The sequence below is a fragment of the Globicephala melas genome, chromosome 3 (genome assembly GCF_963455315.2).
Source record: "Globicephala melas chromosome 3, mGloMel1.2, whole genome shotgun sequence".
In the NCBI taxonomy this organism is placed as follows: Eukaryota; Metazoa; Chordata; class Mammalia; order Artiodactyla; family Delphinidae; genus Globicephala; species Globicephala melas.
Window position 1 is genome coordinate 21,622,881 of NC_083316.1, and position 72,089 is coordinate 21,694,969.

A 72,089-nucleotide genomic window follows, 5' to 3' on the forward strand; every position below is an offset into this window, starting at 1 on the left:
AATGTACATAGCTCTAATTGTTTTAAGTCATTAGAACAAATACAACCAGTGGGCCATTTTTCACATTGATCAAAATCAATAGGTATATTATGATAAATTAATTACGTCTCCATGAATAATAGGCATCCACCTTTGTTTATCTTCACTTTTACCAGCAAGAACTTACGTTCCAATATTAATTGAGTGACATTAGACCTGTCTTTTTGCAGTCCTCTGTCTGTAAATGCCAGATTTTGTCTATTAATTAAAAGCTTTCCTTTTCTACATCTTTCACTCTTTTCTGGGGTAGCCTCATAGTCTCAGTACCCAGCTGTTCCCTTCTGTATGCTTTACGAGAAGTACAGGAAGAAAAGTAATATTGCAAGTTAAATTTTGTCAATTTGATCCTTCAAGTCGTTGAAATAATGAATATGACATTAAGATAAAATATAAGAATAGTATAGTAAGGTAAAATATTAGAATAGTAAGTTCTCTAGAACACCTCCTTTCAACGGAATTTAGTACCAGTATCAGTTACTCTGGAAAGCTTAGATTTCAGGTATTTATTTTACGGAAGCCACAATTCAGTACTTCTGAGGTGCTGCTTCACATGGGAATCATGAATCCCACTGGGTATTCATTTCACCGTAATAGTTTTCTGAATGATCAGCAATCCTTGAAAGGATCCCTTTCAGCATGGGACAGCCCATCTTTCCTCTGGAACACTTATGTAGATGAAACCTCCCAATGGAAAGGACAGACTTCTCTGTGTTGGTCCTCCTAGGTCCTTAGGACTTTGGTTTCCAGGGAAGGGAGAATCCCTTTTTTTTTGTTTTTCTTTGGGTTTTTTTTTTTTTTTTGCATATAGACATTTTTATTTGCTTAGCAGAAAATTAAATCCAATATGCACAAATTGACTGTACCCTACTTGCAATAAGCAGACTTTTTAAACAGAGGTAGTAATAGGCAATATGGAAATAAAAAGTCCCAAAGTATCCCTTTATGAATACTTATCAGTAATTATTAAAAGCCAGAATCAAAACAAAACTTGAAATATTCACAGTGAAACTATGTTTTAAATGAAGAGAGTCACTATTTTCACATCAGAATTAAAGTAATTGATTATTTGCTGCCAAAGTCTATGCCCTGTTGTCTTTGAAGGTTTAAGCTCAAGTTAACGGAAGGCTAGAGATTTAGTGGAAGCCTTCAAGTCACCTTGTTTCCAAGACATGACCTTTTGTTATTGATCTTGGACATAGGTTGGATAAAGGACAAATTTTCATGATTTAGTAACAACTGTTTAATTCAAAATGATAGATGGTTTTCACATCACTGTTTCCTCTCTGGGTTAGCCTGGGCTTGAGCAAGTTGATAGATAAATGAATCAAACTCTCTGAGTTTCCAGTCATTTGTTGTAATAGATGAGTTAAGCGAAAACCACAGTCAAAGGTAAGATGACTTCTCTCACACCAGGATGCTATAAACTACTAAGTACTTGGATCTAAAGTTCTCATCCCAGTTGACACTTCGCTTTTCATATTTAGCCTTCCTGGACCCCCGCCTTTCCTCCCTCCCCACTTTAAGAATACAATACTTTCTTGCTTATACCATAACAACAGCGACAGTGACAGAATACAGGCTTCATTACATTTTTTTCTTTCCACAGACCCTTTCAAAATGATCCAGTTTCATTTGCTAAACTGTTTTTAACACAACTGTCCTGCCCAGAGGAGGAAAAGAGAAATATACTTCAAAACTTCTTTATGATCCTCCTTTTTCATCTCAGCAATTTATTTATTTTATAAATCAAATAGAAAGGATTTTTTTTGTTTCTGCTTTATAACAAAGTGAATCAGCTATACATATACATATATCCCCATATCTCCTCCTTCTTGCATCTCCCTCCCACCCTCCCTACCCACCCCCTAGGTGGTCACAAAGCACCGAGCTGATCTCCCTGTGCTATGCGGCTGCTTCCCACTAGCTATTTTACATTTGGTAGTGTATATATGTCCATGCCATGCTATCACTTCGTCCCAACTTACCCTTCCTCCTCCCTGTGTCCTCAAGTCCATTCTCTACAACAGCGTCTTTATTCCTGCCCTGCCCCTAGGTTCTTCAGAACCATTTTTTTTTTTTTTTTTTAGATTCCATATATATGTGTTAGCATATGGTATTTGTTTTTCTTTCTGATTTACTCTGTATGACAGACTCTGGGTCCATCCACCTCACTACAAATAACTCAATTTCATTTCTTTTTGTGGCTGAGTAATATTTCATTGTATATATGTGCCACATCTTCTTTATCCATTGATCTGTTGTTGGACACTTAGGTTGCCTCCATGTCTTGACTATTGTAAATAGAGCTGCAATGAACATTGTGGTACATGACTCTTTTTTTTTTTTTTGTGGTACGCGGGCCTCTCACTGTGGTGGCCCCTCCTGCTGAGAAGCACAGGCTCCGGACACACAGGCTCAGCGGCCATGGCTCACGGGCCCAGCGGCTCCACGGCATGTGGGATCTTCCCAGACCGGGGCATGAACCCTTGTCCCCTGCATCGGCAGGCGGACTCTCAACCACTGCGCCACCAGGGAAGCCACATGACTCTTTTTGAACTATGGTTTTCTCCGGGTGTATGTCCAGTAGTGGGATTGCTGGGTCATACGGTAGTTCTGTTTGTAGTTTTTTAAGAAACCTCCATACCGTTCTCCATAGTGGCTGAACCAATTCACATTCCTACCAGCAGTGCAAGAGTGTTCCCTTTTCTCCACACCCTCTCCAGCATTTATTGTTTGTAGATTTTTTGATGATGGCCATTCTGACTGGTGTGAGGTGATACCTCATTGTAGTTTTGATTTGCATTTCTCTAATGATTAGTGATGTTGAGCATTCTTTCATGTGTTTGTTGGCAATCTGTATGTCTTCTTTGGTGAAATGTCTATTTAGGTCTTCTGTCCATTTTTGAATTGGGTTGTTTGTTTTTTTGATATTGAGCTGCATGAGCTGCTTGTAAATTTTGGAGATTAATCCTTTGTCAGTTGCTTCATTTGCAAATATTTTCTCCCATTCTGAGGGTTGTCTTTTCATCTTGTTTATGGTTTCCTTTGCTGTGCAAAAGCTTTTAAGTTTCATTAGGTCCCATTTGTTTAGTTTTTATTTCTGTTTTTCTAGGAGGTGGGTCAAAAAGGATCTTGCTGTGGTTTATGTCCTAGTGTTCTGCCTATGTTTTCCTCTAAGAGTTTTATAGTGCCTGGACTTACACTTAGGTCTTTAATCCATTTAGAGTTTATTTTTGTGTATGGTGTTAGGGAGTTTTCTAATTTCATTCTTTTACGTGTAACTGTCCAGTCTTCCCAGCACCACTTACTGAAGAGGCTGTCTTTTCTCCATTGTATATTCTTGCCTCCTTTATCAAAAATAAGGTGACCATATGTGTGTGGATTTATCTCTGGCCTTTCTATCCTGTTCCATTGATCTATATTTCTGTTTTTGTGCCACTACTATACTGTCTTGATTACTGTAGCTTTGTAGTATAGTCTGAAGTCTGGGAACCTGATGAGAAGCTCTTTTTTAAATGTTGAAAACAATTATGGAGGATTCAGTTAAATCAGGCACAGGACAGGATTGTGGACCCAAGTCTGTAGACCTGTCAAATGTAAGTTCAAAGGGAGAGGTATTTTTTGCTTGCAGGATTACTGTAGTTTTTACCAAGGCTAGTATAATAGTAAAGCTGCAGGCCGTTTTAACCTGGTAGACTGTTGAATCTTAGCCAATGAATTGTTGAATTGTTTTGTTGGATTTTGTTTTCTTTTTAGAGTTCAGTTCAACGATTCTGTTTGTTCAAAGGAGTGAGGGTAAAGAAATGTGATATCTAATAGATATCCACAAACATTTGTGTAACTTCTACATGGCAGTGAAAACAAAATTAATTCCTATATGATTCAATATGTTCTGATACCCCAAAGTAGGAATTTTATGTATTATAAGAGTTATTACTCCTGTCTGATAATCACCTTTTTAGAAGGAAAAGATTTTAGGTGATCCAGGTATCATACATACCATATACAAAATATCTTACATTCCACAGGTGTTGATTTTATGAAACCCAGCTGCCACCAGATTCCTTATAAAGTTGATGGGGAAACTTCTGCATATATCTTGGAAGCGGCCTATAAAGAACTCTGACAAAGAGCTTGTATCTTTAATATGTTTTGAATAATTTCATCTTTTTTGGTGGGTGTACTAAGAGTCTAGTTACTCACATGGCTTTACTGGTGACGCAACAATTTTAACAAAGCAAATAAAGACTGATACAGGAATTATTTCATCAGATAATTCCCATTACTCACTGAGTTTTTATCATTCTAAATACATGTAATTCCTCCATGAAGCCTTTTTTCAATGAATGAAAATTTCTTTTTTGGGGGGCAGGTGTCAGGTACAACTCACATTTTTATTCCTAAGAGAAATTTTGAGCACTTTACAGTGATAATCATGTTGCAAAAATCATGATATATTTGAATGATTTAACTTCAATAAGACTTTCTTTCCTTTGTAATCATGAGTTTAACTTCTGCCTCCAGCATTTATTATTCATAAGACTATGTCATTCAGAATTGTTTCTACATGCACTGAGGGTTTATTGCAGAGAATTATATAAGATATTAGGACTTGTTAGAATAAAAACATCAAAATTGTATTTGAGTATATGGCAACACTGATACTAGCTATCTGCATGTCCAATTCCAGATAGTTAGGATTACTTGATTTTTTAAATTTTTATTTTATGTTGGAGTATAATTGATTAACAATATCGTGTTAGTTTCAGGTATACAGCAAAGTGATTCAGTTACACATATACATGCATCTATTCTTTGAACATCTCTCATTGTATTAAAAGTGGGGCTTCTGAGTTTGGAGTCTGCCATGTTTTAACAATGCTTTTTTTCCAGCTTTGTCAAAAATATCATTGCCTTTAGAAATTTTGTTGTTCTGCCTTGTGTAAGCTCTACAGTGGATTACTGATACCTAAGTAGGCAATTAGTTGTAAAGCTTCTGACAAATTGGCTATGAATTTTCCATGAGACATTTTAGTTCCCATCAAAATCAAGAATTCCCTATTTTTCCAAATGTTCCCTATTGCTTGATAGAGACCAAATACTCACACACATGCACTTATGTGTACCTACTCCCTCTCACACACTAATTACATATAATCATGTGTGTTTGGAACAGGAATATCTGGTATTCCAGTCAGGGACTAATGTCCTCTATTATCACTGTGCAATCATGGTCATCTGTTTCCTCAGGATCTGATTTTATTTTAATCTTTTAGAAAGTAAGGTTTAGGGAACTGCATTTCCTAAGTAATACCATGATTAGAAAATACCACTCATTCATAGCTAGTTTGACAGTGCATTGATGAATGTTTACAGGTCTTATGCACCTGTAAGGCAGTTGTCAGGTAACCCAAGGTAGGTCTTGAGCTTTGTCAAAAGTGTGGCTTCTAGATTCCATGTATAAAATAGATATCTAATGAGAACCTACTGTATAGCTCAGGGAACTGTACTCAATGCTCTGTGGTGACCTAAATGGGAAGAAAATCTAAAAAAGGGGATATATGTATATGTATAGCTGATTCACTTTGCCGTACAGTAGAAACCAACACAACATTGTAAAGCAACTATATTCCAGTAAAAATTAACCCCCCCTCACACAAAAAAAGTGTGGCTTCTGTTTACCTTCTTGGAGGCATCCAGGCATTCCCAGCGCCACTACTTGCAGAAGAATGGAGAAATATGTTATTGCTCTCTAGTCTACTCACAAGTTTTCAGTTAAAATTTCACTATTAGCACATTTATTTTCATAACAAAGCAAGTGGAAAGGCTTCCCAAAGTCTGGAATCCCCAAAGCTGAAAGACAGACTGTAGCCCATTTCAGTTGTTCAAAAACCTGTACAGCTCCTAGGAGCAAACCCAGACGATCTAGAGCAGGGGTCCCCAACCCCCAGGCGGCGGACCAGTAGAGGTCCGCAGCCTGTTAGGAACAGGGCTGCACAGTAGGAGGTGAGTGTCAGGTGAGCATCTGCCGCTCCCCGGAACCATCTCCCGCTCACCCCTGTGGAAAAATTGTCTTCCATGAAACCGGTCCCGGGTGCCGAAAAGGTTGGGGACCGCTGATCTAGAGAATTACCACATAATTGCTCGTTTGGTGGTTTTTGTGGCTTTTGCAAAAGCTGAGACCCACTGTCTGTAATATCCTACTTGTCCCCAAATTGTCAATTTGGGTGTTATTTGCTCCTTTGGTTTTTAGTAGCCCATCTCATGCAGAATTAGCTGACTCCTAGATTGTAACACTTGCTGGCTTCAGCTGACAACAGATGCCCTAGATATTTTACTTCATTTTGGCAGTATTGTAATTTGTCTACTGAGGTCTTCTGCCCCTGTGAAGCAAGGGTACTTAGCCAAATACAAGTATCAGTTTTCCTTTGCTGTCTAGTTTCCAAGAGTACCAGCAAATAATCTACATTGTAAATATTTCATAAATCTCTCTGGTGGGACAAATTTCTTCAAGTTTTCCTGTAAATAACAAGAGAAAATAAGAAGAAACCTGAAATCTTGTGAACTCCTTTGCCATAAATACTGGACTCATTTATAAGCGAGCACCAACAAAACTTCAATACTCATTCACTAGAGGAATAGGGAGAAAAAGGCATCGGTGGAGTGGTGACACCTTGATCAAATTTATCTTCCTCTTTACTGAAAGTATGGGAGTATTGCAGAATGACTTCCCTTTTTACCAATCCCTCATTTTCTAATTCTTGTATGACTGTTTTCCTCCTAATTGGGTGTTTGATAAATGATATTATTTTCTACCTGGTCATGGCTTATTGTTTTATTAGCTATATTTATTAGTTTTACATATCAAATTAAACCAGTATCATTATTTTCCAGGGCCCAAAGTGATACATTTATTTGTTTCCATTGAGGATATTTTTCCAACATACTGTGAGACTGACACTCTGTCATACCCCCTTTTCTTTCTGAAAGGGCAAAATAACCAAATAAAATGCCTTTTATTCCCCCAGGAAGCTCTATAATCATTCCGTCTGGAGTGCAGAATATGGAGGCCTTCAATTTGCATAACCTATGTCTCCACAGTTGGTTTACAGGTGAATTGGGAGGGGAAAAAAGCATGTTCCTCAGTTAGAAGAACATACTTGTATTGAAAAATTCTGAAGAAAAGGAAAAGAGTGAAAGGCTGAGTAAAAATACCAACAGCTGATATTGATTTATCATCAGTTTGAAAGAAAGAAACTTGTATGGAATAAATATCACCAGTATGTACTAGAAAAGGCAAGGAATAAGATAGCATAAAGGAAATGTATTGAAACATATTTCACCAGTTATTACCTCTGAGATTCCCTCAGTCCATCAATTTTAAGCCATTTGCCTATTATTCCCTAGCTGAGGACTTTGTCCTTCTGGGATTTCCTGAATCCCTGTTCCTGCCATTTCTGTGTTTCTCAGAGTCTCTGTGTACAATCCATCTTCTAGTCTCCTGGACTCTTGCAGTAATGATACACAGTGTTTCTTTCTTAGCTCCCTTCAGAGGATGTACAGAGTAAGGGTTATATTGAGTAAATAGTTCTAACTCAGCAGCAGCAGACACTGTATTCTTTAAATTATTTCTTCTTTTCTTTGTCTTTTCTCTATGTTGTCCCTAAACTGAGTAGCTGCTGCTAAGATTTAAGTAATAGTCTATCTTTGCCACCCTACCTCACTTTTCGCTCACGTGAGTTTGAACAGTCGACAAGAGAGCACAGGGGGAAGAAGAAAAAAAAAAACTTTAAATGAGTAATAACAGCAGGTAAGGAAAACAGGTGGATTACATAGGAGGCCTGGGTAGCTTTGCAGTGTCATCAGCTCCATTGGCAGTCTGTATAGGAAGGGCTGATTTTCCTCCTGTTGAGATAAAAATGTAGAATTTATGGCATTTTGATTTTTTCCTTTGGTATTTTTCCACCTAATACTTCTGTTTGCCTTTTTCCAAGTGACTAATGCAATGACTGTACAACTTATTGCCTTCACATAGGGACACAGCCTTTTATCCAAGTTCTCAATTATCCTCTATCATTTCTGCTTCCTAGCTACACGGTATGTGGATGATAAAGGATTCTTGGAGGTTAAATCCAGGCTAATACATGAAGTGATCCCAGCTAGGTCATGAGATTCACAAACTTGTGTCCTCCAACAAAGAAAGTGGTTCATTACCAGCTGAAGATATCGTGCACCTGTCCCTCTTTGCATGGAAATCCACACATGAAGGGGACCATGCATCTAAAAGACCATTCCTTCCCTCTTTCCGGGAGTTGATTTTGAGGAATAGAGAGACTAAGAGATGTAGAAGGATGAAAGAGGAAGGAAACAGTAGGGAAAGCAAGGTTCTGTGAACAAGAAAGTAACTTTAATCATATTTCCTCTTCAATTTTTTTCTCAATATTTTCTTCTGGCTATTTTTAACTTTCCTCTTAGAGTGATATTCACTCCACAAATAGCAACATCCCATTTACTTGTGACAAATTCCTTCTAAGAACCCCTATAAATACCTTATTTATTCATCTAAGACACTATCCTCTGGTTTACTGGAAGACTAGATTCATATATATATACCTGTTCCAAATATAATGGAGAGATATAAGCCATTTATGAGAAAGACCTGAAGGATACATTCCTGGCTTACATATTTTTATATCATCAGAACTGACAGTGATCTTTACAGGATGTAAGAGCCCATTGCCAATGCTTACTCTCCCATAAACTCTTAAATTTGGAGAGAATGTTTTGTCTGGCTCTATACCAAAAAAAAAGTGGAGAACCAGAAGGGAGACTTTTTGTAAGTTGGGGTCTCTTACCTGATATTTGTGTTGCCACTAGACCATCAGCTGTGTCTGCTCAATTCAGGAACTGCCACACTAATCCTGTCCTCATTGTTAAATTGTCAGAGAAATACAATTAAAAATCAAATACCCTGCCAACCAAGTAAACCTATCCACAAAATTTAAAAAAGAATAAAACAGTTTTAGCCCTTAATAAGCATTAAAGTAGATTATGCAGTGCATCACAGGTAATCTGCTGAAGAGATTCCAAAGACCAAAAGAAATCTTACCATGTTTATATAGCCAGATAGATACAATCCATTATATATATTCTCTCTCTTTTTTTTTAGGTTGTCCAATCTTGAATTTATTTTATTTTTAAAAAAAAATTTTAAGATTTTATTTTATATTGGAGTATAGTTGATTAACAATGTTGTGTTTCAAGTGTACAACAAAGTGATTCAGTTATCCTTATACTTGTATCTATTCTTTTTTTCAAATTCTTTTCCCGTTTAGGTTATTACAGAATATTGAGCAGAGTTCCCTGTGTTTTACAGTAGGTCCTTGTTGGTTATCTATTTTAAATATAGCAGTGTGTACATGTCAATCCCAAACTCCCAGTCTATCTCTCTGCCCCACCCATCACCCATGGTAATCATAAATTCATTCTCTAAGTCTGTAAATCTCTCTGTTTTGTAAATAAGTTCATTTGTATCATTTTTTTTTTTAGATTCTGCATATAAGCGATATCATGTGATACTTGTCTTTCTCTGTCTGACTTCATGTAATATGATAATCTCCGGGTCCATCTATGTTGCTGCAAATGGCATTATTTCATTTTTTTAATGGCTGAGTAATATTCCACTGTATATATGTACCACATCTTCTTTATCCATTCATCTGTTGATGGACATTCAGGTTGCTTCCGTGTCTTGGCTACTGTAAACAGTGCTGCAATGAACATTAGGGTGCCTGTATCCTTTCAAACTATGTTTTTCTCCAGATATATGCCCAGGAGTGGGGTTGCTGGATCATGTGTTTAACATTGCAGTATAGGGCTACCCTGGTGGCACAGTGGTTGAGAGTCTGCCTGCCGGTACAGGGGACGTGGGTTCGTGCCCCGGTCCGGGAAGATCCCACGTGCTGCGGAGCGGCTGGGCCCGTGAGCCATGGCCGCTGAGCCTGTGCGTCCGGAGCCTGTGCTCCACAATGGGAGAGGCCACGGCATTGGGAGGCCCGTGTACCGCAAAAACAAACAAAAAACCATTGCAGTATCCATTTTTTAATATGATCACAAGTAATGAAACAATTTTTTGCATAAATACATATAATATATAATTAGCTTAGTGATTTCAGTAATGGAAAAATGATTATTCTGATTTCATGATTATGTCCTTATAATTTGAGTGAAGTAAAATAGTATATATTCATTGTTTATCATTTACATAAAATTAATAATGGTTAATACTTGTCAAATTCTGATGTATATTCAATATTTCATTTAATCTTATCATAAACCTTAATCTTATAATAATAAACCTATTATCTTCTAAATTTTATAGATAAGAAAAGGTTGAATTATTGAAACTAAGAAATACATATTTCACATTAGAATATTCTTTCATGGTAGGTGATTGATATCACAGGTATGCATTCTATTATAATTCTTTAATATCCGATTATATCTTTGACTAACTAGTCTTCACTACTATGTTTTTTGTTTTTTTTTTTTCCACTGAGAGTAGTTGGATTGTCTAGAAAAAGAACTGGGTTACTAACATTTTATGGTTATTTTATGCAGATAGGGAGTATATAATAAATCATGTGAAACAGTTCCAGTTTCTTTTCTGGTTCCCGAATCTTTCACTTTGGGAAATTTACTTAAATTGTCTTAGATTATTTTGGCTACAAATAGGTTAAATGAAACATCTCAGAATGTTTGATATATCACAAAATATATGAATGCTCTTATAACATTTTAGGTGATCAATAAATGCCAGTTTCTTCCCTCTTAATATGTCATCAATACCATCTACTCCCACAAGTAACTAGTTTCATTGTAAGGCAGTCATAAAATTACGCTCTGAAATCAAATAATGTTCTATTTTTAAGATCATCTGTCTCCAGTTTAGGAGCTATCACCTCACACCTGTCAGAATGGCTATTGTCAAAAAGACCACAAATAGCAAACATTGGCGAGGATATGAAGAAAAGGGAACTGTTGGTGGGAGTGTAAATTGGTGTAGCCACTATGGAAGACATTATGGAAGTTCCTCAAACTAAAAATAGAGCTACAATATTATCCAGCAATTCCACTCCTTGGTATATATCGGAAGAAGATGAAAACACTAATTTGAAAAGACACATGCACCCCAGTGTTCATAGCAGCATTATTTACAATAGCCAAGAAATTAAAGCAACTTAAGTGTCCAACAACAGATGAATAAAGATGTGGTGGATATATATATATATATAATAGAATGTTATTCAGCCATAAAAAGACTGCAGTCCTGCCATTTGAAACAAAATGGATGGACCTGGAGGGAGTTGTGCTTAGTGAAATAAGGCAGAGGAAGACAAATACTGTATGTTATCACTTACAAGTGGAATCTAAAAAGTGAAATGAATGAATATAACAAAACAGAAACAGACTCACAGATACAGAGAACAAACTAGTAGTTACAGATGGGGCAATGGATGGGGGGCAGGAGACAAGATAATAGCTTGTACCTCTTAAATCCCTACCCCTATGTATAAAATAAGATACAAGGGTATATTGTGCAGCACAGGGAATATAGCCAATAGTTTATAAATAACTTTAAATGGGCTATGAACCATAAAAATACTGAATCACTATATTGTACAACTGAAACTAATATAATATTGTAAATCAGCTATAATTTAAAAAGGTACAACAGGAATACCACCTATTTTGGGCTACATGGGTTCTTTGTTTTTATATGGAAGGCAGGTTCAATGACACATTGTCTAAGTGATTTATCCAGAGGTACAGTGTCTTTGCTAATTTTGCCAGGTAATAATTTTTTTTAATTTACTCTTTTCAATGCAAAATTATCTAAGTTATTTTCTCTATTATAGTTGAACAGTCCTGTATATAACAATAAACTAGGAATTTGCTGAGAAAAAAGCTGAGAAAACCATGACCCCTTCTCTTTGCCTGCATCACTTCCTTGGTGACCAGCCCATAGCTGACATGATGCCTTGTGTTTCATGAAATTCTTACGGTCCTCATGAGGATGTGATCAACTCCTTCTACTGAATGCTTTACCATGAAGATAAAGAGCCTCGACTTCATGGTACAGCATGGTAGTTAGAGGAGATGGCTGAAATTAAATTCTATCTTTTTGGCAAAAAGATACTGGAAGAGACCAAAGATATGGCAAAGGGCACAAGCTGCTTACTTATAAGGAGGTTTCTTGGCATCAACTACATACCACTTCTGTTTACATATATTTGGCCCAAATTTAGACACATGTGTATGCCTCAGGGAGAAGGAAATGAGGAGATGTGACTCTTACTCAGAGAAGGAATATACCCTGTAAGGGGTTCTCTGCAGAAAGGCAGAGCTGAGATTTGGAGACAACTTGGCATATTGGTCACAGAATGTGGTCTCTATTTCTTCTTCTTGAGATGCCCTCCTCTCTGGTATTTTTATGACCGCTTTTAAAATTTTTATTATTTATATCTTAGCATGTGTGTGATGTTGTCAGAGACCCCTCCCATTGCCAACCAATCTACATTTGTCATTTACCTCTTACCACATTTTACCATATATTATTTGCAGAATATGAATCATACTCATATTTTTCAATTGGGTATTTGATCAGTTATTCATTTTATTTGTCCCTTCTTCTAAGAAGAATGCCAGCATTCTAGGAAGAGAGACCTGTATGTCTTGTTCAGAGATGCATTCCCAGACCTTCAAACTGTGATTGGCATATAATAGAACCAAATAAACAAGAGTAGATTAGATACATGCACAAAAAATCAACTGTTTCTAAATATTTTGAAACAACTGAAGGACTCCATGTAAACTAACAGCTACCTATTTTATCCATCTAACCACTTCAAGTATCTCAGGAATGCATTGCATTAGAAATTATAAATATATGGGGAGAAATTCAATAGTTCTGCACACTCCCACATTTGAAATGAGACTAAGTGGAAATATAGATGAAAGAAACCATGAAAAATTATGTAATTGCTATAAAGGAAAATTGTCAGAATATTCATACACATTAAAAAATGATACTTTGAGGATACTTAGAACAATTTTTCAGCTTGATGGAAAAATGCACTATTTCAGCATAAAGACAACATAGGCTTAGATATAGTTACAGCTAATAGATCATTTTGCACAACATTAAGCCTGCAAATGCTTTCAAGAATTTTTGATGCTGCAGTACTTTTAAACAACTGTGATGCAATTAATTTCTACTGTGCATACAGTCAGCTAATAACTGTAGTGGCAACATTCAGGCAGTTATACAGCAAATATAGAAATGGTGAACAAGTAAATTAGAATTGAAAGAAACTTGGAGTAAAGGAAAATCATTCTGGTTTGCATGTAAATATATGAAGACCGAACTGTGAATCCACAGCACAAATTCCCTTTGTTTCCAAAATAATTAAATTAGAGATAAAAACTTATATAACACATACATACCAGTCTAGGATTCCAGTAGTTATACTAAGCCAGTGTCATATCTGTAGCTGAGCTTGCCTTGAAATTTGGTGATTCCATGACAGTTTGGAGATTATTGTACTATGTTAATTACCACCTTGATGTAAACTGTTTTATTTCCTTAAGGCTGCATTTTTTCATGTTTAGTTGTACCTCATTTTTTATGTTCAGGATGATTGGGACAGTGTTTCTTGCATCTCCTTCAACTTTGATAATTCCTTTATGGCTTATTGCTGTATCACTCACATTCCCATCAGTATAGTACTTGTCTTTTAGGATTATGCTATCCTATGGTCCATATTGTCTACTTTGACTTTTGAATCTTCATCTGAAATAACTCTTGCCAAACTTTTTAATTTTTATTTTCCCTAATTAGGTTTGGATTTCTTTCAATGATCCATATATTTTCAGATATTTTAGAACAAAATGCTACAGGTTTTAAAAAGTTTGGTACTTAAGAAAATGTGAATTTACTATTTCAGTGGTTAGTACCTTTTCCCATTACATAAATTTTTAAATATATATATATAATAATAACTCTGACCAAATTAAGGATTCTTTGTGCGTTTTTAAAGTGGGTGGTTTCTTATGACAAAGCCTAGTGGGAAACATTTCAAATTGTGGAAAGCCGCTTCTCTAGTATGTTTTGTTACAGGGCACATCAGATCATTTGCCAGGCTCTATCTTTTTGGTCACTTCCTCTAAACAAATTGGATTTCCTAGAGGAGTTTGGCCTGTGTGCAGCTGATAAGTAGTGCAGCAGGCTATACTTGCATTTGGTATTCCTCCTACAACTTTGACTTCATTCTTTTCATCCAATTTTCTGGTTATAGTTTGTACTGATGTTTTTCCTCCTCTGCCTCTCCTTTCCCTTTCACTCAAATACAATTTCTTGTCCCTTTCAGTGCTTGAATAATAAGGTGCTCTGTTAAGCAATGCTAATATGTTGTCTCTAGTCATATTCCTTGAAGTGACTCATCCCACAAAAAGGCATTTTGCATTACTTGCCTCTAAAAATACAGATAAATAACTACAAAATCTTTTGCGAACCTGGATTAGAATTTAGCATAACATGCAATGAAAAATAAAAGCCACATTAACTCTAAGATTTTTTAAATCTCTGCCATAGTAACCTAAACTTGTATTTGAGCTTAGAAAAATCATAAGAGACTTATAGATCCATGGACTGTGAGTATTAATTAGGCTGGAAGCGCAGGAACAGCCACTATGTGATTGAAACACACAACGGCAATAACAAACCCTCTGAATAAAAGTGTACAAAAATAAATATGGCAAATCTTATCTATTGCTTGCTATAGACGTAAAGATTTTCTTCATGTTAATGAAGTCACTGGAATGAAGAAGGTAGAATGTTTGGACTGGCAATTCTGGTTATTATCAGACATGTTTATTTGAATTTGGTGAGCACAGAAACAATTTCCATCCAAGAATTTAACATAGTAATTATAAACATTGTATTATTCACCATATTGCTGGGACTGATGAGGTTAAATAAATGTTACATATAAACCCTTTATAATCATTAGAATCAACTCCATAGGTCAAATAAACTTGCATTAAAACATGTTATAAACAATGTAATACTAAAATATAATCAAAACAATAAGGCCAAAGAGAGCTGCTTTTTTGTGTTGTGAATCAATCTACTGCAACAGATAGGAAATGATTAACTTCTATGTAAAATACTCACCTTCAATCCAGAGTAGAATTAGCTTAAAAGCCACAGTAATGTTCATGGTAAACAATAAAAATATACACGGCAATATATCAGGAGATGGAGATATATTCACCTTGAAATGTGAATATTTTATATTTGCTTTATGTATTTTATTTTAGATTATCTAAAGACAGTAGCATATAATAGCAGAGATAGTTTAAATAGCTTAATGAACCATAACCAAAATATCTTACTTTTAAATTAGGCAATTTTCCAGAGGCTGTAATGCCTACGAAATATCACTATGTCAACTGTACTTTTTCCTACAGGGTACCATTTTACTAAACCTGATAAATTGTATCGTTGAAGAAATTGACCTAGAAAATAATGTTCTGGTTCTTTTTAGAGCTACTTTCTCTGCTATGGTATGTAGATGCCAAAATTAAAAACTTACTTTACCTCAGTATTTTAAAAGCAAATACAAATTTAATTCAATCTGTTCATTATGGGGAAAATCTTTAATTGGATTTTAAGCTATTTTCTTTACATGCTCACTGTAATTCTTTTGCACCAATATTGGAGAGAGAAATCTAGAAAAAAATATATTGACCCTTGCCCAAATGCTTTTCAGTCTTTGAGAACTGCATTTTATCATTTTGAGTATTGAAATAGCCACTAGGACATTCAAAAGACAAAAATATAAAGAAAAGGGCTAAACAAACAAAACAATGAAGAAAACCATGATTTTAAAAAATTAAGATATAATTGACATTTAACACTGTAAGTTTAAAGTACACAACATGTCGATTTGATACATTTATACATTGCAATATGATTACCACCATAGGGTTAGCTAACGCCTGTCTTCTCACATAATTATTTCCTTCCTGTGATGAGAACGATAAAGATCTAGTCTCTTAGCAACTTTGAAGTTTATAATACAATCACTGTGCTGTATACTGAATTATTTATCTACTGGTTGCACATTTGTGCTCTTAAAAAACATCTCCCCAGTTTTCCCACCCCCTAGCCCCTGGTAACCACAATTCTACTCTGACATGTAAAGAAAACATTTTTTTTCAAAAAGTAAGTTAAAATTATAATAAGGAAAATAAATCTATAGAAGCATCAAAAAGTAGAACACTAGTCTAATTTGAAATAATAAGTGATGTTGTATCTGATGCCTGCAAGGTGAAGGAAAGGGGGAATAAGTATTCAAAATATAGAGAAAGGATATGCAAAGTCCTTGTAGCAATAAAGACCCATAGAGACAAGAGACCAAGGTAGCTAGAGATTAATGAATGAGGCAGAGAGTGCAATGAAATTAAGTCAAGATGAAACAAGAGGCTATGTCTGCTAGGCATGTTGAAATTCATTCTAAATTTAATAGCAATAGGGTGAGTGATATTAAGCCAGAGAGCAACAAGAATAAATTTGCTTTTTTAAAATATCAGTCTCTCTGTCATTTGGAGAAGAGAGTAGAAGTGACAAGTTTAATGGCAATAAAGGGATCCTTTATGAATTTATTCAGGTGGTCCAGGTAAGATGATGGTGTTGTGTTGGAAAGCAGAAAATGTCTGCCAAAAGGGGCAGATTAGATAAATATCTTTATGTCACATAATTTATATAATTCACATATCACACATCAGTCACATCTTTTTAAAACAATATGTACTATTGCTTTCAATTATATTTAATGCATAAGTGTACTTTGTGCAAAGAGATTGTTATGACCAGCTTTAGCATAAACACACTTTGATAACTGAATTATATTTTATACAGACTTAAAGATCTAATATTTGAAGAAAAAATATTTTTAAAATATTTTGCTTATCAAGTTATTTTCTTGCAGTGTACCCATTTAAGTCATATGTATTATGTATGATATCACATTTTCTCCTAGGTATGATATATATTTTATATAATATAACATAACATATACAGAAAAACAAACCTCAGCATGAGAGTATTCTAATTCCCAAACCCAACAGAGCATCCCACTTGCCACATCTAGAGGAGATTCTTGCCTTCTATAATCAACTATGACCCATTAATCTATTTTTTAAAAATCAAAAACAAAAGCAAAAATACTATGCACTTAAAACATAACTTTCAAAAAGTAATTAATTTTTATTTACTCACCATACTCTGTGGAATAAGAAAAGCATATCTCTTCTGCGTAGTTAAATCACACAGTATTGGTTTTAAATATAAACTCCCCAACAAGTAGTTGATGATTTTAAAAAAGTCAACGTGTGCCTATTAGAGATTTTGGTTGTAGGATAAGATAAACAGTATGCAGTGAAATAGAAATGAGATTGCTTGGGCTGTGTGTCCTTTAAGACATTATCAAACAACTTTGAGTCTTTATCCCTTTTATAAAATGGGGGAAAAAACTTGCTTTGAAAAACAAAGCAAAGGCTTTAAAATATAATATTTATAAAGATATAGTGTGATTATACAAACTTAAACAAATGATAGCTATGATTAATATAGTAAAATCCAGATTTTAATTTCTTATTTTGATTTATCCTTTTCAATACACTGTTGCAGACATGTATAATGTATAAAAAACTTTGAATGTTTTTTTCTGAAACAGCTTTAGTATTTGATTTATTTATTCAATGTTTATAAAACAAATTTGACCATTGGTTTTATTTTGCATCATTATTTTTCTATTCATTATAAAATACTATTTGTTTTCACTCTGGAATTAGAGTGTTTTATTTTGCAATGATATAGCTCAGCTTTTTAAGTTTGAAAATTTTTGTTTTGATCCTTTATTTTCTCCAACTGTTTCTGTGTTCATATGTTTTCATGATAAGAAACATTAAATTCTCCTTTCTTTCACAGAAAGTTTGAATTCTTCATAGATGCATAAGCTTAAAGAAAATTTTATAGTAGGCTAAAATATAAACATAGTTCAGGTTTAAGGATTTCACATAACCTCTCTCTCCTCCAACACTGGCTCAGTGTAACTCTAATCCTGTCATCACAAAGTCTCAGTGAGGGATAAATGTGGTGTTATGGGGTTTTCTTTTTTTCTTCATTAATTTCTCCCAACTGTTACCACCTGGAAGTAAGAGGATCTTTCAGTGTAGTAATACAAAATGTTATGCTAACAGAAGTGGTTAGTAACACCAAGGAAAAGTATTCTATTTTCTAAGTAGTCTACACTCTAAGAATCTACTACTGAGCATCTACTCATCTAGATTCACATCTAGTTAGCAGTAGGAGATTTCAAGAAGCAAACATTCCTTTTTGAGTATGCATATTGGACCATTTTGAGTAATACAAATACACATTTTATAAGACATAACTCTATCTGAAAAAGTGATATTTTAAAATTCCATGTGCCTTCATTGAATTATTGAATGTGACTATTTTTAATCTTTCTTACTAGCCTAAGAAATAGTTTATATTCATTTATATTTAGTATTCATTTGTACTTTAAGCTCATCCATTTTTAAATATGGTATATAAAATGGTCTACAACACTCCACAGTTAGCGTTTGACACAATATAGCATGTCTATTAATACATATCTTCTGGACTCTACAGTCTAACAACTTGTTAATAAGTATATCAATTACATTTAAAAGTTGGCATATCTTCTTGTTTAAATTATAGTTAAATATTAATGTCTTTATCTAACTGATATATATAATCATTTTAAAAATTGGTCTCCAAAACTCATTTCCTCTTCTTTGTCTCTTTCTCCTCTGCATGTGTGTGTCTCTCTGTCTCCATACACAGACAGTCACATACATACATTTTTTATTACAAAAAAGATTGTACTAAAATAATATAACTGAATTACTAAGAACTGACTTGACACATTATCAATAAATATAACAAACATTTCTTGAAAATGAATTTAAATCCTTTTTATTTTAAAAAGTGGTTTAAATTGTACTTCTATTTCTATTTTATACTATTTAAATGACTCCAATATAAGCTTTATGACAATTAAATTCCCACTGGTAAGTGGGGATTTGAGTTGAAGTGTAAAGAATTTGAACATTGTTTTATTAATACTGGAAAAAGTAATAAAATGTTGCCATTTCTGTATTTTCATTAACAGAAAAAATATGTTATTTTATACTAACCACTAAATTGTTACTTTTAAAAAAACTTGAAGTGCCACAACTTCATCTAAAGTCCATTGTTTTCCCCAAGACCATATGGTTAATACAACAAATATTGTGTATAAATTCTGTCATGTTTTTCATCCTTATTCTTTCTTTGGTTTATTCTACTATAGCTTTCTTTCTCAACGTGCCAATGAAAGAGTCCTTACTAAGGACACCAGCACTTTATATCTTACAAAATGTTAATCCTATGTTTTCATCTTAATTTTCCTCTCAGCGGGATTTGATTGAACACGACTTACAACTTCTTGGTGGCAGGGGGTGGGGGAACAACTCCATTCCCAGGCTTCAGTGACAATAGAGTATATCGGTTTTCTTTCCTCCCTAGCCCTACAGCTAAGGCTTTCCTTAAAGGGGCCTCAAAACTATAGAGTGCTTTAGGGCTTCACCTTGGGCTCTTTTCTTCTCATAGTGCATAATGTCATTTAGCCTCAAGGCTTTAAAATAATCTACACGCTGATGATTGCCAGATTTATGGTTATAGACTTGCTATCTCCCTTGAGTTCCAGGCTCATATATCCATTTATCCAACAGGCTACTCAGAATCTTCCTTTGGAAATGTAATAGATATCCATATTTAATCTGTCCAAAAGAAGGTACATGAATTGCTCACTCCCTTGCATCAGTTCACAATTGATCCATTCTCACATTATGGCACCAGCATTCTGCTATGGCATAAATTATCCTGAATTTATCTATTCCCTTAGTGCTCTCAGAAAATTCATTCTCTTGGTTGTAACCTCCAAAATATTTCCCAAACGAGCTTATTTCCCTCCATCTCCACTAATTCCATTTATTGCACACCCATTATCTCCTACTTAGACTAATACCAGAGCCTAACAATTAGTTAGCTTCGGATTGCTGTTTTAAATATATTGAATCATGTCAACCACTTGATTAAATCACCCAGAGGCTTTCTACTGGAATTAGAAAATATCCAACCTTCCTGTCACGATTAGAAATCTGATCCCTGCCTCTTCCTGCAATGAGACCTCTGCAGTCTTCCTCGCTACGTTGTAGCTACTAGCATTCTTCTTACTCATCAGTTAGTTCTGGTTTATTCCCATCTCTTGGTATTTGTGCTTTTGTTTCCTCTGCATGGAAATCTATTTTCCTAGGATGTAGGACTGGTTTCTCTTTATCATGAAGCCTGTAGTTTAGCTGTTGCCTCATTACCCTTTCCATTCTATTTAAAATAAGTTCCCAGTCAGTAGTTTATCACCATATTGATCACTTTCTGAAATATCATATTTATTTATTTTGTGAGTAATTTTTTGTATCCCTACCTCTCAGACACATGCTGATAAGGGAGGCTCCATGTGGCCAAAAACTTGTTTGTCTTGCTCAATTTTGCATCTCCGGTACTTACTACAGTGATTGACACGTTATAGAGAAATATTGGTAAATATTTTCCAAGTAAATATTGATTAAATGTCAACTAGTTAAGCAAAATAACAGGTGAACAATTTAATATCTCAGAAAGAAAATTAAATTTCAACTTTATAAAAAGTCATTTCATTACTTAAGCTTTTAAATTCTGTACTTACTAGTTTAATGACTTCCTTGTGCCAAGCATTAGTGATAAAGTTTAGCTCAGTTGACCCTGGCATTGACTTGTGAGGAAGATAATATCTTTACTTTATACCTCATGGTGTAGTTATAGAGGAGTTAATTCATTTATGGTTACACTACTATTAAGTTATGGATCAGGTAATTTAGTATCTCTAGTGTTCTTTGTCTTTCAATTTAGAATGTTAAATGATTGAAAAACTCATACGTTTACACACATGGTTTTCAAAAATGTGGTTTTATGTTAATGTCATCATTAAATATATCCAGAATTTATTTTCCGGGGAAGACTTATATGGTGGCATGCTTATGGCTTTCTCACATCATAAAAATAATGGCACATCATAAGAAAAACAAAATATATTTTTAAAATGATAAAAATGTGAGTTTTTAGCCCCTCTGTCTTTATTTTTTATAACAGCCACTATTCAAGCAGCTATTATAGATGCCATCAAGCTCATACTTCATTTAGACAGGTTAACATAACTATCAATATAGAAATGAATAGGTCATGAAAATAATAAGCAGCGTTCCAAAGAACTATACATTTATCTTTTTTCCTAAAAACAGAAGAAACCCATAAGTAATAGCCAATTACTATACAGGTCAGGAAAGTATCATACTCCTAAACAAAACTGTATCATTAAAACTTGAAAAAAATAATACCAATGCCCTTGGCTAATGTAAACATTATTAATAATAATATATTATTTAATTCTGTTATTCTAAGTTAATTATTTAACAAGTCTAAGTTAAAACAATTTGAATTAGGAATTAAAATATACATTTGAAAATATTTTTTTCAACGAAGGAATTTAAATACCGTTATAATACAGTAGTTTCCATATGCATGCAAAGGTGCCCCTGGAAACCTCAGTGAATGAACTTACAAGGGTGCCCTAGGGTATTTTAAATTTTCAAAGGAAACATAGAGACATAAGTCAAAATCATATAAAGTAATATATTAAGTGGTTTGGTCTTAACTATTTACTAAATTTAGTAAACCGTATTCTTAAAAGTTCTGTTTTTTATTAAGTATTTTTTCTTACTAGGGGTGGCCTGAAAATCTGACTGATAAACTAAAGTGGCATGAACTTAAAACATTTGGAAAACATATTTCTAGAGATAGTTTTCAAAATCTGTTAATATAGCATAAAATTATGAGTAATATGGTCTCATTTTCAATAATTAAAATAACATAGAAGAAGTAAAGTGTACCACTGTGCTTCCCCCAAATGCGTCCCTTTATGCAAAGGTAAGCACTGTGAACATTCAGTCAGCCCATCACTCAGTAAGTCCGTAACATTTATCAAATGCTTAACCTCAACAAGGCTCTGTTGCTGGAGAGAAAGCTTTATACAAAACAGCTACAGCATCAGCTTTTATAATATTAATAATAGTGTATATTCTGGTGCCACAGGTAGAAGTTTGATGTTTTATCTTACCATTCTTTTTAAAGCATTTGTGTCAGTTTATAATGACAGGATGTTTTTTTTTTTCCTACAAAGAGGATCGTTTATTCTCTCTTTATCTCTCTTTAAGACACACCCACACCAGCACACACATTCACTACTGGGTTTGTGTGTGTGTGCGTACACATACATGTGTGTATGTATACGTATATGCATGTATCTCCCACTAGGAATAACACAGGCTGGGGAACAGGCTGCCTTGGTTTGTTTCCAAGTTTCACCAGGTTCACTAATCCCGCAATCTTGAGCAAGACCCTAAAACCTCTCAGTGACTCCGTTTCCTCATTTGTAAAAAGAGGATTATAATTGTACCTACACCATATAGTTATTGTGAGAGTATAAATGTAACACATTTGAGATGTTTATACCAATATTTGACATGGAGAAAGTACCCAATAACTATTAGCTATAATAGTAATTTTACTTCTTAATTCTACCGCTTAACCTATGCCTTAGAGAGTCTTCCTTACAAGGAATATTTCCACATAAAGTCACTTCATATACAACTTTAACAGCTTCATAGTATTTCATAGAATACATATTCAATAATTTATTTAATTATTCCTTTCAAGGTTGTTTGTGACATTTTGGAATAAAAAGGAATACAATGATGAACATCTTTATACATTTTTTCACAAATATGCAAGAACTATTGGAACTAGTGCAATGCATAGTTTAGGAATTTTGATGGACAATGATGTAACTAGTCCCCCCCCAAAAAACTTTAACAGTTTATCCTAGCAGAAATGACAGCTTGTTTCCCCTGCATCATATTTTTTTCTTTACATTTTATTATTGAAGTTCAGAGGAGGTAGTATTTTTGTAGCTTTGCATTTCTTTTTCACTAAGAAATGATTAACAACTCTTAATTTTAATGTCTGTTTTAGTGACTTTCCATATTGACATATTCCTGCACCCTTTTAAATGTTCTTCATTCCTGCTGCTTATCTTGCCCAATGCCCATAAGGCATAGCTAATTAACACAAACATGCATGTTAAAATTTCAAATTTCAAGAGCTCATATTAGATTCATTTCCTCTCTTTACCAGAGGCAATTATAATTTAATATTGAATAAAATTTGTGAATTTATTTGTAAATTTGTAAAATAAAAAATTTAATTTGTAAACTGTAGAGTAGAAAGTGATTTGTAATCCTATTTGTAAGTACAGAAAGTTTAGTGCTGTGGGAGTTATGGAAGCATTTTGGGGAAAAATGCTTTCAGGAGAGCTTCTTATGTTATTTTTTTTTTCAGTTTAATTTTATTTATTTATTTTTTAATGCAGCAGGTTCTTATTAGTTACCTATTTTATACATATTAATCAATCCCAATCTCCCAATTCATCCCACCACCACCACCACCCCTTCTTAAATCACAGAAAATAGAAAAATTCTTGCTTAATCTTCTGCCCCAGGGGTCTTGAGAAAATCATTTGGAATGATACGTGAAAGGGCTCATATTATGAAGCTCAGTTTAGTTAAGCACTGCTCTTAGCCAGACTGGGATACAGACATGGAAATATAAAGTGTAATTAGGCATATTTGAAGCAATTCATTATATTTCAAATCATTTTGCCTCCTAACATAGAAACATCTATATTACAGTAAATTGTCATTTCTGTTTTAGTTCTCATTTTTCCCCAAATTATTGCAGTGACAACACTTACCAAGTATTCTATTTGCTCACCATATTTTCTTATTCTCCTTGTAGTTAGGCAAAGTCATGTTCCTTATTCTGGCTAATGAGCTCTGAATGATGATGTATGTCACTTGCAGCGGGACACAGTGAAAAGTACACATTTAGTTCTCACTTTGTGACATTTCCCTGTTGCAGCAACTGAGGTAGTCCACATGGTCTTGATGTTGCCATGCATGTTGGTAGAATTGCTGTCAACCTGGATCCCTGGGCATCTTAAAAACAGAGCCCCCTGCTGTAGAGCTCTGTAGATTGCTTGTCACTGAAGGATGGCCTACTTGACCCTGACTAAGGCATAGTTCAACTCTTAAAACCTTAACTTTTTAGAGACAGGCTAAATTGTAAAGATCCTCCATCGTTGGAAAAGAGATCAATTCCATTGTTAATTTACTAAGCACTGATAATAACATTATATTTATTTAATTATATAACAGAGCTCAAAAGTACCAAGTTTGGCTATAATCAGCAAAATTTATGGCTTTGAATTCTAAGTACTAAAGTCTGCTGATTAGTGTATGCAGAACTTTTCACTTGCCAAATCTGTAAATTGCAGTTTTATGCAAATAAGTGCTTGGACAATCTTCAGAGTGTAGAGATTTACTTAAAAGCTGACTATTTATCATCTTAAAGTATAATAAAATCTTAATCAGAATCTCCGGGATAGAGTATCCTAGTTGAATTAAATGTATGTTAGCTACACTCTTTCCTCAGAAAGCATAGTGTATACAATGGCATTTGATCTCTCTTTGAAGTTTTTTAACCATGGGAAAAGAAAAATTAAAGACTGTTCTTTACTTTGCAAGGTCTGTTTTGTTTATTCAAATCAACCACAATTAGTCAGGGGTACAGGGATAGGGTCAAGGAAAGCATGGGTAAAACAATTACAAAAAAACTGAGGTTGTGATCTTTGGGAACATGGTTTGATGGAATTTAGTTGCACACTATACAGGTTTAAGCATAATTATAATCTACGCTACTATAACAAGTTAAGGAATACTAAAGTTGTATGTTGGGCCTCTACAGAGAGATGGTTCTGTGAAATATAATGTCAAAGCTCAGATGGGAGCCTAAGAGACAGAATTTGTAGGAATACAGGTATATTAAAAACTGTCATAGAATGGAAGTTTATTATGAAACTATTTTTATTTTTAATAAATCTTCAAAAACCAGACCTTGTAGTAATGCTCCTTTACATTCAAGAGTCCTGGACTCTGAATAGGATACACTCCTGCCCTGGCAACTAATGTATTTTGACACATATTTTATCACGACTTTTTACCCTGTTATCATATAAATTCATATCCAAAGATATACCACCTACTAGAACAACTCCATGTCTATTATATTTGCTTACTTTATTTTGTGGGCTACCTAGGTGATTTACACTTATACATGATTAATGTTAGTAGTGAGAATTTTAATCTAATTCATTGAAAAGTTTGGTGAATTGAGTAAATATTCACAAGGTTTGTTACAAAATAACCTGTAATATTGACCCTTTTAATTGCTGTTAGGTCTAGATTTGATCATTGTAACCCTGTATAAGAGCATATTCTCTTAAGCTGAAGAACATACACAATTTTTTATATTTATAAAACTGGGAAAGTTTAGTTTTCATTATATATCACATAGGATTTCTAGAACTTTTTTGAATACCTCTAAATTTTATTTTATTGATGGAAAAAGGAGAGAAAGAAAAATACTTGGATTACTTTCTTGAAACAAATTGAATTTTCCTTTTCTTATATTCTAACTTATCAATTTACATACATATATATGAGAAATATTGATTGGGCCTTTGGCAAAATATAGAACAGACATTTTTAAATAGCTGTATTTTCCTTTCTATTTATTTTCTATAGAAATTATTATTATTATTATTATTTTGTGGTATGCGGCCCTCTCACTGTTGTGGCCTCTCCCGTTGCGGAGCACAGGCTCCGGACGCGCAGGCTCAGCGGCCATGGCTCATGGGCCCAGCTGCTCCGCGGCATGTGGGATCTTTCCAGACCGGGGCTCGAACCCGCGTCCCCTGCATCAGCAGGCATACTCTCAACCATTGCGCCACCAGGGAAACCCCAATAGAAATTATTTTTAAAGTATTGTTGTTGACTCACTTTCTGTTAAGATTGTGTTAATCATAATACCAGATCATAAAACATACATAAAACTCACTTTCAATGTGGTTGTTATAGTATTGTTAGAAAAATGGCATTAGATATAGTTGAAGTATGTTTCCTTTATGATAGAGGATATAGAAACACATTTGTAACATTGAGCTACTTAAAAAAGATAGGATAAAGTGCTCCCAGATGGAAATAACAACTTCCTCAGCATCCACATTTCCCCTGAATGCACAGCCATCATCAATACCATGTATGTGGACTGGGGGTTACAGTAGGAATGATTGTAAATTCACATCTTCTCTTTATCAGGTATCTGTATACCCTCCTAACTCCTCCTGACTGATGGCGGAATTCTGGCTTTGGGCTCACCATGCATAAATAACTTGAACAAAACAACCCAGCACTCTTCTCATAAGACTGAGTGACTTACAAGCTAATTTGTCTCTGTATAATTCCCTAAGAAAATAAACTTTAATCCTACTTGAAACAACTTACGAGTTCAAAATAAAATAACCAAAAAAATAGTTTTGCCAAAGTATGCTTGTAATGTGATTCATTTGGCACACTGTTACCTTTCTCTGTGTGCACACACAAAACCATGAATTCTGAGCATACATGCATGTGAATCACACAACATTTGTTTCCTTTGAAACACAGTATTGTCCATACACAAATCATACATTAGGAAGAATCAAAGGATGAAACCACCTCCACAAATTTTAAATTGCTAAATTTTGATTTTAAAATTTTAGAATATCATGTTCATAGTTCAAGTGCTATGCATAATGTAATATTTTACAATTGTAATGTTGAGAAGTGAAAACAACTTGTTCCATTTGAAATTGAAGAATAACCATTTACCTTCCTTTTCTTTATATAGTTTAACAGTATCAAATCCAAAATGACAACAAAGCTCGCAAATCAATAAGAAAATGGCATAAAATTCAAAAGGATTAAGCCCATAAAAATCTAAAACACCCTTCCTACTCTCATAGATATTGCCCATTTTCTTTTATCACATCATATATTGACTGGATTTGTAGTGAGCAATGCTTATATTTTGACATTAAAAATTTAACAACAAAGGTAATATTTTAGTAAATATTTAAAATTACAAATAGAGCACCTGTCCAAAGTAGTTTTTATAAGTCATATTTCATTATACTATCAGTAGATTATCATAAGGAAAATTATTATGTCAAAATGAAGTGTCATGTGCACTTGACCAAAATTAGGTTATTAAAGTTTTGTTTTCTGAAGAATAACTTGGTATTAGATAATCACATAGGACACAGAAAGGCTTTATTTTCTTATTTTAAAGTAGGTGTTATCCTATAGTTTTTTGCTGATAATGAAATATGATAGGTTTTGTATACAGTGCTTGAATACATGTCTAAAGAAATAAGTATACATGTCTAAAGAAATAAGTATAAAAGCATTATTATCATAGTCTTTCAAAAATAACAAAATTCACTGAGCATTATAAAGCTTCCTTAAACAAGACTACAACATAACTGTAACTATCTCTCCATCAGTGGGAACCATGACCTGCTGCCATTTATCCAATCAGATAACTTGCAGAGGTAATGGTATTCTTGAATCATTTTACTAGCTTTCAAGCAGTACTCATAAGAAGAATAATATGGAATCAAGAATTGCTGAAAAATGTCTCTTTTCTTCTCCAACCATTCATCTCTGTAGGCAGGCATCAATATCTATTACATTATCAGTGTGAGTGCTTGGTACAGATACAGTAGGATGCCTGATTTCCATTCTTTCCTCAACTTACCTCAGTTCCAAAGTTCATCAGCTCTGGGGAAGTACAGTTACTTCCCACTGAGTACTCTTTCAGTCCTTCATCTGACTTGAATTTCTGCCATAAAAGCATAGTCATTATTCAGTGAATTAAGGCATGCCTGTGAGCAACCTATTCTCATTACAGCTAGTAGATTTTCATTTTAAGAGGAAGACAAGCAATGCCTTTAGGTTCTCACTCCATGACATTTCTTCTCACCATGGGTGATTATGATTGAGCTGCCATTATACATCTCTGATCACATTTGTATTCATCTTGTGTTATTTTGTCTTTTATAAAGAATAATCTAAATAGAAGACTTTCTTTATAATCCATACTTACAAATCAATTTGCATTATGTTCATTAAAATGCTATAGCATTACTGAAGCAAACCAAATAGATGTATATAGCAATTGACTATGCTGCTTTCAATATACTTAAAACCTCTCAACAGAAAATAATTTTGGAGGTAAAGGTTGTTTTCCTTGATACTGAATTGTAAGTATAGTATATTACAGTTTCTAGTAAAAATAGCACAAATGTACAATTTTCTAATATTTTGCTTCTTTCTCAGTTATTAGTGACAATATATGGTTAAGTAACCTAAAATCATAATTATCCCTTTATAAGTTACAAAAATTAAGAATAAGAATATTAACCTGGATTATTTTTTTTATTTTTGCTTTTCCTTGTTCTGGACAAAATCAAAATGATTATATTTAAAGAATTCTAATCCATCATCTATTCCTCATCTGAAAATTTAAAATCACTCTAAAACTGAACATATCTATTTCATGATTTCTAAGGCATTTACAAAGCAACATGTATTAGATTTATTCTTTTAAAATTTATATTTATTTTATAAATGTTTTATTTATATTTTAAGTAAGCAAAAGGACAAGCTAAACTTAAAACAAGCATAAGTATGGGGCTTCCCTGGTGGCGCAGTGGTTGAGAGTCCACCTGCCGATTCAGGGGACACGGGTTCGTGCCCCGGTCCGGGAGGATCCCACATGCTGCGGAGCAGCTGGGCCCGTGAGCCATGGCCGCTGAGCCTGCGCATTCGGAGCCTGTGCTCCGCAACGGGAGAGGCCACAACAGTGAGGCCCACATACCGCAAAAAAAAAAAAAAAACAAGCATAAGTAAAACTAATTATACTCAATTAATTGGCACTTGATAAATAAAATTCTGTCTATACTGAAAGCAAAGAAGTGGTCCAGGCACATAGTAGGTGCTTACTACATATTTGGTACATTTGTATTATATTAATCACATTATACTTATTTCATACAAATGATAACCATTAGATATATAACAATGTTGTAAAGCCATGGCTGTTGTTTTTTACACAGAAGGAGACACTCCATCTACATTTATACTCAATGAATTTATATATTTCCCACATGGATCCTTTCTTTAGTTAGTCTTTCTATTGAAAGGCTGCCTTTTTTGAGCTCTTTCTCTAAAGCAGCACTGACATTCTGCCAGAGAATAAGATGAAAGAATTTGTTAGAGAATACTGGGTTTAGAGATAAAAAAGTTAAGAGATCAAGGAAAAACAATCTACTTGCTATATATAAGAAACTTTCAGGGGCAGGTGCACATTGCAATATTAGAAACTATAGACAACATTGCATATGTTACAAATGTTACAGGTTTGCAAACATATGTCAAGATGTTGCAGAATTTGAGTGATTACATCTCCTGCTCTGTATATCAGAGGGGCCCTTCTCCTACGTCTTTTCTCCCAATGATTTGACCTCTCTTGTTACCTCTATTCAATTATATTTTCTAGTTTTTCAGTCATAGGTTATTTAAATCTTTTATGTTTGGATGAATCCCTGCTGAATTCCAACTCTATTGCAATGACTTAATCCATAGACCACTCCATACCCTTTACCATCCTACCTCTGAGATCTGCCTACATACACTATTCATTAATCCAGGTGTTCTTGCCTGCAAAACTCAAGTTGAATCTCTCACCAGGAAGCTGGAGTACCTTCTGTTATGTCAGGTAATGTATTCTTCTGAATATAGAATAGTTGCCAGAGTGTAACCTCTAATGACCGAACATCTATTTCTTCAAGATATCAACAAAATTTCTAGTTATTTTAGCTTTTCTTATGGATTTCATGCATCCATCCGCTATTTACTCATTCATTAATCTATTCAAAAAGTTACTAAACTATCCATTATATCATAGAAATAACTTCTATAAACTTATGTGTACATTAATGAATAATATAGTTAGGGTGTCAGTCTTTATGGTTTTTATAATTTAGAGTGGCACACAGATAACTCATACTAAGTAAGAGAACACTGGCTTTAAGAAAATGTATGCTCTCATTTTCAAGTTTCCTTTGCTATTTAGGTCATAAAGAAAATGATTTTAACATTTTCAAGGGAAGTAAACCTAGGTTCACCATTTGGATTTCTGACAATTGTAATCCCTTAACCAATTTAATGAGATTATTTCTCCTCCTGTTTTGGATAACTAAATAAGACAAAATACTAGTATGCACTCTTTATCCGTTAACACACTTATGTATTAACATTAATTCAATAACTATCACATTTCTACTTCAGGCCAGACACTATTTTAAGAGCTGGTGATAAAATGTGAATACAGAATATCCCATAACCCTTGTCTTCATGGAGTTTAAAATTCTTAAAAACCAAATGAAACTGGTGATTTTAAACCACATTGTATTGAGTAGACTATATTAATTAAGTAAATTTCTCTGTAAACCTGAATGAATTAGTGGTAGGACTTCTGACACTCTAAAGTCAGAATGAAATAGAACATTTGTCATCCCAGTGAAACATTTTTCTAGCTACAGATTCTTTATGTAAAATGGTAATTTTCTCAGTAAATAGATTTCTAAAGAGACTTGCTGAATGTTAGATACCTGAGTTGATGGTTTCAAAATATTTATTCATGGGAATCTTCCTGTGAAATCACAACACAAAGGAGACTAACAATTCTGCCTATTTAAGTAGCGGAAACAGTTCTTTGGAGTCATATAACAAGAACGAATCCTTGCTGGAGAGGAAGTCTTGTATTCAAACAGACTTTTGGGATAATGAGTTGGTTGCTAGAATACACTGAGTAGCTTTAAAAGTCATCTGTAGACATTTAACAGACTTTTGTCCTTTTTAGATTTGCCTTAAATTTGTTTTTTTATATTTTAAACTTATTGCTTCAGTTAAAATAACAACAGAACTGTAGTTAACCGGTTATAAAAAAACAAAAAGGCTTTGAGATATTTTTAATTGGCATTTTTGGAATGCCTAAAACACTTCTATATGGTATATTTGAGGCTTAAGAGAAAAGATGAAGCCCATTTCTTTTTTTCCTTTCTGTGACAGAGACTGCTCTTTCTTCCCCAATATTTCTTCTCCCATTATTCTCTATTTAAAGCGTCCTGTCAATACTTACTAGGCACATGACCACCTAAAATAAAAACTAAATTTCCCATCCTCCTTTGCCCCAAAGCTTGTCCTTGTGATAATCTTGATCCAAAGGTGATCTTTTAAATTACTGAAAAGTGTCTTTAAACTGAGGGGAATTCTCTCCCCTTTTTCTTGAATCTTCTGGAAGTTTGTAAAGCAGATTCAGCCATATTTGATTAGAATGCATAAGTTTTCTTATTGAACAAGATAGAAAATACAATGGAAGAGGCATTTGTCCCTGATGGTCAAAGAAGTCTGGGTTAACCCTGAATTGCCCATATGTACGTGAGAAAGAAAAACTTTGATCTTTTTGAATTCAGTTATTTGGGCTTTACTGTTGCCCTCAGCCTGACCTAATTGCCACGAAAACACCTCTCCATACTAGGAATTATGGCACATATTTATCAGTCAATTCATATTGAATTAATTTTCTTGAGCTTTGGGAGAAATAAAGTAAAAGTATAACATCACTGCTGTGAGTTGGGTTCTCCAGAATCAAACCTTAGATGAGGATTCTTTGTGCAAGTGATTTATTAAGAATTTGGTTCCAGGAAAAAAATTGTGAGTGGAAGAAACAGGTCAAGAGAAGAAGAAACCAAGAATGTGTTTGGCTCTAGACAGTTCCAAGCTTCAGTGTGATCATGCAGCAGAGCACTGCAGTATAAACGATGCCTCAGAATTTGGTCCAAATCCAGGCAAAAGAGCTGGGCTTTCCTACTCCACCAGTGCTTAGTCACTGGGGACTGGTTGTGTGGACTAAATTCCCAGGTGTTTCTAAACCTCTGTTCTTGTGGGTAATGACTCCAGTAGTACAAGGGCAGTTGTGGGAAAAAAGTCCAGATGCCAGACTTTAGAAGTGAGTACAACAAAGCTTGATAAATCATTGCTCAGAAGTACTGAGAAGGATCTGTGATACAATTAAATTAGAGAAACATAGTACAGAAATCATTTCACTAAACATAATTGTCATATTTTTTGGTTTGACCTAATTAAGAAAAATTAACAAATTATTCATAGAGAACAATACAAGTATAAAAGCAACATGTACATAAATCTTTAAATTTAAAAATATATTTGAAATCTTCACATTTCAAAAGACTATATTTGGCATTTACCTAGATCAAAGAGGCAACTGCTCTCATGGATTGGTTTCAAGAATGGCAAGATAAATCAAACATCTACAATATAACCCATTATTTACTTTGCCATTTTGACTTAGTTTTGCCAATTGCCATTCAAACATTACCCATTTTTTTCCCAGAAAAGTCAAAAGCAGCTATACAAATGTAAATATTTTTGAAGACTGTAAGCTATTTAATTAATTGAATTTATTAACAAAATTAAATATGCCCCTTTCGCTAATGAATTGTCCAAAGTGTACCAAGAAAATGGACAAACTCATAAAGAACTGTGAATAATCATGAAATTGTATTCAGTGAAATAAGAGTCTTGATACATCTAGGTCTAAACATGGATCACTGAAGAAAGTTACCAAATGAAAAGGTAGTCTATAATAGCAACATGAAAAAAAAGAGAAATATATTCAAATTAAAAATGTTTAATTATGCCTGATCCTTACGTATAAATGTATAAAATATATTTTTGCAGAAAGACATAACAGTCTCATTCTATATTTTTTCCTTTCAAGAAGAAAAAATCATAAAACAAGAATTCTAAGACACGAGAGTACAAAATCATCTTACTAGCACTACAAATTCAATATCTATCTCATTCACATTTTATGTATTCATGTTAAAATTAGCTGCAACTGCAATGATTCATTTGAATTTACTGACATTAAAGTTCTATAAAAATATTAAAATGTCAAGGGATATAACAAAAGTATAACAGAACATAGAATTCAGAATTGTTTTCCACTTTACCTAGAATCACTCTTAAAACAGCAAAAATTTTCTTCTGAGTTTTGTTTCCGTAGGTATTTTGACTCAGAGTCTTTAAAAAAAGTTAACAATTGACAGATCTTCTGGAATGATTTAGATATTTGTCTGCATTTTAAATGACAGATCTTCCTTACATCAGATGGATGTTGTAAGTCAAGCCATATTTCTCCTTGAAAATCATAATTCTGAAATAATGTTCATTATACTTCAGAGGAAAAGCCTCAAGACAGAAGGAAATCACTTAATACTTTAAAACATAAAGAAACAAGATAATTTTAATCTTTATTAATTTAATCTTTCAAGTTATCCTTCACTCAGAAGTACCAAATGAAGTCAATATAAGTTAATGACAAATGGTGGAGATTTGATGTAACAGATTTGAGTCAAAACACAGCACTCTGCACCTGAGGAAAGGGCTTTACTCCTCTGAGCATCAGTTACCATATTTGTTTAAAAGAGAGAGAAAGAGAGAGAGGGAGGGAGAGAGAGAACCTTTAAATCAACTGTTTTTGAAGGTTATATGAGATAATGCATATAATGACCTGTAATAAATGTAGAGTAAGTAGCAGAAGGCTTTAAAAAGTACATAATACATTATAATGTTTGGACATTTGCCTACTCTTGCTATTAATTGCTGGCATAGGATTTAAATGTTTTATTGAAACAAGGCAAAAAGCAAACAGTTCTCAAATGACTTTCTTTTCAGTCTTAGTATTTGGCAATTACCCAAATCTAACACCTTGAAATCCTTACTTCTTGATGATTGAGATTTAAAGTGTTACAGTAAGAATGAATTAGTTGATGGCAAGATTATGTCATCAAGAACACAGAAATATCACAGAAGTATCTTATCTCCCATCTCTTTACTTCATATCCGGATGAGTTTATTTTTTATTTATTTATTTTTTTTGCGGTATGCGGGCCTCCCACCGCCGCGGCCTCTCCCGTCGCGGAGCACAGGCCCCGGACGCGCAGGCCCAGCGGCCACGGCTTACGGGCCCAGCCACTCCGCGGCACGCGGTATCCTCCCGGACCGGGGCACGAACCCGCGCCCCCTGCATCGGCAGGCGGACTCTCAACCACTGCTCCACCAGGGAATCCCTCCGGATGATATTTTAATTCAATTCAAGATTATAATACAAAATACAATATCAAGATAAAATGAACATATCTTTAATTTATATTCTGTTGATTCCTATTTCTTCTTTTATCAACAAAAGTTATATTTGAATTATCAAATGAAAAAATATAAAAACTGGAACAAAATAGCCCAGTTTTTGGAATAATAACTCCAAATTTTTGTTCTGCTTATTTTTTTCTTTCAGTTGAACCATATTCTAGGAGAGAGAAAATTAAGAGGGGAAGAAAAGGAAAATATTGATAAGTAATCCAAAGTGCCTGTACTGTCCTTGAGGTCTTTTTGTTGAAAAGGCCCATTTTAAACACCCATATTACAAGAGGAACCATCTTTATGAAAATGCTTTATAACAAGCATTCTGATTTAGGAATACATTTTTCTGTGTGGCACAAATTCAATTTTCCTTTACAAATTATTTTACTTTTTTTTTCCCTTTAGTGTTATGTCATATGTTATCCTAAGAGCATCATAAAAACTATGCTTTTCATTGAGTTAAGTCTTCCTTGGTGTTACATTTCCTTGAATAAAACTCTGCAGGTATTTACTGTAAGATACAACACATTTGAAGGACTTTTATCATGTCCAGATTAGAGGTTTCTTATCTATGAAGATTAAATATGTATACAACATCCAAATGTTTGTATGATTTATCTGTTCTCCATATGATTATTATTTCAAATGCCTCCAATTCTGCACTCAGTGCAGAGTTTCATATAATGTAATATATGTAATATCATGAGATAGACAATATATATAGAGTAAGTTTTTTAAATCAACATGACTTGTTGCTAATTTTTTTCAAAGCATGTTTTAATTCATCTTACATTTACGTATGCCCAAAGATGAATCATCAAACTACATGCAAATGTTTTCAAATCATCTTATTTAAAAATTTGTTTAATAATTTAAATGTCTAACTGCTGTTTCAAGGTATGTTTTTCAATTCACAATACTTTTTTTGTTGTTGCGGTCATTCCATTATAAAGGAACCTATTTTTTTCTGCTCAAACATCATTCTTCTCCGTATTTTACCTGCCACATCCTCAGGAAATCCTTCCTATTTCAGATATATTCTCTCTACCACATATGTGGTATTTTTCATCTGAATGATGATTTCCTCACTTAGCAGGAGTGACTTGCTGATTGTAACTTTTCTATAATGCTAAATAAATTCCTGATTTTGTTATAACTGGGCATATAGCTTGTGTTGCCCAATGACTTGATGACCATTGTTCCCTTGTGAATATATAGATGATTCTGAATGGGATGTCACAGAAAATGTGGTTTATTACCATTAAAAACAGTGATTTCACTTTGAGGACAATTAATGGCTGGTTTAAGGATATCATAGTCATCACAAACTCACTGATGAGTGTTACATATCACTGATACAATAGCATTAGTTCAGGGACATTGACCTTTAGTTGACTTTTTGATTTTGACAAGTTTTAAATTTTCAAATAAAGCAAAGGGGGGGAAATGTGCCTGTTTCCAGAAGGCTTGAAATTAAACAATGAATAATTTTTCCAGTACTCTGGACTACTTAAACCTGTAATGGATGTTGGGTTTATGCCAGTAGGAGGAATGTAGAGAGATTTGAAAGCAGTCCCTCTCCATTTGGATTTACTAACATCTCCAGTGCTTCAAATTCTACGCCTAGCGCCTCAGCAGATAAAGTGAAGAACCAGACTTTCATCACAGAACTTACAGGGAAATAGACAAAAAAGCAATCACAATATAATGAAAATAAAGGGCTTTGGTTGGAGAAGGGCTGTGTACTAACCCTAGTAAATGTTAGGGTTACTACACCAGATTAGGTTATTAAAATTTTTTAGCCTAATATCTGGCATACATAAGTAGATTATACACATTAATTTCCACTCATTTTATGGGGCTGTTCTAACCACCACCTTTTTATGGGCCATGGGGAAAAGTGAGCTGTCTCACTCTAATTTTTCTTTGATGGAGGAGCAGATTACCTGTCACTCAACTATAAAAATAAATAACTGACTTGAGTATATGTTGATGGTTGCCCTAAAACTGACTTGCCTTGAAAGTGCTGACTAGCCACAGCACTTGAACTTCCTCTCTTACATGTTTCATTGGGTCAAATAACACTTGCGTCAGACAGAGGGTCATCATGGCTAGGATGTGCCATTTGAAATAAAAGCTAGGAATCCTTGTTAGATTCACACATTAACTGGTAGCAGGACTAATTGGCTGTCTATAGCCATTAATACGTGACCGTGAATATGTTTACATATTGATATAATGAATAAACATGCCAGTAAAAGGAAAGTACATACACACTGAATACATTGTCAGAGAACCAAAGCAGCATTTTGTGGAAGAATAATGGAGAAAGGGAAGTGGAGAAAAACAGCTGAAAGATGAGGAAGTGAAACGAGGGCACTGGACCCCTAAAGCAGGAGTGTCAAAAAGGGGGAAATAAAGAATCAGCATTTGGAGGAGCGGGTAACTGCTGAAAACTTTAGTCTGTTTTGAAACTAGCATGTACTTTACTTTAAAGTAAAACGTAGAGGTGAAAAGAAACAGATCAGAAATAATAGTGTTGTATTTACCTAAAATCACACTGATTGTTTGATTTGAGGAATGACGGCTTTAATATATTTTCAGTAAATGAAAAAGAATGTCTCCTACTAGGAATCTTGACATATATTGAGAAATTCCAAAGTAACCCAATTGATAAGATTATTTAAGGTCTCCTGTGAGTCATAAGTTTGAATCATGAATGGCAAAGGCTATCGCCTTACCCTAAAGTAGAAAAGTCACAAAAGAAAATAAATCCTTTTAAATCCAGATACTTTGTCACTGAACCGTTTGTGCTGAGATTTATGGACTGAATTATTCTGCACATATTTCTAGAAATCTTAAATTAATATTAACAAACAACAGATATGTATATTAGACACAGAACGTTTCACCACAGCTTATAAATTTTCTCTAAAAAATGGATCAGAAAGTATCTGTCTATATTTGCACTTAGCACATTTTTATCAATATTGCAATTTTTGCTGTGTTTTTTACAACGAGAGCTAATTGCAATTCATGTCAGATACTCAGTTGAAATATGGATGTTTGGGAAGGATAAGGAACAGTGACCATTCTTTTCTCTGTGCATGAGTCCAGCATCAGGATAGGTCACTTGAATTTTATCAGGTTGGCTAACTTGCTATAAAAGTAGGTCCACAGATACAGTGTGTTTTAGCTGTTGTAGATGATTGATATAATATGGATATTAAACATTCTACATTTAAATGTGTTCTCCCAGTTATATCTGTCACTGTATAACCTTTCAGCTGTTTCACCATGGTTTTGTAGGGATTAAATGAGATATAGCATATAGAGGCCTTAGAAAAAGAAGACTGTTAAGCATTCAAATACTTTAGCCATTTTTAGTATCATTGTGATATATTCCTTCTTGATTATTTTAACATGTTTTTTATAATATATTCCTTATTTGTGTTCAGTGGGTAATATAGATTTTATGTCTTTTAAATTTTACATACTATATATATTTTTAGATTGCTGTATAATCTCTCATAATGGTATGAATTCTCACATTCTTGGGAGTGACTACAATGCTTTTGATGATTTTCAACTTCATCACTTTCTGTGTATGTGTTTCTTTGTTGTGAGTTTATCGTTCCTGGATAACATCTTTCCCAGGAGGTGACTCTGGCACATTCTGTGTATGGGTGTGTGTTTGTGTGTGTGTACGTGCACATGCTGTGTAAATTTGTCCTGATCTTAAAATATTCTACAGCTTTGACTCAATTTTTCAATTGGATCAGCATGGTGAGGAATTGGCAATTTATTTTTTGCTGCAAACATGGCTAAGGTTGAAAAAGTTAGCTTGGTCCGCATTTGTACATAATCCTTTGACTTACAACAGGAAGCCCAGAGTGGGGTCTGAGGAACTATGGGGGAGTAGCTCTAGCTCCTATCTAATAATGGCTTTCAAACCACAACCCCTAACATCTGCCTTTGATATCTGCACAGTACCCATTTTGCAATTTTATTTCTCCTACATTCAGTGTTACAGATTTCCTTTCTATTCTACTTCTGGAGATTTTTCTTTGTTACCTTTGCATCTGGTAATGAATTTTAAAGTATTTTAAAATGTATTCCCACTGTACTAATGTACTTTGAGCAGTAAGATATATCTTAATATGTGCTCAGTCTTCTGCCTTGATCTTGAAGCTGATAAGTGTTTTCATTTTTTAATAATCAGGCATAGCAACAATTTTTTTATCATGCAAATCATGTAACTTTCATGTTTATTAATTCTTTCATGGAGGAATCAACATCCACTCTTTCTTCTTTTTTTTTAACATCTTTATTGGAGTATAATTGCTTTACAGTGGTGTGTTAGTTTCTGCTTTATAACAAAGTGAATCAGCTATACATATACATATATCCCCATATCTCTTCCCTCTTGCATCTCCCTCCCACCCTCCCTATCCCACCCCTCTAGGTGGTCACAAAGCATCGAGCTGATCTCCCTGTGCTATGTGGCTGCTTCCCACTAGCTATCTATTTTACATTTGGTAGTATGTATATAAGTCCATGACACTTTCTCACTTCGTCTCAGCTTACCCTTCCCCCTCCCCGTGACCTCAAGTCCATTCTCTACGTCTGCGTCTTTATTCCTGTCCTGCCCATAGGTTCTTCAGAACCATTTTTTTTTTTTAGATTCCATATATATGTGTTAGCATATGGTATTTGTTTTTCTCTTTCCGACTTACTTCACTCTGTATGACAGACTCTAGGTCCATCCAACTCACTACAAATAACTCAATTTTGTTTCTTTTTATGGGTGAGTAATATTCCATTGTATATATGTGCCACATCTTCTTTATCCATTCATCTGTCGATGAACACTTAGGTTGCTTCCATGTCCTGGCTATTGTAAATAGAGCTGCAGTGAACATTGTGGTACATGACTCTTTTTGAATTATGGTTTTCTCGGGGCATATCAACAATTGACGTGGCCTGTGACTAGCAAATAAGAAGCACAGTTAGGATGGTAATTCAAGGAATTATAAGATCTATCTCAAAATTATTGACTGCTGTGAAGTATTAGTTTAATGTCAAGAAGTGGGCAAAACTGAATTTTAAAGAACCAAGCAATGAAATTGTTTTTTAGTGTTCTGTGGCTAATCAATTTTTAATGTACTACATCTTGAAGAAACAGATGATAACAATAATGTCAGTAATAAAGGCACCTAATGCTTAGTGCTGATGAGGTGCTAAATACCCTACTGATTTCTTCAGATTTATCTCCTTTAATTCTCACAGCCATCATTTCAGGAGTTACTTCTTTTGTCCCCATTCCACAGATGAAGAAACTGAGTGCAGAAAGGTAATTAGTTTGCCTGAGGGCACACAGTCATGTGTTGAGTATCCAGAAATCAAACTTAAGCTGCTTGGTTTGAAAACTTATGATTTTACCATCTATGTGACAACTTATTTTAATATTGAATCATATTGATAATAATGCTGATTTATTACATACATTGATAAAAGTAAACCTGATTCCTGATTCTGAGACTAGAGTGACACAGCCTCGTTTTTCACAGCATCATATGCTCTGTCAAAAGCTGAGGCTGAAATTAGGACTACTTTTAACCTCACATGACTTACAGGCCACATGGATTATTTTCTATATAACAATTACATAAATTATGTTTTAATTTCCTCTAAACATTTCTGAATACAAATAACATGCAAATAGCATTGCTGTCTTAGAAAAAATATTTTTATTAAACAGTAAACTAGGTAATAGAAATATTAGTGGAAAGCGATACTGTTAAGAGATACCCTTGATCAGAGGCTGTTTGGGGCAATTTTTAGCCTTTTCTATAGATGAATGACATTAAACACACCCAGTTGTCAGACTGCCATTCTCTGGTGAATATTCTGACTGTGAGAGTTTTTCAAAGCCTGAGACCAACCATAGTAACATTTAGATGGAGGCATCACTGTCCACCAGAGGAGGTTAGCATCCTTTTTGTTTGCTTGACATAAATCTTTCTGCAACAACAAATGAGCCTCTATTCCTGCTGTTTTTCAAATGCAAGCTTTGTTCCTTTTTGGTATTTCTAAGGCAAATGCATCACATGAGGGGTGGGAAGAGAGGGTGAGAAATCAGAAAACATTTTTGGAGTGAATATTTCTCACCAAAGACAGATACCACAACTATACTGCATCAGTAACTCAAATATTCTTGACTTTCTAATTAGAAAAATAAGTCAAGAAAATGGGTAAATTACCAAAATCTAATGATCCTAATTAAATATCATTTTAATAGTATTCTTTTTGAATATTTTCAGTAGTTTCGATACTTTTCTTTGTAAAATAGTTCATACTTTTTTGTTAAGTACTTTTGCTTTTCTATAGTAAAATGAATCTTATGTATTTTACCTGAGATATATGTATTATATATATATAAACACATTCATATGATTTTAATAAATAAATACATCAAATCTTTTCTGATACACACACACACACAAAGGGAGGAATGTTCTATAGGGTAATTTTATACTTTGCTATTTGACTGTTTTCTCTTGTTGCTTATGAAAATTTTCGCCTGACTCTGAAAATCATTCCATTATACTACCATATCAATGGTGAATAGCAGTAGTTTAACCTGTTCCTGCCCAGTTGTTGCATATCTAAATTCATCCCTCTTTCAATGCAAGCTCATACGTACAAAAGGCTGATAAATAGGCACAATAGCCAGCTCCTATTATTGTTTTGGCCCTGGCTTTAGTGCATGTGTCTCAGGTGTTTCATTGTTTCCCTATTGTGTATGATGATGGCTTTGGGGCTCAGATGTATGTCATCACATTAAGGTGGTTCCTGTTGATTTTTGAATGTCTTTATATAGCACATGTGTTGAATTTTGTCAAATGCCTTTTCATTGTTTGTGAAAAAGATGTTTTCTCATTAGGTTTATTAAAAAGAGGAGTATTTGTTATATGTTTTCCATCATTGAACTCTTTTTGTATTTCTGGGATAAACTACTTTGGTCGTGTTTTAACAGTCTGCTAAATTTTGTTTGCTAATATTTAAAAATTTTTTATTAATATCAATTGTTGAGGTCGATATAGTTATTTTTTAGGGGACAATCTTTGTTAGGTTTTAGTGAAAATGATATACATGATTTAAAAATAATTTTATTTCACTTAGCATAACATGCTCTAGATCCATCCATGTTGTCACAAATGACAAGACTTCGTTTTTTATTTTTAACATCTTTATTGGAGTATAACTGCTTTACAATGGTGTGTTAGTTTCTGCTTTATAACAAAGTGAATCACCTATACATATACATATATACCCATATCTCCTCCCTCTTGCGTCTCCCTCCCACCCTCCCTATCCCACCGCTCTAGGTGGTCAGAAAGCACCGAGCTGATCTCCCTGTGCTATGCAGCTGCTTCCCACTAGCTATCTATTTTATATTTGGAAGTGTATATATGTCCATGCCACTCTCTCACTTCATCCCAGCTTAACCTTCCCCCTCCCCGTGTCCTCAAGTCCATTCTCTACGTCTGCGTCTTTATTCCTGTCCTGCCACAAGGTTCTTCAGAACCATCTTTTTTTTCTTTTTTTTTTTAGATTCCTTATATATGTGTTAGCATACGGTGTTTGTTTCTCTCTTTCTGACTTACTCCATATGACAGACTCTAGGTCCATCCACCTCACTGCAAATAACTCAATTTCATTTCCTTTTATGGCTATTATTCCATTGTATATATGTGCCACGTCTTCTTTATCCATTCATCTGTCGATGGACACTTAGGTTGCCTCTATGTCCTGGCTATTGTAAACAGAGCTGCAATGAACATTGTGGTACATGACTCTTTTTGAATTATGGTTTTCTCAGGGTATATGCCCAGTAGTGGGATTGCTGGGTCAAATGGTAGTTCTATTTGTAGTTTTTTAAGGATCCTCCATACTGTTCTCCATAGTGGCAGTATCAGTCTACATTCCCACCAACAGTGCAAGAGGGTTCCCTTTTCTCCACACCCTCTCCAGCATTTATTGTTTGTAGATTTTTTGGTGATGGCCATTCTGACCGGTGTGAGGTGATACCTCATTATAGTTTTGATTTGCATTTCTCTAATGATTAGTGACGTTGAGCATCCTTTCATGTGTTTGTTGGCAGTCTGTATACCTGCTTTGGAGAAATGTCTATTTAGGTCTTCTGCCAATTTTTGGATTGTGTTGTTTGTTTAATCCTTTGTCAGTTGCTTCATTTGCAAATATTTTCTCCCATTCTGAGGGTTGTCTTTTGGTCTTGTTTATGGTTTCCTTTGCTGTGCAAAAGCTTTTAAGTTTCATTAGGTCCCATTTGTTTATTTTTGTTTTTATTTCCATTTCTCTAGGAGGTGGGTCAAAAAGGATCTTGCTGTGATTTATGTCATAGAGTGTTCTGACTATGTTTTCCTCTAAGAGTTTGACAGTTTCTGGCCCTACATTTAGGTCTTTAATCCATTTTGAGCTTATTTTTGTGTATGGTGTTAGGGAGTGTTCTAATTTCACTCTTTTACATGTAGCTATCCAGTTTTCCCACCACCACTTATTGAAGAGGCCGTCTTTTCTCCATTGTATATTCTTGCAAAAACGAGGTGACCATATGTGTGTGGGTTTATCACTGGGCTTTTTATCCTGTTCCATTGATCTGTATTTCTGTTTTTATGCCAGTACCACACTGTCTTGATTACTGTACCTTTGTAGTACAGTCTGAAGTCCAGGAGCCTGATTCCTCCAGCTCTGTTATTATTTCTCAAGATTTCTTTGGCTATTTGGGTCTTCTGTGTTTCCATAAAACTGTGAAAATTTTGTTCTAGTTCTGTGAAAAATGCCATTGGTAGTTTGATCGGCATTGCATTGAATCTGTAGTTTGCTTTGGGTAGTATAGTCACTTTCACAATGTTGATTCTTCCAATCCAAGAACACAGTATATCTCTCCATCTGTTTGTATCATCTTTTATTTCTTTCATCAGTGTCTTATAGTTTTCTGCATACAGGTCTGTTGTCTCCTTAGGTAGGTTTATTCCTAGGTATTTTATTCTTTTTGTTGCAAAGGTAAATGGGAGTGTTTCCTTAATTTCTCTTTCACATTTTTCATCATTAGTGTATAAGAATGCAAGAGATTTCTGTGCATTAATTTTGTATCCTGCTACTTTACCATATTCATTGATTAGCTCTAGTAGTTTTCTGGTAGAATATTTAGGATTCTCTGTGTATAGTATCATGCCATCTGAAAACAGTGACTGTTTTACTTCTTTTCCGATTTGGTTTCCTTTTATTTCTTTTTCTTCTCTGATTGCTGTGGCTGAAACTTCCAAAACTATGGGGAATAATAGTGGTCAGAGTGGGCAACCTAGTCTTGTTCCTGATATTAGTGGAAATGGTTTCAGTTTTTCACCATTGAGAATGATGTTGACTGTGGGTTTGTCATGTATGACCTTTATTATGTTGAGGTAAGTTCCCTCTATGTCTACTTTCTGGAGAGTTTTTATCATAAATGGGTGTTGAATTTTGTCGAAAGCTTCTTCTACATCTATTGAGATGATCATATGGTTTTTATCCTTCCTTTTGTTAATATGGTGTATCACATTGATTAATTTGCATATACTGAAGAATCCTTGCTTTCCTGGGATAAATCACACTTGATCAATGTGTATGATCCCTTAATGTGCTGTTGGATTCTGTTTGCTATTTTGTTGAGGATTTTTGCATCTGTGTTCATCAGTGATATTGGCCTGTAGTTTTCTTTCTTTGTGACATCTTTGTCTGGTTTTGGTATCAGGGTGATGGTGGCCTCATAGAATGAGTTTGGGAGTGTTCCTCCCTCTGTATATTTTGGAAGAGTTTGAGAAGGATAGGTATTAGCTCTCCTCTAAATGTTTGTTAGAATTCGCCTGTGAAGCCATCTGGTCTTGAGCTTTTGTTTGGGAAGATTTTAAATCACAGTCTCAATTTCATTACTTGTGATTGGTTTGTTTATATTTTCTATTTCTTCCTGGTTCAGTCTCCGAAGGTTGTGCTTTGCTAAGAATGTGTCCATTTCTTCCAGGTTGTCCATTTTATTGGCATGTAGTTGCTTGTAGTAATCTCTCATGACCCTTTGTATTTCTGCAGTGTCAGTTGTTACTTCTCCTTTTTCTTTTCTAATTCTATTGCTTTGAATCTTCTCCCTTTTTTCTTGATGAGTCTGGCTAATGGTTTATCAATTTTCTTTATCTTCTCAGAGAACCAACTTTTAGTTTTATTGACCTTTGCTACTGTTTCCTTCATTTCTTTTTCATTTATTTCTGATTTGATCTTTATGATCTCTTTCCTTCTGCTAACTTTGGGGTTTTTTTGTTCTTCTTTCTCTAATTGCTATAGGTGTAAGGTTAGGTTGTATATTTGAGATGTTTCTTGTTTCTTGAGATAGGATTGTGTTGCTATAAACTTCCATCTTAGAACTGCTTTTGCTGCATCCCATAGGTTTTGGGTCATGCGTTTCCATTGTCATTTGTTTCTAGGTGTTTTTTTATTTCCTCTTTGATTTCTCCAGTGATCTCTTGGTTATTAAGTAGTGTATTGTTTAGCCTCCACGTGTTTGTATTTTTTACAGATTTTTTCCTGTAGTTGATATCTAGTCTCATAGCATTGCGGTCGGAAAAGATACTTGTTACGATTTCAATTTTCATAAATTTAGCAAGGCTTGCTATGTGACCCAAGATATGATCTATCCTGGAGAATGTTCCATGAGCACTTGAGAAGAAAGTGTATTCTGTTGTTTTTGGATGGAATGTCCTGTAAATATCAATTAAGTCCATCTTGTTTAATGTATCATTTAAAGCTTGTGTTTCCTTATTTTTATTTTGGAAGATCTGTCCATTGGTGAAACTGGGGTGTTAAAGTCCCCTACTATTATTGTGTTACTGTTGATTCCCCCTTTTATGGCTGTTAGCATTTGCCTTATGTGTTGAGGTGTTCCTATATTGGGTGCAAAAATATTTACAATTCTTATCTTCTTCTTCTATTGATCCCTTGATCATTACGTAGTGTCCTTCTTTGTCTCTTGGAATAGTCTTAATTTTAAAGTTTATTTTGTCTGATATGAGAATCGCTACTCCAGCTTTCTTTTGATTTCCTTTTGCATGGAATATCTTTTTCCATCCCCTCACTTTCAGTGTGTATGTGTCCCTAGGTCTGAAGTGGGTCTCTTGTAGACAGCATAAATATGGGTCTTCTTTTTGTATCCATTCAGCTAGTGTATGTATTTTGGTTGGAGAATTTAATCCATTTACATTTAAGGTAGTTTTCGGTATGTTTGTTACTATAACCATTTTCTTAATTGTTTTGGGTTTGTTATTGTAGGTTTTTCCTTCTCTTGTGTTTCCTGCCTTGAGAAGTTCTTTTAGCATTTGTCGTAATGCTGGTTTAGTGGTGCTGAATTCTCCTGTTTTCAACCTTTGTTTTGGCCCCGTCTCTGTGTGTAAGTCACCTGAGGGCATCTCTTCCCAGCCCAGACAGGATGGGGTTTAAGTAGCAGCTGGTTAGGGGGCTCTGCCTCACTCAGCCTGGGGAGAGGGAGGGGTACGGAATGCGGGGTGAGCCGGCGGTGGCAGAGGCCAGCGTGATGTTGCAACCGCCTGAGGTGCACCATGTGTTCTCCTGGGAAATTGTCCCTGCATCACAGGACCCTGGCAGTGGCAGGCTGCACAGGCTCCCTGGAGGGGAGGTGTGGATAGTGAGCTGTGCTTGCATACTGGCTTCTTGGTGGCTGCAGCAGCAGCCTTAGCATTTCATGCCGGTCTCTGGTGTCTGTGCTGATAGCCGCAGCTTGCGCCCATCTCTGGAGCTCATTTAGGCGGTGCTCTGCCTTCTGTGGGCAGACAGGGAAGGAATCCTCTCTCCTCATGCACCCTGAAACAATGGTCTCTTGCCTCTTAGGCAGGTCTAGACTTTTTCCTGGACTACCTCCAGGCTAGATGTGGTGCACTAGCGCCCTTCAGGCTATGTTCACACAGCCAAGCCCAGCCCCTCCCTAGTATCTGAACTCTGAAGCCAGAACCTCAGCTCCCAGCCCCCACCTGCCTCAGTGGGTGAGCAGCAAGCCTCTCAGGTTGGTGAGTGCTGGTTGGCACTTATTCTCTGTGCTGGAATCTCTCCTCTTTGCTCTCTGCACTGCTGTTGCTGTGCTCTCCTCCATGGCTCCGAAGCTTCCCCCCCGCCTGCCCCCTGTCTCCACCAGTGAAGGTGTTTCCTAGTGTGTGGAAACCGTTCCTCCTTCACATCTCCCTCCCCGAGGTGCTGGTCCCATCCCTAATCTTTTGTCTCTGTTTTTTCTTTGTTCTTTTGCCTTACGCAGGTATGTGGGGGAGTTTCTTGCCTTTTGGGAAGTCTGAGGTCTTCTGCCAGCATTCAGTAGGTGTTCTGTAGGAGTGTAGATGTAGGATGTAGATCTGTAGATCTGTAGGATGTACAGTGTAGATCTGTAGGATGTAGATGTGTTTCTGATGTATCTGTGGTGAGGAAGGTGATCTCCACGTCTTACTCCTCTAGCATCTTGAAGGTCTTCCAAGACTTCATTTTTTTAATGACTGAGTAATACTCCAGTGTGTGTGTGTGTGTGTGTGTGTGTGTGTGTGTGTGTGTACACCACATCTTTATTCATTTGTCTACCAGTGGGCACTTAGGTTGCTTCTGTATCTTGGCTATGATAAAGGTACAATGAACGTTGGAGTGCATATATACTAAGAGAACTAAAAAACAAGTCAAAACGAGAGATACTGCATGGTCACACTTATATGTGGAATCTAAAAATTAAAACAAAAGACAACAACAGACAACAAATGTGTGGTTGCCAGAATGGTGGGGCGTTAGATAGTTAGAGATATAGCTGAGGATGATTAAGAGGTGCAAACCTCCAGTTGCATAAATCATTGGGCTGTAATATCCAGTGTAAGGAATATGGTCAATATTATTGTAATAACTATAATATGGGGACAGTTGATTACTTGGCTTATTACTTGACTTATCTTGATTATTTCATAATATATGCAAATGTCAAATCAATATGCAGTGCACCTGAAACTAACATAATATTGTATGTCAACTACAATTAAATGAAAAATTTAAAAATAAAAAATAACTTAAAATTTTCTTCTTTCTCTGTTTTGAAAGTATTAGTCTAAGAATCTTCTGATCTTTAAATCCTTAGTTGAGTGCTTAGGTAAATTCACCAGGGGTTTGGGGAAGATTAATTCTTTTAAAAATTCTATACTTTCTCATTGTAAATAAGCCTGTTAAAAGTTGTTTTTGGTAACATATATTTCTAGAAAATTACTCATTTTATAAAATTTGTAAAATGTTTTTGCATAGAATTAAGTAAATTTTTTTTTAGCCAATTCTTTGATGGTTATTTTTATCTTTAAAAAGATATTTATTGAGTCTTGAGATTATCCCTCAGTTTACTCTTTTTTCAAATAATAATTAACTTTTAAACATTTTATTAGTGCTAGTTTTCCTATATATATCTACAGATATATATTTACAGTAAAGGGTTAACTTACTGAAGGCTTGGGGTGCTCAAACTCTGCCCATTCCAAAGAAAGGATGCATCTTTAACCCACTTTTGGAAGATATCCTATGAACCCTTGGAATATTCTGCCTGATAAGAGTGTCTTTTAATCGTGTCTGTATGCTTCTATATGTGGGGCCTTTGGCTATGCCATACAGTTTGTGGTAACAATGTGATTAATGGTGAGTTGTTTTTTTTTTTAATTTTTGTTCACCTGTGGGCTTTGGCTATGTTATATCAGTTAGACTTCTGGAGATGGGGGAGGGAGACAGCTGAATACTAAATAGTTAACATCAGACCTGTGGACCTCCCATGCCTACATCACTGACCCCCAGTAAAAACGCTGGACACCAGTCTCAGGTGAGCATCCTTGTTTGTCAATACTGTATTATTTCTGGGAGAATTAAGTGCCATGTGCATGACTCCACAGGGAAGGGACAACTGAATGCTCATGACTGGTTTCTCTCTAAGTCATATGCACCTTTTGCCTTTGCTCATTTAAATTTGTGTCCTTTCACTGTAATAAACTATAACCATGAATATAACAACTTATCTGAGTTCTGTCAGTCCTAGCAAATCATTGAATCAGTGTAATCTTGGGAACCTCTGACACAATATATGATATATACATACACATATTTTTCCTTTTCTATTAGTTTTCTCTCTTCTCCCTCCATTGTCTATCACCCACTGCACAATTTTAATCAAATTAATTATTGTTCTTTGTGTTTACCTTCATACTTTATATACTTATAAACTTCATTTGCCATATTTACATAATTATTTATGGCTTTCAACTGTTAAAAAAAGAATAAGCAAGTTTACTATACGGTCTACTATTTCTTTTCTGTTCTAATTTTTCTTGCATCATGTTGTCATTGGTAGGAAAAAAAAACACACATAAACATTCTATTGTCACACACCACATTGGTTTTTGTCTTAGCTCTGCAGTTAAATGTACCAACACTTACTTCTGGTCCTTTGTTGTAGTTTCACAGGTTATCTTTATTGGGAGATAGTTAATCTTTCAAGTGTTTTCTTCAAGAACGTTCATGGGAGCAATATTCCTTGGTATAGCTTTATAGAACTATTAAATTTATATTTGAATATAGCCTGTCTCAATAAAAATTCTTACTGTCTTCTTTTTTTCCACCAAATATCCTGTAGATATTGCTGAGTTTTCATTTAATTTCATTGTCTGCATAATTTCATTGTTCTTATTCTACGTAAAATCAATTTAGAAAATTTTCTTGACTCTCCAAAGGATGCTTTTTTTTATACTTAATGACCATATACTTAATTAGGATATGCTTAATGTGGACAACTGTTTTTGGCTCACAGTGGTCCCACTGAATGTATATGTCCCATATGCTTTGGATTGGCATTCCCAAAGGGAAAAAACAAAACATGAAACAAAAAAAAAAGTGAAATAGTTAAAGAAACTTTTCTGACATTATTAAGGAAGTTAAACCATTCTAAATCAATACTCTTTATGTTAGATTTCTTAGAACCAGAAAGGTATATCCTGGCGACTTTGCATTTTGTGCTATTTTTACTTTAAAATTTCTTTTTCCCTTTTTGTCTTCCTTCCACTGTCTCCTCTTCTTCCTCAATCACCATTTTTTCACTTTTTGTTTTTCTTCTTTGTATTGTCACATAATTTTTACAAAGTTTCCCTAGATAATATTTGGCTATATTGTGTGAGGGAAAAGCAATGAAGCATTTATTACCGTTTGTGTTGAGACAGTTACTTTGTTTTGATTCAAAGTTTAAACATAGGTATACTGGTTTCCCAGAGTAGCACGTAATTTTGACAGTAGGAATGAAAACTACAGAGTCTTTAAGGAATATTGATACTCAGTTGGAGGCCATTTATTTAGAGATTACCTTTTAAGTGGATGAAATATACACTCCCTTAGAATAGTTGCCAGTATTAATCAATGACATTGATCAATGAAACACTGAGATTTATTAGGAATTAGGAAGTTAAATCTATGACAGTTTGAAAAAATTATTATTTTATTTATCAGTAGACAAAATAATTTACCTATACTTATATTTAAAAGCAGGTTACTTAAATTGAGTTTATCAAATCACTTTTGAGAAATGATTAAAAAGGAAAATGTTTAAATAAAAATTTTTAAATGAAAAATATTACCCAAAAATTATTATAAAGCTTATAACTGTTCTCTACCACACACTTTATATTTGCAAACATGACTAGCTTTTCATATACCCATGTCTTGACACTAACATTAACTGAAATTGTCCTGTGCTAGTATTGAATTCTGCTGTCTTTACCCTGATAAACTCAACTGAAAAGTATTTGCATTTTAATCCTATAAAGTGTAATATTAAAATTTTACATTGGCACAATGAAAGTATGAAGTGATCACTTAATTTAAATAAATTATTCCATTTAATATGCAAATTATGCATCCATGCCAAGTAGAGAGTAAATGACATCATGCCACACTCTAGGAACAGAGATTTCACGGTATTCCAAATAGCAAAAGGCAATGATAGAACATGCTCATTACACAGAATAGACATTCAAACAAAAGTGAGCTGATAGTCTCCATAAAGTTGATATATTCACTACTCTGATTTTCTGTTTACTCATACCAACTTATCAAATTTACTTGAGTATTGATAAATGTTTCATTTGTTGGTACTACTTATGGCTTGTGATAGAAAACAACTTCTAAGTGACTTAAGCAAAGCTGGAAGTATAAGGGTAAAGTAGGCTCACATTGTACAAAAGATTGTCACCAGTAGCTCCAGAAAACAAAAAAACAAGGTAGCAATATTTCTATTCAAAATAACCAGTCTGCCTCTTGGGCAAATTGATTTATCAGACCATGCCTAAACCATGATCTGTTCCCAGAGAAAAAGAATACATTTAAGGGGCAGACCTAGATGATATGATTATAGCTGAAATAAGGTGATAGATCAGCTTGAATCACCAGAACCAGAATGGAAGAACGTTTTACCAAAAATAAAGACTGCAAAAATAAGTGGTATATGCTGATCAGTCAAAATAATATGGCCATTACAATATTCCATGAAAAATATTCATGGAACAACATTTTTTCTTCAGTACAACATTATAGATATCAAACAGATTGCTTCTTCAAAGCTTAGCAAATAATTGGTTATACCAACTTATTAAAGTGGAAATATTTATTATTCTGCAAGGATAATGTTGATTAATGTTTGTTAATGTGATGTTTTACCATCCTTAAAATTAAAAAGAAATTAAAAATTTCTTTGCTTGTAAATTAAAAATTTACAAGCAAATATAGAAAATACAAATGCATGCTTTTCTTATTAAACCCAGATTGGAGAATTGAACCAAGCAAGAAAATACCATTTATAATATCAAGATATATGCTTAATTAGATTGATTTTTGTTTTATGTAATTTATACATTGATTTTAAATGAAAATTGAATAAGAGCCAGGATTTTAAGAATAAGTTATGTTAGTGGGTATGTAATTTAAATCATTTTTAAAAATCTGTCAACCTGGGTGCATATAGATTTTATTTTCCATTTAAATGGTATCTTGATATTATTAAAGTTTGAGATATTATATGGCACATTGCAAAAATGTCCATAAAGTTATCCTACACTTCTGTGCATACCCTCTGAAATATGACTTAGATCTTATTTCTTGACAGTAAGAATATCAATTTCCACACTTAGCTTACCTTAAGATTTGATTTGACCAACAGAATACCACAGAGGGTTGATATTGTATGACTTCTGAGAATAGTCCTCAAGAAGTCTTGCTTCTTTGACTCTCACCCACTTTGACTCTATTTTCATAGTCCTGAGAGGACTATGAAAATAAGTCCTGTGTAACCTCTATGAGGACAAGACCACATGCAGAGAGAGGCTTAGTGTACATATACGTGACTATTTTTCAGTCATGAGCAAGAAGAAAATCCTGCCAATAGTGACATGAATGGACCTTGAAACCATCATGCTAAATGAAATAAGTCAGAAAGAGGAAGACAAATGCTGTACGATCTCACTTATATGTGAAATATATGTGAAATATAAAAAAGCCAAACTCATAGAAACAGAGTAAAATGGTTGTTAATAGGGATTGGGGAGTGGGGCATATCAGGAGATGTTGGTCAAAGACTACAAACTTCCAGTTAGAAGATGAATACTTGTTTTCAGTTTTGGTGTGGTGAGATACACAGCAATAGATAACTCACACACTCTGTTTTAGAAGTGAGATTTTTGTTGAAATTATTCTTTTAAAACAGTTATTTTGCAATAAACAGAAATAATGAAAGGTATAAAGGATACAAGATACAAAGTTTCTTAGTTTAGTCAAAGTTTTATAATGCTGTTTGTAAATTATTATGATTAACAAACAACTACATATGCATTTGGTATATTCATTTAAATTGATACTCTATTTTTATCTCTTACCTTCACCTGTTTAATATACTATTATAAAGTACTTAAGTTGATTTTCCTTTCATCCATCATTCTTTCATTTATATGTAATTATCAGCATATTTTCAACTATAAAGTGGAATATAAGTTTATTGAGTAATGACTGGCATAGCTTAAAATAAAACATGGGGATAAAAAAGAATGACAGTTTTAAATAGTAGGAAATAAGTGTGCAAATTAATTCCACAGCCTGATGAACTTGATTAATGTGTAGTTCCCTTTCAGTAGGTTTGCAAAAGGAAAGCTTATTGATGGGGTGGAAAAGTTGTAAGCAAATGTCTAAGATCCATTTGGCTTTAAGAATTAATTTGTGGTTAAAAATATTGTCTGGCTAATGAAAGTGATAGTTTTTAAGTTCTCAGCAAATCATACTATTTTTAAAAGGCATGGTCAGAGCCACAAATGTTGGTACTGAATAGAAAAAAATTGGCTGATAATGCAGGGACTATTTGGTACACTGAGACTCAATGTATTCTTTTAATGTTCCCACGAAGGTAAAAAATAGATTCTTTTCTTAATATAAGCAAATAATTACACATCTTAAACAATATTTCTCAAACCATGGGTCAGGAAATCATTTTCATGTTACAACCAGACGTTAAATAAATAAAATGGAATGGAGCAGAATAAAATGTATCTCAAACTATGCATATTTTCATCAAACTCTTCTTCTACATTTACTGTATATGCCTTAGTGTGTGTGTGCACATGCTTGTGTCATTTTAATATAAGATATTGTGGATTGCAATCAAAAGTAAAACACATTGAGGCACATGTTTTCTCATTTCCATTAAAACAACACAAAAACAATTTTTATATTTGACTACACAGAAAATCACAATGAACTCCATAGAGTAGGACTTGCACAGCCATATTTTCTGAACATGAAGGTAGAAATTAGCAACAAAATATAATCCCAATCTTATATTTATTCACATACAAATGTTTTTATAAAATAATCCAACGATTTCTAAATTTGAAAAAAAACTCTTAAAAGTGATCAGAGAAAAATAAATAACCATAAATTTACAACATTGAAATTTCAATCTATTAAAAAATTAGGATATCACTAAAGCCTAAATCAGATGAAATAAATAGCATAAAGTGTTTCATTGTCATCAAATATAAATTAAAATTTAATACAATTAATAAATTTATTAAAATTTAATAAATTAAAATGTAATAAAGCTTCATTAAAATTTAATAAATTTAACTCAAGTGGTGACAAAATGAAATACCAACTGGAGGAAAATGTATGAAGTAGTTAATGAAGCTAAAAACAGATCTTTTAAATCTAGAAAGACAATGGAAGAACTGATGCATTATATAGACTAAAAAAAAAAAACTGTAAATATCTCCTAGAATCAGTTGACCAGTGAGTATGTCAGGACCTCACTATGCCTCCCAAATGTTACTTCTGATCATTTAAAATGAGGATAATGAAAATAATGATTCCTTATATTTGTACAAGAATTGCACTGACTTCACTCACAGTGCCATTTTAGGAAGGCAAATCAAGAATTGTCATTCCCAGTTTACAGTGAGGAAAACAGAAGGTGGGCTTCAGCGATATTAGTGCTATCAAGAACCTCTACAAAGCTGCTTATAATCACTAGCAACATAAAATATTTAGTTTTAAGTATATTCATTCTAAAATTTCCATACAAAGAGGTTAATCATCATGATGATAATAATCTGTATGCCACTTTTAATTCATAGCCCATCCTTTTTGTTTGTAGTAAAAGTGTTAATTATTTGGAACAGCTTCAAGATGTTATGTATATAAAACAAATACAAAATCAAGCAAGCAAGATGTTATCAGTCTTTTGGCTATAATTTTAGTGCATCATTTTCTATTGTACTTTAAAAGCATGTTCCATGAAGAAAAAAAATACCTATTAAAAATATCTTTGAAAGGACTTCATTTTTAAATGAGGAATGACTTTTTAGTCCATATAAATAATAACTTGTAGATAGAACCTTATAGGTTACGAAAAGCACTTGCCCATATTATCATTTTTATTTCTCGATATAAATTCTGTGAGAGTGATAATATATTTACTTTAAAATAGGTAATACTCAGTTTTCTACAAGGTCATGGAGCTACAAAACTTCAAGACTCAGAATTCGAATACAGAGCTTCTAAATCTTACCTCAAAATACAATAATAATAGGACATGAATTCTTTACCATATTAGCAAAAATAGGAATCTTGTTTTTTTAATAACTAATACTTTTGAAGTATTTAAAAATATATGAAAAGCAAATGAATTTGAACTGTGGAAAAACAATAAAAATTAGAATCTCATCTGACAAGATAGCCAACTGAAAAAAAATTGGGTCACATTTAAATATCAAGAAAAGAGTTGCTATAGTTTTTACTTAAGTAATGAGTTATAATTATTAAAAGAACCTCTTTATATCTCTTTAAAAATTTAATTCAGGCAACAAAAAATCCAAACTCCAATTGCAATCATAGTTAAAATTGTAAAAATATATATATATATAGATTAACTTAATGATCCATTTAGTAAAAATTGACAATAAGAAAAATCTTACATCCATACACCTGTGCAAAATATACTAATTGTGACATGATAACATTTAAGTAATCGAGCCTGGAATTATTTAGAAATGTTAAAATTTTTTTGAACATCTTGGAATTTTTTTACTTACATATATGTAAATAGGAGTTGATAATGGTGTTTCATTTGTAGAGTTATGTTACTTGTTAGAGAAAATGCTTTAGTTCATATCCATTTAGGTTTAGTCTATAAATGAAATAATAATCAGTGATGGATAAATATCTTGTTTAAATTCAGTGTTACTAGATTAAAGAATAAAGCTTAATTTTCTAATTTACTTCACTGTTAACTTCCTATAATTAGGAAACTTAATTTCATTATTGTTATTCTCACAGTAAATTATCAAATAGTTATATTTTTATTTTATTATTCTACAGTGTTGTTTTGCAATTTTAATTGCATTCCTTATGTCTTAATAACAAAAATAATTGTGCATGCTGAGAAAATAAACTACAGTCTAAAATCTATTAAATATTTTCTTATGAAAATGAATGGCCTGTAATTTCTTCCTTTTGAGAACTTGTTATCTTTTACCTAAAATAGGTCAGTAATTTTCTGCCTTTCTAAAATAAAAAAAACTTTTATCATTAGTTCTTACCAGATAACTCAGAATAGAATATTGGTATGTATTATGAAAGATTGATTTTCTATATTTTATTAAATACATAAGTTTTTTACAAAATTAAATTTTAGAGCAGATCAATATTTGACATATAAAGGTAATAGAAATTTAGTCAAAAGCAAATTTATTTAACATTCTATTTAATGTGTAAAACATTAGGTAAGAGTATAATTTCTACAAAATTGTATGTTTCCCTCCTCCATTATAACTTTATAAGACAGAAATTCTCAACTTTCAAATTGAGGTAGCTCTGCAGTAGGACTGATATGAATTTTTAACAAAGTCCCAGTTCCAAGCAACAGTTTGAGTAGCAGGTTTTAAGTTTCAACTCTTGAACACCAAAAAAAAAAAAAAAATCCTGTTGTTACAGTTTCCTAAGTTCCCTAATAGCTGAAAAATTTTGGAATAAATGTTTAAGCATTGGAAACTTTTATACTAAAGGATATAATTCTACAATCATCTAAATTAAAAGCCTATGACAATACTGCAGAGATATTTCTCCTGCCACAGATCAGGTTCTTAATTGTCATTTAGAATTGACAAGTAAATGTAAAATATTCACACAAGAAATCTTAAAATTCTAACTATTTTAAGAAAAAATTCAAATGTAACATGAAATCTAAAACTGGAATCTCCAGATATATTTTTTTTCCAGATAAAGATTTATTTCACTTTGAAGAAGATAGTGGTAAACCTTGTGAAATCTATTCCTCTTTATTGAAAAGTAATACTTTTCCTTGAATAAGTATTATTTAGAGTGCATATACAACAACACTGTTTTTGCCTTAGAGTTTTCAAAAATCAAGTATATTCTGTACTTTATAGTTTTTATTTTCAGAGAAAAATTAACATATACATACCTATAGCCATGTTCTTCTGATTTGATTTTCTGAATTAACCAAGAAGTTTCAGTGTTGACTAAACATCCTGAAGAATCTCAATAATTGAGGAATAGTTGTACAATAATGCTATACAGACACTTTCATTGGAATTCTGGATTAATTTAATAATTAATTTAATCTAAATAGTACATTTTATCAAAAAATTTAAGGATTGTATTTCAGGTGCTCACCCAACTGAAAATATAAACCCTTTCTTAGATTAGGATGTCATAATTTCTCACTTATTCTCATATTCCAAAAACAGGGTTATCAAATTAGAGCTACTAAATACAGGGAATATTTACTACCTTAAAAGAAGATTAGTTACTTTGGTTTTGACTATAGTAGAAAATAACATGATTTGAGACCTGTTGGTAATATTTGTCTACATTAGGATTTCAAAAATTCTCTAATACATTAATATCAGAAGTATTAAACTGTAGGGAGGCAGTTTTCTTTTCTCAGGAGAAAAAATCCTCTCTTTTTTAAAAAAACTCACAAAATAATAAAATATGATGCATAAGTTTCCTGTCATAATTTAAAACACAAACTAGTAAATAACGAAAATTGCATTAGGGATATTTTGTCATTAACCTAGACTTGGCACTTCATGTGAAGTGTATTTGTGAGATGCACAATGAGCATTCTACAAGCTAGGAATGGATTTCCAAACATTTGAAATTCATTTTAGTTTTTAATAACACTAAAGAATAATGGCTATGTATTCTATTTATTCATGAAGCTTATGGAATTGCGGTACTCCAAGTTATTACATACATAGAAATATGAAGTTTAGATTGTTTTTCTTCATAACAGATGCTTTTCATAATTCACAAAATATGTTGATCGGATTAGTTCTCAAACCATCTGTCCTTTATGGACTTTATTAATAAAGTCCAAAAGGCTTTGGAAATAAACTGTTTTAATAATAGACATTTTACAATACACATATTCATTCAATATATATATTTTTATTGATTTACCACTGTTAGTGGTATGCTGGTAAACTACACAGTCTCTCACAAAAAGCTCTGATTTGTAATGTTTGTCGATTTACATGGTGTAAATAATCCCATCATAGTGGATTTCAAGTTATTATCGTGACATCACTGAAAGAGGAGTTGGGAAGAGATGCACAGAATCCTCCCTCTCTTGGCTTTTCTTGGGCTGTGTCCTGCACATGCTCATGCAATTGTCTGAGACACAGTGGGGAACAAAAAAATTCATCACAGCCTCTACCCCCAGAGCTGCTTGAAAAGCTTCTTCTTTTCTGAACAAGGCAGTGTGAGTAACTAGTCTCTAACATTTAAGTTCATTAATGATTCTTACAAAAGTTATCATGATTTGAGAGTATTTTCATGTAATCATTTACACAAATATTCTTGATATGGTCCATACTTCAGGACATGAATATTTTCATATAATCTATTTTTAATTGAAATATATTTCACATACAACATTGTATAAATTTAAGGTATGCAACATGTTAATGTGTTACATTTATATATTATTATTGCCATTGTAGCTATAATTAGCACTTCTATCACATTACATAATTGTAAATTTTTTTTAGTAGTTGAAATAATTAAGTTCTAGTCTCTTAGCAAGTTGGTTGTAATGCAATATTGTTGTCTATATTTACTGTGCTTTAGATTTCTAGGATTATTTACTATTCCTCTTAAGTTTGTACCCTTAAACAACATCCGTCCTATCCCCCACTCCTCATGCCCTGGTAATCACCATTTTACTCTGTTTTTAGGAGTCTGGATTTTTTTTAGATTCCACGTGCAAGTGATATGATACAGTTCTTGTCTTTCTCTGTCTGACATCTCACTTAGCATAACATGCTCAAGGTCCATCTATGTTGTTGCAAATGCAGGATGTCCTCCTTTCTCATAGCTGCCATATTTTTTATTCATCTATTATTGGTCACTTAGATTGTTTCCATTTCTTAGCTATTTTGAATAATGCTGTAGTCAACATGGGAGTATGTATATCTCCTTGAAATCCTGTTCTCCTTTTATTTTATCTTTTTTAGGCATAAGTGGAATTGCTTGACCATGTGGTATATCTATCTTTAATTTTTTGAGGAAACTCCATAATGTTTTTCACAGTGGTTGAACAAATTTGCATTAATGGTTCTGGGAAAACTGGATAAACACAGAACAATGAAATTTGACCCCTATTAGACACCACTCACAATATTAACTTGAAATGAATCAAAGACTTAAACATAAAACCTCATACTCTAAAACTCCTAGAAGAAAACACAGGGAAGAATCTCCTTGACATTAGCCTTGGCAATGATTTTTTGGATATGACTTTGGATATGATGCTAAAAGCACAAAAAACAAAAGCAAAAGCAACAAATGTGGCTACATCAAACTTAAAAGCCTCTGCACAGAAAAAGAAACAATTACCAAAATGAAAAGGCAACCTACAGAATGGGAGAAAACTTTTGCAAACCATATACTGGACAAGGGTTTAATATCCAAAATAATTATCTTTGAAATGTGAGAGTGCCTAGGCATTTATAAAAGAAATAAATGACCAGATACAGTGGGAACTGTAATGTTGAGCAGAAAAAAACACTCTAATCCTCTTTACTGAAGTCAACCGAATTTTTGTTCACATTCTTCTTTCAGTTTTTAAAGGAATTTGGTTGAGGTTAGTCTGAATAATTTTCATGCTGGCAGATATTTATAATGATAATAGCATGAATGGAAGTCACAGTTATCTAAGAGTGAGTGAACAGCATAAACAAATCTGATAGTGCATGATGAAATTTTGGTATGTCAAAGTCATTTTCTCTGAGTATTGCTCTTTGAAGGGAATAACAACAGAAGACACGTTTTGGATCCAAAAAGGATTCCTGCTGTTTTTCATTAACAAAACAATCTAAGCATTTGATTAAGTTTTCCCATGAATAACTGAAGAGTAAATATATAGGATTCATATAAATGTTATAAACTAATAAACATAAATTCCAAATTTTTATATTGATATCTTCATTTGTTCTTCATTAGCATGTAGTTCCTTAGCTGAGGAATAGTAAGTTAAGTGGTTACCATGGGACTAAACATGCTCACACAGTTGAAGGAGCAGTTTACGATGATCAGTCACCAGTGCTTAGCGTTACACCTGAGTTTGGAAAATTTTTCATTAGGAGAATATTTTCAGGAATTTCAAGCTCTACATAACTCAAGTGAATGGACAGAAAAATCTCTATTAGAAGAGTATTGTTTCAGAATGGATTTTACATAAGTTCATTAAAACCCTTCCTGGCTCATTTCCATGATTCAGTTTGATTTGTGTGCTCAACACCAGACACTTGAAATGGAGAGCTAGAGTTCTATTTAATGAGTGTTGTGGCAGAAAGAAGCACAGCACACATCATACCTCAATCCCCAGTCTGCCACTAGAATTTCTAGTATAAGCTAGTCAATGATCAGTGCTTATTTTAGCACTATTAAAAAGTTAAAACATAACCTTTTTTTTTTTTTTTTAACTGGCTCTGGGGATAAAGCAATGGAAAAGGAGAAAGAATTCTCCCTTTAATGAGACACAGAAGTAATATAAATATATTAGGTAATAATGTGTTAAAAAAAAAAAAAGCAAGATAGGGGACTAGAGTATATAGGGATGACTCTTATGCTGGAAGGCCAAAAGAGGACATGAATGAAAGAGTAAGCCACATAGATATTTTGAGATGGATATTGCAGAGACAACAGCAGATATAAGGCTTTGTGTTGATTGTTTACATGGTGTGTATGAGGGTTGGAATGAATCAGAGTGGGAGGGAGTAACAGAAGATTAGAATGGAGAAGTAGTCGGTAGCCGGAATTAATTTAATTGTATTTTAAGTGGGATAGCAACAGAACCATTGAAGGTTCAAATAGGAAAGTGTCAAAATAAGATTTATGTTTTTTTTTAAAATATCAGTCTGATGCTGAATAAGAGCAGAATTGGGGATGGGAAGCATGTAGTTAGAAACAGGAAATAATTCCAGTGGAGTAGGCAAGGGAGGATGGCAGTGATGGACATTATGAGTATAATTTGAAAGCAGAGTCATCAGGACTTGCATACGTTTTGGGATATGAGAAAATAGAGGAGCCATGGTTTTGCCAAGTTTTTTTGGCCTGGGTATCTATGTGAGTTAGGGTGCATTTTAATGAAATGGAGAGCACAGAGGGAGCTGTGTTTTAGTCATAGGGTGAATAGTTTTCTTAGGTAGGATTGGACCAAAGAGAAATAGGATTTTAATTGCCTCTTAGTTATAATATGACGGGGCAGGGTACCCTGAAAATTTCTGGGCAAAGATAATGAAAGGTAGTTTCTGGCCAGGCATTATGTATCAAATCACAGTAGCTTTATGCAATATTCATAATAGGAATATGCATGCACACAAAAATATCAAGTCGACCTCTCACTGGACCCTCTGTGAGGTATCTTTGGTCACTTACGCCTAACATCTATGTGGAGGAATGAAGGACTTAATCACTACAGCTATGTGTGATTTAACTCTTTAGAAAGAAACATATTACAATAAATTCCAATAATCAAAATATTTCTATGGTTATCTGCGATTGGCCAGCTTAGTGCTACCTCTGATTCACTCCATACTCTTAGAATACATAGATGCTCTTATGCGTTCTTAAAGAAAAGGACAGTTTGTTCTGTAAACATAGCAACTTGTAACCACTAAAGCTAGTTTTAAACCTGTCATAATTAATGACAACTTTCCAGGAGTAATTGTAATACAGAATATCAGTCAATCAGTAGCAACCCCACTCTTCTGAAAGGCTCCCGGCACTTGAGCTCTACACTTCATACAACCCTGATAGGACAAACAGTGTGCTTTGTTCAGATAGACATTGTATTACAGAACAGATCTTCCTTCTTTGACTAACAATAAACTCAGGTTTTTGTTCTGATACCAAACGGTAGCCTCTTTCTTTGATAATTGAAGCTTCCATCAATATTATTTTAAAGACTATCATTTGGAAGCATTCCATACGAACTTTGGACAGGAAGACATTATGACTAGGCATCTTGGCCCAACTTCAGTTTTGTTTTTTTTGTTTTTTTTTTCACTGCCAAGTAAATGTTTCTATATCCATCTCAGCTCTGAATTATTTAATTAAATAATTGTTGAACTTATTTTGTTACTTTAGGGTTTTTTAAATAGTCCTTCGCGTTGAGAGAGGGAAACCAACAAAGAAGAGTCAATGACCTACATAGATTGTTTCCGGAGTCTTTTCCTTGAGGATAGATTGGAAAAGCTTCAGAATTGTGGTGGAAGAAGATTAAAGGAAACTTCAAAAAATAAAATCCAGGGATATTTCAAACAATGTTCTAGGATAGATCCAATATTCAAAGTAAGAGAACATTGTTTTCTTTTTGTAAATGGGCTTAGATCTGAAAAGGAGACTTGGTTGAAAAATTAAGTTAGAATGGGTAATTTCTAAGTGAGAAGATGTTCATCAGGTAGCTAAATATTTTTAATAAGAGCTAAAAGGTAAAAAAGTATGAAAATCAAAACAGACTTATGACACTTCAAATAAATTCTGTCTCCTAAAAGAAAACAAGACTGATTTACCTGTTGTCCTCCAAGAACTGGAAATCTTCGGGTATGGATACCTGTAGAGATTACAAGCATAAAGGTCATTGAAAACAAACAAACAAAAAAAACTAATGTTCTCTCTTGATTAAGAATCAGGAGGACAGATGTTAAAAATGTATAAAATAATGTCACTCTGTGGGGGATTTTAGCCCCTAGCAGTGTTGTATCCTTCCTTTAAATTCTCAAAGGAAATTTTTAATACATATAGATGCACAAAATACAGCTTGCTTATTGACATGGGTGATATATCTAACCAACACTCTATAAATATCAGATCCCCTGAAGTGCTAAAATCACTAGTGAAATAGGAATGGTTGCCAGTACTAAGTTCTTTCACATGTCCCTAACTATAATCAATTGAGACCAGTATTAGAAAAATACTCCTTTATTCTCTGTGATACAACCTCTGTAAGTTTAATAGTAAACTAATTTACAAATGGAGCTACCAGATCAAATATCCTGTAGGAAGTCTATTAATAGAAGTTCAGATTTTTTGTCCTCACCACCAAATTCGTATTGATTTTGACATCCTGACATTAGTATACATACATTGAATGTCTCAAGAAATAACCCAATAATTAAATATGACTGTAGAATTCCCATTGGCAAAAGACTCTGCCCAATTATAAGCATAACATTTGGAGCAGAGCTTATCATATTTCAGATTTTCTCCCCCAATTACATATATCTATATTTTATGTGTATGAACATTTAGGTCATGCTTTACAGAGATTAACTCAACAACATAGCCCACCTCAAAAATCATCGCTTATCCTAGCCTATCTCTTGATCCAAGAGCCAAAACATATTCTTTTTGGATCAGAACAATTGCTTACTGGAATAAGTTAAGGAAATCATCTTCATATCTTATAGAATCATTTGTATATTTAATGGTAAACATCAAATCTTAATAAATAAAACCATCTGACATTTTGTGCCTTGAGCAGGTGAAAAATCTGCTGATCATCATGTTGAAGAGGCTGCTTTTACAAAAGTTCTTATGAAAGGACTTGTTAAAAAACCAGCAAAACAAATTCATAGATAAACTCAAATGTCTCAACATGGATGCCTGGAATCTTTCCCCAATTCTAAAAGATAGCACTGGAAATGATCATGTTGTAAAATCCACGGGGATACCTCCACAGGAAGCCTAGTGGCATCAGATAATTTCATGGATGTTTTCTAAAATTATCATGAGATAAACTTTAACAACAGGAATAGATATAATACGATATTAAGAAATGTCACTAGGGAAATTTTTTTCTAAGTTAACAGATGATATGGCCAGTTCATGCATCAATTATATCCAATATAATTCTGAAATTGATGATAAGGTAGAAATGGAAGCTGCCCAAAGGAACACTTTCAGCATGTCCAAATGGATTTTATACATCTGCTTCCTCTGTTTGTTATGAATATGTAATACTGATAGTTTTTTATTTTATGGATTTGTTGAAGCAGTCTCAGCTATGTAAATCTAAATATAGTTCTTATGCTTTTTTTTTTGGTAAACATTATCTAAGAGTTGGTAAAGGCTTTCGGCAAATATTTTTCTCCATCAATATAAATTAACATGAATGTATACAAAAAATTACTGAGAAAGGTTATCAACTTTTGCTTTTTAGTAAATGAATGGGCAAATAACCAGTGTACATCAAGCAGGTAAAAAATAATTGGAAGATCACAGTTTAGGCCAGGAGAAATCTTTGTATGTCTTTCTGTGTCCTCCCTTTTGAATCTGAATTTCCCAGGTACAAAGAGCAGTTCTTCCCTGAATTATCCACCTAATTACAGAAGTCGAAGATAGAAAAAATGAGAAAGAAGGTGACCAAACTTGAATTAATTCCCAAGCTATTTATCTTAACACTTGGATTTAACACCCAACACTGTATTTTGCATACCACATTATCACAGGGTTAATCCCAGAACCAAACTTGATTCACTGGAACTTAGCTGTTCCATGGAAAGCAGAAGTCTTGGCTATTCCATTATTGCTCACAAACTTTTGAAATGGCAAGAAAAAATATACAGAATATGTATTTTTAAAATATTTAATAACTGTAGGAAATGCTCATCATATATATATTATGTGACACATGATATTATAGAAAATGCACGAATAGTATATATTAAATGTTAAGAGTGCATGTGTATGTGTGTAAGCCAGGAAAATAACCAATAACAAACATCGAAACTTCAATATTCAATATCCCTGGAAGATAGTAATATAGTTGACTTTTATTATATATTTCTGTGGTTTACAGTTCCTCCATGCCAAGCATATATTGTCTTTATAAGTAGGAAATATAAAATAAAGGTATTTAAATGTAAGTATAAAATTTGTCATAATGATTCTGATGTATTTTGGGTTTATAAATTAATACATTTCTTATTTTAACATTAATAAACTTATAAAATATTTAATACTTTACAGCACAAGCAATTCTCAGTTATAGCAAGTGCTTGTTTTATAGTGGAAAATAAAATAGAGAAAGATTTAGGCAGTTTTGTAGCCACTTAAATACTAAAAGAGCATGATGGAATATATTATCAGTTCCTAGTCAGCCAATATTTAAGCATACTGTTTAAAAGTTTCATTTACTTAATTTTGTTGTTGTTGAACAGAAATATATATAAATATATATGTGTGTGTGTATATACATCTATATATATAGATAGATATATAGATATCTACATAGCTATCTATAACAGATAGATATAGATTTTTTTTTTTTTTTGGTGAGGGGTGTTTAAATGATAAATTGAAGAAATCTCACCAGAGTAAACATTGTCTTGTTAAAAAGAAAAAACAAACAAACAAAAACCTTAAGTTTAAAGTTCAGTTAATATTTTCTAATAAAAAATGATTGTTACCTTTTCATTAAAAATGATTATATGTGAACATTTTAATACTATTGGAATCTACAATTACATATAAAAATAAAACTTTAAAAATTGATCTGTATTTATGAATGGCATGGCATACAATTTAATAATTTCAAGTGTTATCAAATTAATGTAAGTTTATAGACTGCATAATAATTTGAAAGAGTTAACTCCAAACATTTTTCTAAAATATAAACATTTTTAGTTTTGTGAGAGGAGATTAAAAGTGATGTGAGTTTGGAGGTGTGAGTTTGGATGTCTATTTTAAGTTGTGTGGATGTAAGAGTGAGAGGGAGAAAGACAATGGGTGGGGACAGAGGGAGGGAGAGAGTGAGAAAGAGAAGGAAGTGGGGCAATACTCTGTGTGAATGTGTGTGTGTGTGTGTGTGTGTGTGTGTATGTGTGTATGTGTATATGTATGGGGAGCAGTAGTGATTCATGTCCAATGAGCATGAATGTGTCTAAGGGTGAATGAACATGAGGATGTGTGGGTGCACATGTGAGTGAGAGGATAGCTGTGGTTATGCATGTGTTATTCACTATACCATTCTGTAAAAATTAAATCTGTGGCTAAGTATGGAAAACACTTCCTCTTAAAGGTCCACAATGTATGTATATATGAGAGGGTCTTTTTAAATAAATGTATTTTTAAAGGTTTTATCCAAACTTACTTGAACAAGTGATATTTGTATTCATGCAAAGCATGTTGTCGGCCTACGGAACTGGAAAGAAACATACTTTGGTAAATAGGTGTATAGGTGTAGGACATTACATGCTGAGAATCCATGTGGGCCCTGTCTACCCTGCAGTGTGACTCCACAATAGGGCAGAAGTAGTGGAGGCTGGGGGGAGTGATTGGCTGTGAAGAACAAAGTGATTGGCTGTGAAGGCTGCATCTGAGCAGAGCAAGGGAAACAATTGTGGGTTCCTGCACAGGCAGTGCATTGGAAACAGCTGAGACCTCTGTCTGCAGCCAACATGAGCCAAGAGCCCTCATGGTCCCCCTTACTTCAGCATTCTCCGTCTCTGGGGCAAGGGTCCTGATGCTGGGAGAGGAGAAACCACATGCTTAAAGGGAACAGAGTCAGTTCAGGCATGAACCTCAGGACTTCTGCTCCAGCAACTTGGGATCAGACCCTGCCCTGATAGGGTAGTGATAGGCCCTGAACAGAGGGGAAGTCCCACCTCACACCCAGCTACAGCTCTAGCCCCTCCATCTCTAGCCCCACACCTACTAAGGTGATAGCTTCCAGCACACCCTGAGAAATGATGTGACTTGTGTCCACATCAAATCCAGGTCTCCAACCAAAGGTATTGGGAAAATGCAGTCTTTATAAGAATGCTTCCATATAAGAACACCCCTTCAAGACTGCAATAGGTAACTGTTTCAACTAAATTTATAGAGGCAGAGAAGCTAAGCAAAATGAAAAGGCAGAAACTCCTTTTCATTCAAGAGAAAGCCCCTGAAAAAATAATGAAACAAATAAATAACTTACCAGATAAAGAATTCAAAGCATTGGTATTAAAAATGTTAACTGAATTAGGGAGAAAAGAATAGATGAACACGGTGAGAATTTTAACATGGAGCTAGAAAATGTAAAAAAGACCCAATCAGAAGTGAAGAATTCAATAACTGAAAAAAAAATAATACCAGAAGGAATAAATAGCAGACTAAGTGATTAAGAAGAATGCATAAGTGATCTGCAAGACAGAATGATAGAAATCACCCAATCAGAACAGCAAAACAAACAAACAAAAACAACAACAAATCAAAGCTTAAGTGATCTCTGGGTTAACATTAAGCTTAGCAACATTCATATTATAGGGATCCAAGAAGAAGAGGGGGGTATAGAAAGTGTATTTGAGGAAATTATTGCTGAAATCTTTCCAAACCTGAAGAAGGAAACAAATATCTGTGTACAGGAAGCACAGAGGATCCCAAACAAGATGAACCAAACAGACCCACACCAAGACATAATTAAAATGACAAAAGTTAAAGAGAGAATCTAAAGGCAGTAAGAGAAAAACAGTCATATACAAAGGAACCCCTGTAAGGCTATCAGCTGATTTCACTGCAGAAACTTTGCAGGCCAGAGAGGAGTGGCATGATATATTGAAAGTGCAGAAGTGAAAAACCTACAACCTAGGATACACTACCCAGCAAGATTATCATTTAGAATTGAAGGAAAGATAAAGAACTGAGATAAGCAAAAACTAACAGAGTTCATGAATACTAAACCTATTTTAAAAGAAATGGTAAACAGTCTTCTCAAGTGGAAAAGAAATAAGAATCTATAGAAAAGGAATTGTCCCATTGGGACTTAGGAAAGGCAAATATGTAGTAAGGACTGAGGATCAACCACTTAAATGTGCCATTTCAAAGATTAAAAGACAAGAAATCATAAAAGCAACTATAACTACTAAAAACAGTTAAGGAATAAACATGAAGATGTAAAATATGACATCAAAAAACCCAAAATGTTGGGTAGGGGAGTAAAACAAGTAGGTCTTTTAGAGTGTTTTTGAACTTAAATGACTACCAGTTTCAAACAAGCAGATATAGGTCAATATATGAACCGTATGTTAAGCATAAATCAAAAACCTGCAATAGATACACAGAAACTAAAAAGAAAGGAACACAAACATCCTACTAAAGAAAATCATGAAACCACAAGGGAAGAAACAGAAGAAATGAACAGAAAAACTACAAAAATAACCAGAAAACATAATAAAATGACAAAAAGTATATAGCTATCAATAATTTATTTAAATGTCAATGGAATAAGTGTTCCAATTATAAGACAAAGGGTGTCTAATTGGGGAAAACAAAACAAAAAAACGAAACAGGAACCTTCTATATGTTGCCTACAAAAAGTCACTTCAGAGCTAAAGACACAGATTGAAACTGAGGGCGTGGAAAACAATATTTCATGCAAACAGAAATGCCAAGAAAGCAGAGGTAGCAAAATTCATATCAGACAAAATAGACTTTAAAACAAAGGCTATAACAAAAAACAGAAAAGGCCATTATATAATGATAAAGGGATCAAAACAAAAAGAGGATATTACACTCAACATATATATACCCAACATAGGAGAACTGAAATATATAAAGAAAATAACAGACATAAAGGGAGAAAGGGACAACAGTACAATAATAGTAGGGGACTTAAACACCACACTTGTATCAATGGACAGATCATGCAGACAGAAAATCAGTAAGACAGCAGTGATCTTAAATGTCACAATAGACTAGTTGCACTTATTAGATATCTACAGGACATTATACCCAAAAACAGATTACACATTATTTTCAAGTACACATGGAGATTTCTCCAGGATAGATCACAGGCTAGGCCACAAAACAACTGTCAACAAATTTAAGAGGACTGAAATTATATCAAGAATTTCCTCTGATCACAACAGTGTAAAAGTAAAAATAAATTACATAAAGAAAAATGGGAAAAGAAAAAACACGTGGAGACTAACCAACATGCTACTAAAAAACCAAGAGGTCAATGAAGTAATCAAAGAGGAAGCCAGAAAATACCTTAAGACAAACAAAAATAGAAACACAACTTTCCAAAATCCGTGAGATGCAGCAAAAGCAGCTCTAAGAGGAAAGTTTACAATGATTCACACCTTCCTTAACAAACAAAAAAAATCTCAAACAACCTAACTTACCACCTAAAAGAATTATAAAAAGAAGAAACCAGGCCCAAAGTCAGCAGAAGGAAGGAAATGCTGAAGATCAGAGAGGAAATAAATAGAGAACAACAACAACAAAAACAATATAAAATATTAATGAAATCAAAACCTGGTTTTTGGAAAAAAAACATTTAGCTGTGTTCCCCAAGAAGAAAAAGAGAGGGGACTGAAATAAAAGAAGAAATGAAAGAGGAGAAATAACAACTGATACCACAGAGATACAAAAAAAAATCATTAAAAAATACTATGAAAAATTTTACGTCAACAAATTGGACAACGTAAAAGAAATGGACAAATTTCTAGAAACATAAACCTGACAAGACTGAGTCAAGAAGAAATGGATGTGAACAGATTAATCACTAGTAGTAAAATTGAATTAATAATTTAAAAAAACTCCCAGAAAACAAAAAGTCCAAACCAGATGGCTCCACAGAGGAACTCTACTAAAAATATTAAGAAAAACTAATACTTATCCTTCTCAAGCTATTCCAAAAAACTGAAGGGACAGAACACTCCCAAATTCATTCTACAAGGCCACCATGACCCTGATGCCAAAGCCAGACAAAGACACTATCAAGAAAAGTTACAGGCCAATGTCTTTGATGAATATAGATGCAAAAGTCCTCAACAAAATATTAGAAAGCAAAATTGAACAATATGTAAAAAGGTTCATACTCCATGGTCAGTTTGGATTTATTCCAGGGTCATAAGGATGGTTTCAATATTTGCAAATAAGTCAGCATAAAACATTACATTAACAAAAGGATGGGTAAAAATCACATGATCATCTCAATAGAAGCAAAAAAGCATTTGACAAAATTCAACATACATTCAACGTAAAAACTTTCATCAAAGTGGGTATAGAAGGCACATATCTCAACATAAAAAAGGCCATTTATGACAAACCCACAGCTAACGTCAACTCAATGGTGAAAAGCTAAAAACCTTCCCACTAGATTCAGGAGCAAGACAAAGATGTCCACTCTTGCCACTTCTATTTAACATACTTCTATTTAACATATGGAAGTCCTAGCCATAGCAATCACAAAAAAGAAATAAAATGCATCCAAATTCAAGGGAAGAAGTAAAACTGTCACAATTTGCAGATGATATCATACTTTATATAGAAAACCCTAAAGTATCAACCAAAACACTATTAGTACTAATAAATGAATTCAGCAAAGTTGCAAGATACAAGATTATATATACAAAAATCTGTTGCTTTTCTATACACGAATAATAAACTGTCAGAAAAAGAAAGTTTAAAAAATCCTATTTAAAATTACACCAAAGAGAATAAAACAACAAGGAATAAACTTAACCAAGGAGGTGAAAATACTATACTCTGAAAACTATAAAGCATTAATGAAGGAAATTGAAGATGATACAAAGAAATGGAAAGATATCACATGCTCTTGGACTGGAAGAATTAATATTGTTGAAATGTACTTCTCAAAATAATCTACAGATTGAATGCAATCCCTATCAAAATACCCATGACATTTTCACAGAACTAGAATAATCCAAAAATTTATATGGAGCCACAACAGACCCCAAACTGACAAAGCAATCTTGAGAAAAAAAAGAACAAAGCTGGAGGTGTCACCCTCCCTCACTTCAGACTATTTTACAAAGCTACAGTAATCAAAAGAGCACAGTAATGGCACAAAAACAGACATATAGAGCAATATATCAGAATAGAGAATTCAAAAATAAACCCTCATACCTATGGCTGATTAATCTTCAACAAAGGAGGCAAGAATATACAATGAAGCAAAGACTGTGCACTGGGAAAAGTGGACAGTTACATGTAAAACAATGAGATTTAGAACATTTCCTTACACGACATACAAAACTAAACTAAAATGGTTTAAAGGCCTGCATATAAGACCTGAAACCATAAAGCTCCTAGAAGAGACAATTGGCAGAACACTCTTTGACATAAATCTTAACATTTTTTTGATCTGTCTTCCAATACAAAAGAAATAAAAGCAAAAATAAACAAATGGGACCTGATTAAACTTAAAAGCTTTTGCATAGCAAAGGAAACCATCAACAGAACAAAAGGACAACCTATGGAATCAGAGAACTTATTTGCAAATGATATAACTGTTAAGGGGTTAATATCAAAAAATATATAAACAACTAATAAAACTCAATATCAGTAAAACAACCCAGTCAAAAAATGGTCAGAAGACCTAAATGAAGACATTTTTCCAAAGAAGACATACAGATGGCTAACAGGCACATGAAAAGATGCTCAACATTGCTAATTATTAGAGCAGTGCAAATCAAAACAACAAGGAGATGTTAAATCACACGTGTCAGAATGACTGTCATCAAAATGTCTAGAAAAGCAAATGTTGGAGAGGACGTGGAGAAAAGGGAACCCTCATACACTGTTGTTGGAAATGTAAATTGGTACAGCTACTATTAAAAAAAATGCAGAATTTCCTCAAAAAACTATAAATAGATCTACCACATGATCCAGCAATTCCACTCCTGGGTATATATCTGGAAAAAACAAAAACACTGTTAGTAGCAGCACTATTTACAATAGCCAAGATATGAAAGTAACCCAAGTGTCCATCAAAGGACGAATGGATAAAGGTATATATATATATGTGTATATATATATACGTATATGTATATAATGTATCCATGCACACACACAAAATGGAATATTGCTCAGCCATAAAAGAATGAAATTCTGCCATTTGCAACAACATGGATGGACCTAGAGAATATTATGCTTAGTGAAATAAGTCAGAGAAAGACAAATACTGTATTATATCACTTATATTTGGAATGTAAAAAATAATTGATTGTATATAGCAAAACAAAAACAGACTCACAGATGTAGAAAAGGAACTGTTAAAAGGAGGGACATTATATCCATTAGCTGCAAAATATTACCTTGAAGCACTCTGTTCTTAACAATTTTGTTGAATCAAGGTAAAGAAGTATGTGTGGTTCTCAGAATATATGACTCCCTTTCAGAGTGTAGTATGTATATATTGCATGCATCAACTGGAATTTCTGTACTTCTCTGAGAGGTACATTGATATATTTCCTGCAAGTCTCACATCTACTTTATAGAACATCTAATATCTCTGATATCTGTAGGCATTCTTGTATATCACCTCTCCT